At 40.6% G+C, this 72,089-nt stretch overlaps 4 protein-coding genes across 7 annotated transcripts in view; 2 read left to right on the top strand and 2 right to left on the bottom strand.

Moving 5' to 3' along the window:
- LOC133545469 (zinc finger protein 25-like) overlaps positions 1-602 on the bottom strand; it is a 6,245-nt gene extending 5,643 nt beyond the window's left edge. The window contains exon 1 of the mRNA XM_061891097.1: positions 147-602. Within this exon, the coding sequence (XP_061747081.1) occupies positions 147-300 (154 nt within the window). The 5' untranslated portion in view covers positions 301-602. The remainder of the gene's footprint in view (positions 1-146) is intronic.
- The window catches only part of LOC133545407 (oocyte zinc finger protein XlCOF6.1-like), a 235,001-nt gene extending 219,155 nt beyond the window's left edge, over positions 1-15,846 (top strand). For 2 of the 3 annotated variants that reach the window (XM_061890964.1, XM_061890966.1), the window contains one exon: positions 14,008-15,846. In XM_061890964.1, coding sequence (XP_061746948.1) covers positions 14,008-14,246 — 239 coding nt within the window. In that variant the 3' untranslated portion in view covers positions 14,247-15,846. Of the gene's footprint in view, positions 1-8,400; positions 8,612-14,007 lie in introns of those variants that run through there. The other variant, XM_061890965.1, reaches the window with a different exon arrangement.
- Positions 15,847-43,525: 27,679 nt separating this feature from the next.
- Positions 43,526-49,499, bottom strand: LOC133545471 (zinc finger protein 614-like). Its single transcript, XM_061891100.1, has 2 exons — positions 48,706-49,499; positions 43,526-44,765 (listed from the first exon to the last, which is right to left on the bottom strand). The coding sequence occupies exons 1-2, from the start codon at positions 48,830-48,832 to the stop codon at positions 43,684-43,686; spliced, it is 1,209 nt and encodes a 402-aa protein (XP_061747084.1). The 5' UTR covers positions 48,833-49,499; the 3' UTR covers positions 43,526-43,683.
- A 17-nt stretch (positions 49,500-49,516) lies between these two features.
- LOC133545434 (oocyte zinc finger protein XlCOF6.1-like) lies at positions 49,517-60,850 on the top strand. Of its 2 annotated transcripts, none has more exons than XM_061891032.1 (2): positions 49,517-50,022; positions 55,271-60,850. In XM_061891032.1, exons 1-2 carry the CDS (start codon positions 49,896-49,898, stop codon positions 56,620-56,622), a joined length of 1,479 nt encoding a protein of 492 aa, XP_061747016.1. In that variant the 5' UTR covers positions 49,517-49,895; the 3' UTR covers positions 56,623-60,850. The 2 variants fall into 2 exon arrangements, with proteins under 2 accessions (XP_061747016.1, XP_061747017.1); XM_061891033.1 differs by having other exon boundaries at positions 49,523-49,641.
- Positions 60,851-72,089: the final 11,239 nt, after the last annotated feature.

Below are 72,089 nucleotides of genomic sequence, written 5' to 3'. Positions count from 1 at the left end.
TGTGGTTGCAAGACCACGTTGCAAGTAGCAGACAGAATGCATCATCCTCACAAGACAACCCAACTTCTTATACATCATATATTAAGGATAGTGTTAATAATCAAATATAAAGTGAGTGTACATGTTAGCGTAAGAAGTAAACAAACCTGTTCTGTGTAACACAACTTGAGGCTCCTTGAAAACAGCGTCCAGTAGTTGATGTTGTCGCTCCTTCTCCTCTTTTGTTGGACAAAGTTCCCCCTCATACTTTGCTATCGTTCTTTCACACATTTTCACACAATCACAACACTGTACACTCATAATAGTTCCCTACTTATCGATGTGTTGATGACGTCCGCGTCTCTTTGTTAGCAGCTAACAAGCCAAGCTAACTAGCGAGCTAAGCTCATTAACAAGCAAAGATAGCACAAGAAGCAGTACAGTGCTTCTAACGCATCGAGACAACTTTATCCTTAAATAAAGAATCAAGGATGTATGTTATACGCCGGAAATATTTCAAACTGGAGAACAAATAATAAGACTGACTTATTAGCGTCCTGCTCACGTCTTTCTCCGCCGATGTGTTTTTACGACAGTTAGCACACTTGACGTTACAAGGCAGTACTGCTCTGTTCTGCCGCCTTCCGTTTACCCCGGAAGCTGGGATGACGTCAGAGCCGAGTGGACGAAGAGAAAACACGGACGATTTCCAGAGCATAGATATAATATGGGTTGTAGAGAGGCACCTTCAGTATACGGTAATTCATTTGCACTGAATCACAGCTACATGAATGACAACTGCAATAGAAAAATGCTTGAGAATCAGTCAAGTATCGAGAACGTGATCCTGTCACGAGATGGAGATGTTGACCGGTGTAAGATGGCGGCCAAGTAGCGGTCGACGCGGCATCTCTATATAAGATATTGCCTGTTGTCACTGTTACCATGCTTTTCTTTTCTGTAATATCTATTTGAATAACAATGTGACATTAAAGAGTGTATTGTTTTTCAAAAATAAATTCAAAGTATATCAAACAGACCTTTAATGATGGAGTTCAGTGGTGCCCCCGTGCGACGTTCATTACAATTGTAACAGAGGTCATTTCTGATCTCAATTGCTTACTGTCTTACTTCGCTTCTTATTTTCATGTCATTTTATTTTAATGTCATCTTATCTAATTTATTGCATTTACACATTATGTATTGTGGCTCTTTATTTTGCTAATTTTATTATTCTAAGTTTAGTAGTGTGATTTCCCATATATGTTTTATGGTCACTGAACGTCACATGTCACAGCAGACGTCCAGGCTGAGGCACGTGTGTGTAGTCAGTCTGCTGTCTTCAACGTCAGTGGTTCTCAACCTTTTTTTCAGTGATGTACCCCCTGTGAACATTTTTTTAATTCAAGTACCCCTAATCAGAGCAAAGCATTTTTAGTTGAAAAAAGGTGTTCAAGAAGTAAAATACAGCACTATGTCATCAGTTTTTGATTTATTAAATTGTATAACAGTGCAAAATATTGCTCATTTGTAGTGGTCTTCCTTAAACTATTTGGAACAAAAGATAAAAAAATAACAAAAAACTTGTTGAAAAATAAACAAGTGATTAAATTATAAATAAAGATTTCTACCCATAGAAGTAATCATCAACATAAAGTGCTCTCTTTGGGGATTGTAATAGAGATCCATCTGGATTCATGGACTTAATTCTAAACATTTCTCCACAAAAAAAAAAAAAAAAATCTTCAACATCAATTTTTATGGAACATGTCCACAAAAATCCAGCTGTCAACACTGAATATTGCATTGTTGTATATTTTTTCACAGTTTATGAACTTACATTTATATTTTGTTGAAGTATTATTCAATAAATAAACAAGTGATTCAATTATAAATAAAGATTTCTACACATAGAAGTAATCATCAACATAAAGTGCCCTCTTTGGGGATTGTAATAGAGATCCATCTGGATTCATGAACTTAATTCTAAACATTATAAAGTATTTTTGAATCGTTGCTATTTTTAGAATATTTAAAAAAAATCTCACGTACCCCTTCAGGTACCCCCAGGGATGCGTGTACCCCCATTTGAGAATCACAGTTCCACGTGACGGTAAATTTTGCTCTCTGGCGCCCAGTCAATTAGCTTTCAGCTCACTTATTAGCAGGCTAGCTGTGTTGCTGTAGGCCCAAAAAAGACACATTTATGTTAAGTTTTGTTTTGTTTTATTTCTTTGCAGGTTTAAAAATGTATAGAGAAGGCTGATTGGAGACTCACAATGATTGTTTTCACCAGAAAAAAATATGGCTGAGCCGGAAGAAAGACTGGGTGTCATCTTTTGGGGAAAAACACAACGCAAAGAAGTACTACATCGCTACACACACACACACACACACAATTGCACCATGCATAGACAAGCAACCAAACAAAAACATAATTTCAATTATGCGGTGTTCCACACCATCATCTGCTGGGGCGGGAGGAGCATGGCCAGGGACAGGAGCAAACCCAACAAAGCAACCTAGAGAGCCGCCCACCAACTCTCGGCCAGTGTCCAGTCCACATGGATAAGCAAAGATGCGTCCAAGGAGATCGAGGTGTCCAATACCTGCTCATTCAGCCAAGACACTGTGGAGCTTGTCTTCAGCGCCAGCTTCGCAGCCGTGTCCCTTCATTCGCAACCCTTCCAGTCCCCTCCAGTCTCCATGGCCAAAAGACTCCCGATGTGCAGATCCAGACGTTCACAAAAAAGCACTGCAGAAGTCACAAAAGTGCCACCCCTTGTCACACAGTCACAAAGGGTCCCCAAACAAAGGGTAACAAAACCCCACATGAAAACAAGAGGGAAACAGCAGGAACAGAAAAGGATGACACAAGAGCACAGAGCTCCTGCCACCAGCAGCCACTACAGCGGCGCCATCTTAATGAAATAATTGTATGTTTTAGTAATGTATGTATTAAAAATAATATTTCACCTTGGAGTAAAAGGGAACAACAATATGAAAAGGAATGAGGTGTATCGCCACAATTTCAACCACTTTTACGCTTCTGTCATTGTAATGAATGACGCACGGGGGCACCGCTAACTCCCATCGCATAATTTATTTTTTAAATGCTGATATTTTTAAAATGAATCACTTACTGTAACCAAACAAAAAATACATTTTCAGAATTCTAAAATAAATACATTATTATAAAATAGTAAAACATCAATTTATTTTCCATTTAAGGTTGCTGAACACATCTTTCAGGTTTGTGTACAGATCTGTGCAGTTTCATAAATCAATCATCAATCAATCAATGTTTACTTATATAGCCCTAAATCACTAGTGTCTCAAAGGGCTGCAAAAACCACTACGACATCCTCAGTAGGCTCACATAAGGGCAAGGAAAACTCACACCCAGTGGGACGTCGGTGACAATGATGACTATGAGAACCTTGGAGAGGAGGAAAGCAATGGATGTCGAGCGGGTCTAACATGATACTGTGAAATTTCAATCCATAATGGATCCAACACAGTCGCGAGAGTCCAGTCCAAAGCGGATCCAACACAGCAGCGAGAGTCCCGTTCACAGCGGAGCCAGCAGGAAAACATCCCAAGCGGAGGCGGATCAGCAGCGCAGAGATGTCCCCAGCCGATACACAGGCAAGCAGTACATGGCCACCGGATCGGACCGGACCCCCTCCACAAAGGAGAGTGGGACATAGGAGAAAAAGAAAAGAAACGGCAGATCAACTGGTCTAAAAAGGGAGTCTATTTAAAGGCTAGAGTATACAAATGAGTTTTAAGGTGAGACTTAAATGCTTCTACCGAGGTGGCATCTCGAACTGTTGCCGGGAGGTTATTCCAGAGTACTGGAGCCCGAAATGAAAACGCTCTATAGCCCGCAGACTTTTTTTGGGCTTTGGGAATCACTAATAAGCCGGTGTCCTTTCAATGCAGATTTCTTGCCGGGACATATGGTACAATACAATCGGCAAGATAGGATGGAGCTAGGCCTTGTAGTATTTTATACGTAAGTAGTAAAACCTTAAAGTCACATCTTAAGTGCACAGGAAGCCAGTGCAGGTGAGCCAGTACAGGCGTAATGTGATCAAACTTTCTTGTTCTTGTCAAAAGTCTAGCAGCCGCATTTTGTACCAACTGTAATCTTTTAATGCTAGACATGGGAGACCCGAAAATAATACGTTACAGTAGTCGAGACGAGACGTAACAAACGCATGGATATTGATCTCAGCGTCTTTAGTGTACAGAGTGGAGCGAATTTTAACGATATTACGGAAATGAAAGAAGGCCGTTTTAGTAACGCTTTTAATGTGTGACTCAAAGGAGAGAGTTGGCTCGAAGATAATACCCAGATTCTTTACCGTGTCGCCTTGTTTAATTGTTTGGTTGTCAAATGTTAGAGTTGTAATATTAAATAGAGGTCGGTGTCTAGCAGGACCGATAATCAGCATTTCCGTTTTTTTGGCGTTGAGTTGCAAAAAGTTAGCGGACATCCATTGTTTAATTTCATTAAGACACGCCTCCAGCAGACTACAATCCGGCGTGTTGGTCAGCTTTAGGGGCATGTGGAGTTGGGTGTCATCAGCATAACAGTGAAAGCTAATACCGTATTTGCGTATGATGTCACCTAGCGGCAGCATGTAGATGCTGAAGAGTGCAGGGCCAAGGACCGAACCCTGGGGAACTCCACACGTCACCTTAACGTAGTCCGAGGTCACATTGTTATGGGAGACGCACTGCATCCTATCAGTAAGATAAGAGTTAAACCAAAACAGGGCTAAGTCCGACATACCAATTCGGGTTTTGATACGTTCTAATAAAATATTATGATCGACAGTATCGAAAGCAGCGCTAAGATCGAGGAGCAGCAACATAGATGACGCATCAGAATCCATCGTTAGCAATAGATCATTAGTCATTTTTGCGAGGGCTGTCTCCGTGCGGTGATTGGCCCTGAAACCGGATTGAAAGGTTTCACATAGATTGTTAGACGCTAAGTGTTCATTTAACTGCTCCGCAACAAATTTTTCAAGGATTTTTGAAATAAAGGGAAGGTGAGACACCGGTCGGTAGTTTACCATGAGGTCAGGATCGAGGTTAGGTATTTTAAGAAGAGGATGAATAACCGCTTTTTTGAATGCTAGGGGAACAGTGCCCGAGGAAAGTGATAAGTTTATAATATTTAGCACTGATGGACCTAATAATACAAAGAGCTCCTTGATCAGTTTCCCAGGAAGAGGGTCAAGTAAACATGTTGTTTGTTTTATTCCATTTACACGTTGTAACAATTCCTCTAATGTTATTTCCTCAAAACAAGAGAAACTATTTTGGAGGGCAGTATCCGCCGTATATACAATCGTGTCAGTGTTAATAGAACCCTGTTGTAGCTGGGACGCATTGTCTTTAATCTCCTTTCTAATGACTTCAATTTTCTTACCAAAGAATTGCATAAAGTCATCAGTTGAGTGGGTGGAGCTACTGGAAGGAGTCCCTTGTTGGGTTAGCGATGCTACCGTACTAAACAAAAATTTAGGATCGTTTTTAATGCGGTGGATGAGATTTGTTGTAATGTTTAGCTTTAGCTAAGATAAGCATGTGTTTATAAGTTATTAAACCATCACTCCATGCTTGATGGTGCACCTCAAGTTTAGTCGTGCGCCATTTGCGTTCCAGCTTTCTACATAATAATTTCTGAGCTCTAGTTTCTTCTGTAAACCACGGGGTACGCTTTTTTGGAGCCTTTTTTAACTTTAGCGGTGCTATGTTATCAATGGTTTCGCGCAGGGCGTGGTTAAAATTGTTAGTGAGGTTATCATTAGAGCCCACATACTTTGGGAATGGTGCCATTACCGAGGGCAGTAGGTCAGCAAGAGTTGTCGTTGTGGCCGTATTAATGTTGCGGCTGCTATAGCAGTTATTATTATTATTAGTTTGCCGAACATGCGTCTGAACCTCGAATTTTATAAGGTAATGATCGGACAATACTTTAGTACACGGGAGTATCGTAACTTTGGAAACGGTGATACCCCTGACAAGCACTAGGTCTATCGTATTACCGTTGCGATGCGTGGGTTCATTTATTATTTGTGTGAGACCACAGCTATCAATTATAGTCTGGAGCGCTACGCACGGTGGGTCCGATGGGGTATTCATATGGATATTAAAGTCCCCCATTATGATTATATTATCGGCGTGTGTCACTAGATCAGCAACAAACTCTGAGATTTCATTGATAAAGTCCGAATAGGGCCCTGGGGGGCGGTAGATAACAGCCAGGTGTAGAGGCAGCGGTGTGACAGACCTCATAGTAAGCACCTCAAACGATTTATATTTATTATTTATGTTAGGACTAAGGTTAAAGTTTTCGTTATATATTAGTGCGACCCCCCCACCCCTTTTCAGAGGACGGGCAATATGCGCATGTGTAAAGTTAGGAGAACATGCCTCGTTTAGCGCAAAAAAGTTGTTCGGTTTAAGCCAGGTTTCGCTGAGACCGATGACGTTAAGATTGTTGTCTCTGATGATATCATTAACTAACAACGTTTTGGGAGACAATGATCTTATGTTTAAAAAAACTATATTATAGGTAGTGGGCTGTTTTAGGGAATTTTTTATCCAATTATCCGTAGTAGCAATATTAATAATGTTGTGTTTATTATGCCCAGTGCATTTAGTATAATTACGACCATATCTAGGAATTGATACGACGGGAATTTTCTGATTGTTTGTTTGTTGCTTTGATAAACTGCACGCATCATAGTTAGCCACCTCAGTAAAACACATGTCCAACTCTGAAACACTCAAAGCAGAAAAAACTTGTTCTAATTTAACTGACTCCTTACCCAGACCAGTAGTCTCTTATCTTCCATTTAAATCCGGCTTCAGGATGGAGGGAAGTGGTGTTCTGTGGGGATTAGCCTTCTGCTTTGTTTTTAGCCCCGCTCGGCATCCGCGTTTCCGATCACACCGCTGGCGTCTGTTACGTAGACGACCCCCGCTGCTACTATACTCCCCTGCTTCACAGGGCGCTGGATGTAGCCGTCGACGTATTCCCGTGCTAGTTATCCGGTCTAGCAAGCACGCGTTTATCAGTCCAAAACGGCCCGATATGTCCACATCCAGAAGTGTCTGGCGGTCGTACGTGATCACGGAGTGACCACGATGTGAGCCAGCCATAAAGTTTGTAGAATTGTCCGGTATTTCTGCCAAATTTTCCATATTTAGGAGGAGTTTCTCGATGTCGCAGCCCTTCCGGGCGCCGCCATCTTGGCCAAGAATAAAGAATACCATATTTTTAACAACTTTTGTTTTGTATGTAATGGTTTATGATGACATTGTTATTGAAATACGGATGACACAAAAGAACCATGGTAAGTAAGTGCGGCAAAACAAGTTGACGGAAGTGACGTCAAGTGCGCGCATGCGTGGACCGATCGGGTGATAAAGCAAGATGGCGTCTGACGGAGAAGTCCTAAACGCGGGCATTATATTTCTGTATTCTTACATATATGTTGTTTTATAGAGTACACACGGTTAATCATTGTTTGTAGCCGGGTACATTAGTCTGAGTGCACTTTGACACTTCTCCTGTTTAATAGCTTCATTTAAGGTAGCTTGCAGCTAGTTTAGCTGGCTAGTTAGCTTAGCTTGTTAGCTGCTAGCAAAGAGACGCGGAAGTTATTTAAACATCGCTAAGTAGGGAACTAATGTGAGTGTAAAGTGTTGTTGTCAGAAAGTGTTTTAGTTTTATCGTATTCTGACGCAGGTTTGAGATGTTAGATTTCCTGTGCTCTTAATCTGGATCTATTCTGAGACGTAATTTCCTGTTTGTAGCGTTTCTGCGTAGAATGGGCTCTTGGGTGATTGTGTAAACAGCATTGTGTGCGTCCCTGACTAAAATGTAAGTATACATCGAGTATAGCATGGTTATTAATGCTAAAATGCCTGTAATGTGTTAGAGGTAGCCTTAACCGAGTGTTTGTTTGCAACAATGTTTCTGTTTGACGATATAATTCGCCAGCTCAATTTTCGTCCTGTTAATATTGCTTGTTACACAGTAGTTATCCTATCTTACCACTAGATGGCGACACAGACCACGTTTCAAGCGCTGTCTTAATCAACAGTGCTTATTCCCCATTCATCTCTATTGGACTGCTTTAATAGTCCATGTACATTTATTTGTATATTTTTTTTATTAGACATTTTAGAGTATATTATATTAGATATAATATTATACATATCCTGTTATATTATTGCATATTATATTGCATCAATGTATCCTAATCATTCTTTGTATGTTTTCCCTTTAGACCACACACACGCACGCGCACATACCTACCCAAACATAAATCCCACTTGTCCAACTTCACCAATAAAGAGTGCCTGAAAGCCTCTCTGTGGCCTACTCTCTGACCGGAGTCCTTGTCCTAAGAAGATATCAGACCAGCATTTCATATCCAGAGTAACCTACTCTATCACAGTTGTGATTGTGTGAAAATGTGCGAAAGAACGATAGCAAAGTACGAGGAAAAACTTTGGCCAACAAAAGAGGAGAAGGAGCGACAACATCAACTACTGGATGTTTATTATAAGAAACATCATCAAGTTGTGTTACACAGAACAGGTTTGTTTACTTCATACTCTCACATCTTTACTAACTTAATACTTGATTATTAACTCTATTCTTAAATATATTGTGTATAAGAAGTTTGGTTGTCTTGTGAGGATGATTTAAATACAGTCGTGGTCAAAAGTTTACATACACTTGTAAAGAACATAATGGCTGGCTTCAGCTTCCAATAATTTCTACGATTCTTATTGTTTTGTGATAGAGTGATTGGAGCACATACTTGTTGGTCACAAAAAACATTCATGAAGTTTGGTTCTTTTATGAATTTATTATGGGTCTACTGAAAATGTGACCAAATCTGTTAGGTCTGAAGTATAAATACAGCAATGTTATATGCAGTCTATAATATATATAGCAATGACAGTAGGATGGTGTTCCTGGAATTAAAGGCCTCACCTTTTCTCCTCCAAACATATTGCTGGGTATTGTGGCCAAACAGCTCAATTTTTGTTTCATCTGACATCACATGAACAAAGATAAGACCTTCTGGAGTAAAGTTCTGTGGTCAGATGAAACAAAAATTGAGCTGTTTGGCCACAATATCCAGCAATATGTTTGGAGGAGAAAAGGTGAGGCCCTTAATCCCAGGAACACCATGCCCACCGTCAAGCATGGTGGTGGTAGTATTATGCTATGGGTCTGTTTTGCTATCAATGGAACTGGTACTTTTAATGAGACAATTAAAAAGGAAGATTGCCTCCAAATTTTTCAGGACAACCTTAAATCATCAGCCCGAAGGTTGGGTCTTGACCGCAGTTGGGTGTTCCAATAGGACAATGACCCTAAACACACGTCAAAAGTTGTACAGGAATGGCTAAATCTGGTGAAAATGAAGGTTTTAGAATGGCATTCCCGAAGTCCTGACTTTAACATGTGGACAATGCTGAAGAAACGAGTCCATGTCAGAAAACCAACAAATTTAGCTGAACTGCACCAATTTTGTCAAGAACAGTGGTGAAAAATTGAACCAGAAGCTTGTGAATGGCTACCAAAACTTGCCAGGGGACATGTAACCAAATATTAACATTGCACCTTCGCTTCATCCAAGCAGTCATGACATTTTCTCACCAGTATATTGGCTTTCTTCTCTGTCTAAGCATGTCAGCATCATCCTCCATCTTATCATTGATGATACGGCCTAAGTGTTTGACATTGTTGCACACAGACAGGGTTTGACCAGACAAATAGAAACCTGGGAAATTAAGATTTTTATCCTCCTTGGTCCTACATATCATTACCATATTCTTTGTTGCATTATACTTGATGTCGAATCTGACTCCATAGTCTGAGCATATGTTAAGAAGCTGGTGGAACCCTGCACTACTGGGAGATATAATGGCCAAATCATCAGCGTACACAAAGTGGTTGATTAAGGTGTTCCCCATGATGCACCATGTTCTGCATTCTCTCCACTGCCTTGACAGTTACAGGCTCAATAGGCCTGGTGATAGAAGCCCACCCTGCCGTACCCCATTGCCAACTCTTAAGGGAGAGGATAAACTACTCCCCCATTTTACCTGCTTCGTCTGCCTGTCGTACCAATATGCCAGAATATACCCAGAACACCCCTATGCTTCAGATTGGTGAGGAGTTTGAGATGGTTGAGTCTGTCAAATGCCTTAGATGCATCAATAAACCCTACCAACATTGTAGGGCCCTGCGCTCTGTTTTTCTACTGCTTCTTTTAAAGCATAACTACACAAGTCAGTGCTGTACTTGCTCTTGAAGCCAAATTGGTTGTCTGCGGGGCAAATAAAATCCCCAACTCTGTATATTATCACACTTTCCTTCACTTTAGATAGCATGCTGGCTTGGGCGATAGGTTAGTCCCTACATCACCGGCCTTGTCTTTAATGACAGGTACTAAAATAACTGTTAGCATAGCAGCTGGCAGGATGCCTTGCATTACCAAACTACCAATATATACCTACTGCGTGTACATAAAACCTTAATGGAGGTGTTTGGATTTTTTTTAAAGTTCTTTGTAGGCCGAATAGCGTGACTCTAATAGCCTCTATTGTAAGCAGACTTTTGATCGCATTTATGTACTATTTAGATTGCATAAAAAAGAAAAAAACGTGTGTTCTTGATAGGCAAAATTAAAAAAAGTGCGGTTCCCTTTTAAGTGAGGTGAAGTATATTTATTTAGCACTTTTCACTAGTGACTCAGAGCGCTTTACATATTGAATCCTATAATCCAAGTTACATTTGAACCAGTGTGGGTGGCACTGAAAGCAGGTGGTTGAAGTACCTTGCCCAAGGAAACAACGGCAGTGACTAGGCTTGAACCTGGAATTGTCGAGTTTCTGGCACGGCCGCTCTTCCAACCGAGCCACGCCAGCCTTAGAATGTTTTATATTCTATCAAAATCCAGTAGAAATCCTAAATACATCCAAGAACTGTTTCAATAATTCCATTAACAATGTTTTTATTTAGGAATGTTCTAATATAACGTGTTTCTATCTACACTTCTGTTAAAATGTAAAATCACTTATTCTTCTGTTTTGTTAAAATGTATTAATCACTTGTTTTTTTGTTTTATTTTTTAGTTTTGGCTGATACTACAAGTAGTTATAAGGGCAGTATCGGTCATACCAATGCTGATACCTATATTTAAATTTTTCATGATGATTGAATGAGTCAATTTTTGTTCCAATCATAATCAGACAAACACACAGGATGGTGGTGTTAGAATAGCAATTGAATATTCAAATATGGCTCCGAATTAAATAATTTGGTTTATACCCTTAAAGTCTTCCTTTTTGACTGAATTTATAAACAATAATGTACAGCCCTTACCTTTGGGCTGATACTGAGAGCAGCAATCAATAAAAAAAATTAAAATCAATAAAAAACATTTGCATCGTATTGTGAAACAAGACACCAGATAATTTGTCTGCTAATGTGTGCCATGTTGCGGTCCTTATACACACATCATATTAATACTCTGACTACGGTAGCTATTAGGGTTGGGTATCGTTTGAATTCGAACGATTCCGATTCCGATTCTTCGTTTCGATTCCGATTCCTGATGATTCCCGATTCCGATTCTTTATTTAAAAAAAAAAAAAGGCAGGGTCAAAAAAGTTTAGGATATTTTAAATGAGCTATCTAACCTACAGTCTTTCTGAATGAAATAGTCTGACATTCTCCATCAATTTTAATTCTTTTAACTTTTTATGAACTTTACTATAAATTCCTCACGGGGCTGTTTTCAACTAGAATATAAATATAAATGGGTCGTACTTGTATAGCGCTTTTCTACCTTCAAGGTACTCAAAGCGCTTTGACACTACTTCCACATTTACCCATTCACACACACTTTCACACACTGATGGAGGGAGCTGCCATGCAAGGCGCTAACCAGCACCCATCAGGAGCAAGGGTCAAGTGTCTTGCTCAGGACACAACGGACGTGACGAGGTTGGTACTAGGTGGGGATTGAACCAGGGACCCTCAGGTTGCGCACTGCCACTCTCCCACTGCGCCACGACGTCCCTATCAAATCTATGAACTTGAATATAAATATTATAAATTATGAATACATTTTCACAGGGGTACACTTTCATCGACAGAGCTTTATTTTTGAAAACCTCATGAAAACACATTTACACACAAGTGTATGATGCTGCAGGAAACCTCATGAAAACACATTTACACACACAAGTGTATGATGCTGCAGGTACTTGAACATGTTACCGTGCTCCCACTGATGGGCTAACCAGGTGCAGAAAAGCAAATAAACAATAAGAAACAACATGCAAAACCCAGTCCAGATTAGCAGCAGGTACAGTATAAAATCAGAGACAGTTCTTGTTTAGGAAAATGACCATATGCGCCTTCTCAGGCAGGATGCGTGAGCGTTCTGGACAGATAGTGTCTCCTGTCGAAGATGGGACACGCATTTATTAGTACTCCATGAACTCAGAGGTGCTTCATCAAGTTCGACGTGCACCCTCCTAAGCATGAAACAGTCCTATCGCACGTGTTACATTTCGCCAATATTTCATTTTTTTTAGTAAAATAAAGCCACACTTTTGACCGTCGACGCCCGCTATCCATGCTTGACTGACTCGCTCGGCTACATAGGCTCGGCTATGCTAACACTTCCGGCGGTGGGCGCTTCTTCGTTGGTGTTCAGCGGCTTCTTCTTCCGGGTCGGCGGACTTATTCTTTTTTTCCAGTCGGCGGACTGGGTATCGAAACTAGGAATCGAAATTTAAACTTTTGAACGATTCCGGGAGAATCGGAAAGTTAGTCCTGGTTCCAATCGATACCCAACCCTAGTAGCCATATTAGACCGACAATCCCTCAATTGGTGTATCATCAAAGTCGTACTAAAACATTTGGACAGCTTTTTGAGTGCCGTGTGTAATGTTCTTTATTTTCAATGGAACATTTAAAGTTTTGGTGTTGTTAACTGGTGTCATATTGCAGTCTTCACGTATCTCTTATATGTGACTGCCATCTACTGGACACCCTTATCAATACACCACGTACTAAATAAAATTGCTTTGACGTCGGCAAGCACAACCAGAATTAGTCCGTACATTAGGCGCACCGGGCTAAAAGGCGCACTGTCGAGTTTTGAAAAAATGAAAGAATTGTAAGTGCGCATTAAAATCCCAAAAATACGGTACATGAACAAAGTGAGCTTCTTGTTTGTCATTCACAATCTTTGTTTCGGCTACTTGCAATTCTCCTCCACACATTTTCCTGTGTGCAGTAGTGTTGGCGACGCTCACTTTGAAGTTGGAGATGGAACTAGTCATTTTAATACAACGGTCACATTCAACGTACACATTGCTTTGAAACCGTTAGAAAATAAATATTCAAGTCTTCGTATCAGCTGGTAATTGACACAGGCCCATATATAGCTGCCCGGGATATGTCTGTTATGATTCTTTAAATTTGGGCCTTTTAGAATTAGCAAGTCTTTCTCCATTTGTGTCAGGGAAGTGAAATTAGGTCTGAAAACCTTACTTCGGAAGGAAATACACTTTCAACCCACAGCACTTGCAGTGAGCAAACTTGACCACTAGAGACAACAATACAGAGTACAGATTTACACTGTAAACGACCTAATCTTTTCTTCAAGTTTATACATCAGTAACTGACGTTAAAGTCACAGGGGGCACTGGAGCCTATCCCAGCTGCACTCAGGCATAACAGAATTTATCGCAATATAGATCTTAGGTCATATTGCCAATTCCTCATAAAAAGTGGTCTTATTTTCCTGTGAATAATAATGTAAAGAGCAGTGTGTTTGTTTTCAGGCCAATTTATATAATAACTTATTTTTTTAAGTACATGCAAATATACTGAATGCCTCATGTGACTGATCAAATCTGGACATTTCTCAAGCGTGTTTGTCATTTTGTGTCCTGCAGATGTCTGTGAAGAACAACTTCTGCCTGAAAAGCAGGAGTGTAGCTTAAGGATGGTGAAGGAGGATCCATCAAAGAGGAAGACCAGGTGCCACGAACCCTCTGGCGTCTTCTTTTCCTCTTTGACACAGACCCTTTCCTGTAAAAAGAAAGAGGAAGACTCACTGACCCACCACGTTAAAAAGGAAGAGGGGGAACACAGCATTAGTCAAGAGCATATTGAAGGACTGGTGTCCCTGTGAAGAGTGAAGATGATGAGGTCAAAGGTGAAAGTGAGGAGAGGGGAGGGGGGGAGCCTCCAAGCGGCAACTCAACACAACACATGACAACAGAAGCTGATGGAGACCACTGTGGAGGATCACAAGCAGACAAGCTCTTAGCCCCACTATCAGATAGTGAGGACACAACGTCACACTCTCCTGACACTGATGATGAAGACTCTAAAGATGATAAGACATGTCACACTGACAACACTCACTTCAAATGTTCTTATTGTGACAAAACCTTTCATTACCATTCATATCTGAAAAGACACATAAGACACACACTGGCGAAAAACCTTTTTCCTGCTCAGAATGTGGTAAATGTTTTTCACGAAAAAAGGGGTTAAAGGAACACATGCTTATACACACTGGAGAAAAAACTTTTTCCTGTTCACTCTGTGGTAAAGGTTTTACACAAAGTCAGAAATTGAAAGTGCACATGAGAACGCACACTGGTGCGTTCTCATGTGCACTGTTCAAGTTGTGGTAAAAGTTTTACTAGCAGTCAGAGTTTGAAAGCACACATGAGAACACACACTGGAGAAAAGCCATTGTTCTGCTCAGAATGTGGTAAATGTTTTACCCACAGTCAGAGTTTCAAAGTAAACATGAGAATACATTCTTTTTCAATCTGTGGTAAAGGTTTTACACAAAAAAACTTGTTAAACAAACACATGCTAATACACACTGGAGAAAAATGGTTTTCCTGTTCAATATGTGGTAAAGGTTTTACAGAAAGTCAATATTTGAAAAAGCACAAGAGAACACACACTGGTGAAAAATCAAATTCCTGTTCAATCTGCAACAGACGCTTTTGTCAGCAATCAAACCTTGTAGCACACATGAGAAGACACACAGGAGAGAAAGTGTTGAGTTGCAGTGTGTGTGGTGAAAGATTCTCTTCTAAGTACCAGTGTAAGAAACACAAGTGTGCTGGTGAGAACATCAGCAGCAAATGAAACTGCAGGATTTGAAATAAACTGTCAAGACTTTCATTTTGACTTTCTAACAACATCAGCACATATCACATGTGTGACATTGTTGTTTGTGTAACACAATCTTGTTAACATGCTTCTATATTTATACACAATTTGTTTCAGCCCATTGTGTGCATTAATATGCAACATTTTTTACTTTTATGTTGACATAAATTATTGCAAGATTAACAATTTTACTAAAAAGGTCAGTAAATCCAAAACAATACAGAACATGTTTTACATGAAAAGTACATTTAGTGTACATATATTTTATCCATTCATCCATCCATCCATCTGTCCATTCATTTTCTACCGCTTATTCCCTTTGGGGTCACGGGGGCGCTGGTGCCTACATATATTTTATACAAAATAATTTCCTTTTAAAATGTGTGACTGTATGTGTAACATTGTTATTTGTGTAACACTATTTTAGTATGCTTCTACATTTATAGATTATATATTTTGTATTAGTGTTTTTTTTTTAGTCAAGTACATGCATTAATATGCAACATTGTGTAGTTTTATTAAAAATTGAACAGAACAATTTCACTGAAAAGGTGAGAGTAAACAGTACAAGACATATTTGACATACATTAAAAAAATGTAAGTGTATATTTATATTCATCAAACAATATTAGACCTATTCATAATAGTGTTTTTTATAGGTCTTTGAAATATTGAAGTGTGACATATTTTTATTTCTAATTATTAATCATCCCATTGATAAGTACTTTTAAATGATATACATATTTACTGGTTCACATCTGAAACATCTTCTGGACCACTTCAAGAAGCATATTATTATTTACTTTATACATCATTTGAACAATTGTCTTTTATACAATTTTAAAATGTATAACTTAATGAATTATTTGTTGGGTTTCTATAATGCATTTAATTAATGATCTTTATTAGTCTCTTTTGTAATATGATGATTGTGTTGTGATTGTTTTATATGTATGTCCCCAGACCTTTATGCAATATAAAAGTGAGAGAAAATGGCTGAAATGTTTGTGGAAGGATGGTTTTGTTTTTACAAACTTACATTTTGTTGATAAAACCAAAACCCTCAATATTGTGTTTTAAAAAGGTTTCATGTTTATCCATCCATCCATCCATTTTCTACCGCTTATTCCCTTTTGGGGTCGCGGGGGGCGCTGGCGCCTATGTCAGCTACAATCGGGTGGAAGGTGGGGTACACCCTGGACAAGTCACCGTCTCATTTAACATCCCCAAAACAATATCAATTTCACAAAACAAGTTTGGAGTGTTAGGCAAACCCAATATAGCACATCATCCCACAGAGATTTACTTTGCATACATTCCTAAAAAATAAACTGTTCATTTTGTTTCTCTATCACAGAACGAACAAGTGTTGTCATGAATTGCAAAACAACATACTAAAATTATTTTAAGTGGTAAATTCTGTTTTTTTTTTGTGTGTGTGTGTTTTTTTTTATGAACACTTTTGCCATTGAAAGAATGGAAACTTTCAAGTTATGAGTATTGTTTGTTTTGTTCCAGAGAAAATACATCAAATAAGAAAAAGTAAAGAATTGTCTAATTTCAGAGTTTCAAATTTCTAATATTGTGTCCATCCACCAAAAATCCCAAGAAAGGATATAAAAGAGTTCTGAAAAAAATGATATGCTGTATTTAGAATATTTCGAACGAAAGCCTTTAATATTTGTTTAAATATTTTCATCTATTTGCAGTTCGTACTTAATGAAATCTTTAAAAATTACAATACTTTTATCACTCAATAAGTGCATCAGCGACCAAATGCCTTTGTCAAACCATTAGGGTTGCCAACACCCAGACTTTGAAATGAGGGACATCTCGCAGGCGGTTGGAACATTTTTGTGTCCCTTATAAAATTTGGGTGTCCCCTATTTCAGTCCAGCCATGAAAAAATGCTTAGAAAATGCTTTCAAAACACCAACATGCTTAGAAAAATGAACTTTACACCTCCACTAGACGACTGTTGCACTTACTGTAAGTCCTATTCATACCATAACCACAATAAAATTGTATTCTTCAACCATAAATTTATTTTTTTCAAAATATGCAAAACAGAGGGGAAAAAAAATAAAAAAACCCGATTGGGATGGGTGCTGGATCAAAAAAAGGAATATTTACCAGAACAAGAAGGAAAGAAAGGTCCGCACACACCGCCACAGCAGTGTGAAAGCAGTTTCTTCAAAAACATTTGCCATTAAACAGCTGGCACACAAGGACCAAACAGAAAGGTTGATAATATGGATGTTAACAATGTCCATGTGAATGTCCATATAGGACAAAAGTCAATGTTCGTAAATGTCCTTCATGGAGTGTTAGGGCCAGGGGACGTCCTGGTGACACTTCTGATTGATAAAAAAGAAAAGAAGAACAATAGGAAAAACGTATTAGGAGTATGTTAGAAGCACAGCCTGTTGTAAAAATAAATAAATTATATATATATATATATATATATATATATATATATATATATATATATATATATATATATATATATATATATATATATATATATAAAGAGTAGGTGTCATAAACCGTTTACACAATAAAATATTTACACTCTTTACATCAGTGGGTGTAAAGTTAAGAATGCCTCAATCAATGCTGCCTTTCAAATTGCTCCCCATCAAATTTCCAAGTCTGTTGTTGTATACACTTTATATATATATATATATATATATATATATATATATATATATATATATATATATATATATATATATATATATATATATATATATATATATATATATATATGTGCCAATTAAAATAAAAATACAATACAAAGTTTAGCCACTCAACTATTTCTTTCTCCAGGGAAACTTTCTGCTGCTCTTCCTGCGGCCACAAAGAGCGGTCCTAGTGCCCTCCTTGTATCCTAACCGCCATTGAAAAAACAAAAAAAAGACGAACGACGAAGCCAACTTGGAAGTGGTCCATGAATGGTTGACAGCGCGACCTCCTGTACTGTAGAATGTAGTATGGACCATAGGACAGGACGAAGAAGTCCCGTTAAGAAGCTGTGGAGGCCTAAGATGCTCTACTAGTCTGCTGGAAATCCAAAGAAGACGAAGGAGTAAAAAGCAAAATGGCGTTTGACAGAGAAGGCCTAAACGTGGCCACTGGCCATTATTGTTTTTCTATTTGTATTTAGTGCATACATGTACGCATATATGTCGTGTAGTAGATGAAACATTGTTAGTTATTGTTTGTATCCGGATACATTAGTCTGAGTGCACTTTATCGCCTCTTGTGCTAGTTAGCTTAGCTTGTTAGCTGCTAACAAAGAGACGCGGACGTTATCAACACATCGCTAAGTAGAGATCAAATGTGAGTGTAAAGTGTTGTGATTGTGTGAAAATGTGCGAAAGAACCATAGCAAAGTATGAGGAGGAACTGTGTCCAACAAAAGAGGAGAAGGAGCAACAACATCAACTACTGGACGCTGTTTTCAAGAAACATCAAGTTGTGTTACACAGAACAGGTTTGTTGACGTCTTACTCTCACATCTTTACTAACTTTATATTTCATTATCAACACTTTTATTCAATAAGAAGATGCTTTGATTTAGATTCTTCATGAAAACAAGACAGTTTGAGGTTGATGTTCCTCTCAGTTTGGAACAATGTGTGATTGATTGATTGAAAGAGTTATGACACACACACACACACACACACACACACACAATTGAATGCCATGCATACTTTATCAACAGCCAGACAGGTCACACTGAGTTTGGCCATATAAACAACTTTAACACGGTTAGAAATATGCGCCACATTGTGAACCCACACCAAACAAGAGTGACAGACACATTTTGGGAGAACATTCACACCGTAACACAACAGAACAAATACCCAGAAACCCTTGCAGCACTAACTCTTCCGGGACGCTACAATATACACCCTAGCTACTACCAAACCCAGCCCACCTCAACCCTGCCCCCCACCTCAACCAATTCCTGATTGTGACCTACATCCATCAATAACTAAAATTAAACATATATTTTCAATAACCAAAGTAGTCAACACTTGATTTATTAAAATAACATAAATTTGACTGACTTTCCTTCAGTGTGTCGTAGATGGTCTCCAATTCCTAAAGAGGAATTGTTGATGGAGATTCTCCATAAAACACCACATAGTAAAACATGTTATTGGTAAAAGTTCCTTTTGGCCCAGCCAACAAAAGGACCACAAAAAAGTATTTTACATGAAGACAATAACATACTATTTAAGTGATTTAGGAATTAGATTGTTTTATTTCCATGATATTGACGTCATGGTATTGGCTTTGTTATTACAAGATCGTGGTTAAGTTTAGAGATAAAGAGTAGGTGTCATAGACCGTTTACACAATAAAATATTTACACTCTTTACATCAGTGGGTGTAAAGTTAAGAATGCCTCAATCAATGCTGCCTTTCAAATTGCTCCCCATCAAATTTCCAAGTCTGTTGTTGTATACACTTTTAAAATAATTGTATTGACTGGGACAAGAGGAGGTATTTCCTGTGTATTTATTGGTTGTTTTGCTACATACTTTTAGACAACACAGGAAAGAACACAAATAATGTAATTGTGTTAACAGTGTCAGTCCAAAACTATATATATATTTTCTCTTTATCTTATTTACTTATTTACCCAATAGACGACCAGCAGCCCCCTCACATTAAAGAGGAAGACGAGGAAGTGTGGATAACTCAGGAGGAAGAGTGTCTTCTAGGGCAGGAGGAGGCTGATCTCAGCAAGTTTCCACTGACTGTTGTCTCTGTGAAGACTGAAGAGCATGAAGACAAACCACCTGAGTCCTCACAGCTTCATCACAGTCCAAGTAAGCACAACATCCACATATCATTTTATTCTCAGGGCATTCAATCCATCACAACTGGACTCTTCACTTTGTCTTAGAAGACGTTTGTCCTCTCATCCAAGTAGGCTTCATCAGTTCATGCTGATAGACTTAAAGTCTTAAATGTAATCATTTGAATTTAGAGGGGAACTGCACTTTTTTGGGAAATGTTTTTTCATTGTTCACAATCATTATAAAATACACGATGATGGATATATTTATTTTTTAAATCACATTCTAACTCATAAATGTAAATAAAAGACCACTTGCAATGGAGCCAATGTGAGGTCCTCTCTAACCACCCAAAAAGCACCAACAATACTCCATTTGCATTTTGTGGCTTGAATACCAACCAAGTATTAGTGATATTGTTATTATAAGTGCTAACGCAGAGAAACTATTTATAGCTTGTGTGTCTATGTTGACATCACCGACTGGTGAGCTCCTTTCTCTCCTCGTTGCTGGTGAAAGATTATTCCAGATTATGAATCCTGCCTCTCACTTGGATAGTAGAAGGATGAGGACGTACTCTGACAAGTTGGTACCCTTTGACACCCAATTTAGGCCCAAAAAGATGCTTGGCTTCACCCCCCTATACCGTGCGACGGTTATAAGTCATTCTTCATCTAAAAAATAATATATCGAGGGTCTATCAGTCTGTGTCAGAATGACAGCAGACCCTGTACAGTAAGTGGTGTATACGATGTTTGTTGGCTCTCAGGAAGTCTGCAGTGTGTAATATTCAGTGAGGTTGTTTTAAAAAAAAAAAGCGAGTGTCGTGATGTGTTTTTGAAATTACTGCGCTTATGAGCAAAAATACGTAACTATTATATATATATATTTTTTTTCTTTAAATGTACCTGTTACTAAATGACATACAAACCTACTGCATGTGCATAAAACCTTAATGGAGGTTGTTTTTTTTAGTTGTTTTTAGGCAGAATAGTGTGACTCTAATAGCCTCTATTGTAAGCAGACTTTTGATCGTATTAATGTACTATTAAAAATGCATAAAAAAGAAAAATATGTGTTCTTGATAGGCAAAATCAATAAAAAAAAAATGTGGTTCCCTTTTAAGTGAAGTGAAGTATATTCATTTAGCTCTTTTCTCTCGTAATTCAGATGCTTTACCTAGTGAAACCCATTATCTAAGTTACATATAAACCAGTGTGGGTGGAACTGGGAGCAGGTGGATAAAGTACCTTGCTCAATGACACAACAGCAGTGACTAGGATTGAACCTGCAACCGTTGAGTTGCTGGCTTGGCCGCTCTACCAAGCGAGCCATGCCGACTTTAGAATGTATTAAATTCTATCAAAATCTCGTAAAAATCGTAAAAACATCCTAGAAATGTCTCAATAATTCCATTAACAATATTTTTATTTAGGAACTTTCTAATATAACGTGTTTCTATTTACACTTCTGTTAAAATGTAATAATCACTTATTCTTCTCTTTTGTTAAACTGTAATAAGCGCTTGTTTTGTCGTTTGATACTTTAATTTTGGGTGATACTACAAATGTAGGTATAGATTTAGTACCAAGTAGTTACAGGGGCAGTATCGGTCATACCAATGTGGATACTGATATTTACATATTTCAAGATCATTGAATAATTACATTTTTGTTCGCATTCATAATCAGACAAAAACACAGGATGGTGGTGTTAGAATATCAATTGAATATTTAAATATGGCTCTGAATTAAATTAATTGGTTTATGCCCTTAAAGTCTTCCTTTTTTACTGAGTTCGTTAACAATAACAAACTCAACAAACTATCGATCAAACCACAGTATGGACCTTACACTGATACTATACTTTGTATTGTTACTGTCAATTTTTCTATTGATCGGTCCACATTTGTTTAAATTTAAAGGGGAACATTATCACAATTTCTGAAGGGTTAAAACCAATAAAAATCAGTTCCCAGTGGCTTACTTTATTTTTCGAAGTTTTTCTCAAAATTTTACCCATCATGCATTACCCCGAAAAATGGCTTCAAAGTGCCTGATTTTAACCGTCGTTATATCCACCCGTCTATTGTCCTGTGATGTCACTGCGTGAAGCCACCAGAAACAAACATGGCGGATAGCACAGAAAGGTATAGCATAGTAACTCGGATTCAGACTCGGATTTCAGCGGCGAAAGCGATTCAACACATTACGCATGTATTGAAACGGATGGTTGGAGTGTGAAGGCAGATAGCGAAAACGAAATTGAAGAAGAAACTGAAGCTATTGAGCCATATCACGACAGACAGCGGCACGAGAGGAAGCGCGTACGAATTCTGCGATCGCCTTCTAACCAACGATTGGCATGTGTTTGTTTGGCATTAAATGTGGGTGGAGGGAAAGGCTGGATGCAAATATAGCTACAAATGAGGCATAATGATGCAATATGTACATACAGCTAGTCTAAATAGCATGTTAGCATCGATTAGCTTGCAGTCATGCCGTGACCAAATGTGTCTGATTAGCACACTCCACATAAGTCAATAACATCAACAAAACTCACCTTTGTGATTTCGTTGACTTAATTGTTGGAAATGCATCTGCTTTGAGTGTCGCAGGATATCCACACATTCTTGCCATCTCTGTCGTAGCATAGCTGTCGTCGGTACAGTGTGCAGAACAAAGGAGGGACTTTCGCATCTTTTGGCCACTGGTGCAACTTGAATCCGTCTATGTTCGTGTTGTTACACCCTCTGACAACATACCGACGAGGCATAATGTCTCCAAGGTACGGAAAAAAGTCGAAAAAACTGAAAATAACCGAGCTGATTTGACTTGGTGCGTGTAATAAGATTGAGAAAATGGCGGATTGCTTCATGTTGTGACATCACGGGTGAAAGGTCATCGCTCCGACAACGAACAATTGAAAGGCGTTTAAATCGCCAAATTCACCCTTTTAGAGTTCGTAAATTGGTTAAAAAAACATATGGTCTTTTTTCTGCAACATCAAGGTATATATTGACGCTTACATAGGTCTGGTGACCTCTAAGAGATTTAACAGGGTTTCTGTGGGTCATTAAAAAGCATTAAAAGTCAATAAATTGACTTTGCCTAAATTAAGGCCTTAAATGGTATTAAAAAGCATTAAGTACGATATCCAGAGGCATTAAAATATTCATGCAATTATAGGACAGGACCGATGTAAATGGAAAATAAACCTAATAACTTAATTATTGCCGTCATCAATAAACTGCTACGTCTGTGTGTTTCCTTCTTGTTCTGTGGATTTTGAACCGGACTAAGAGGTCTCACTCTGTGCATCGCTCTCAGCACCTGAGCATGTTAATTCCACAGTAGACCGACATGAACTAAGTGAGCCTCTGGTCACTCATTCACAATCTTTGCTGGCTACTTGCAATTCCCCTCAACACGTTTTGCTGTGTGGAGGGAAAGGCTGGATGCAAATATAGCTACAAATGAGGCAAAATGATGCAATATGTACATACAGCTAGTCTAAATAGCATGTTAGCATCGATTAGCTTGCAGTCATGCCGTGACCAAATGTGTCTGATTAGCACACTCCACATAAGTCAATAACATCAACAAAACTCACCTTTGTGATTTCGTTGACTTAATTGTTGGAAATGGCGACATTGGCTTTCATGTTGGAGATGGAACTAGTCATTAAAATACAATGCTGAATTTTAATTTACCATATTTTCTGGACCATAGGGCGGTCTGGATTATAAGGTGCATTAAACGCGTCATCTTATTTATCCATCCATCCATCCATTTTCTACCGCTTGTCTCTTTTGGGGTCACGGGGGGTGAACGAGCCTATCTCAGCTGCATTCGGGCTTTAGGCGGGTTATACCCTGGACAAGTCGCCACCTCATCGCAGGGCCAACACAGATAGACAGACAACGTTCACACTCACATTCACACACTAGAGCCAAGTTAGTGTTGCCAATCAACTTATCCCCAGGTGCATGTTTTTGGAGGTGGGAGGAAGCCGGAGTACCCGGAGGGAACCCACGCAGTCATGGGGAGAACATGCAAACTCCATACAGAAAGATCCCGAGCGCAGGATCGAAACCCAGGATTGCTCAGGACCTTCGTATTGTGAGGCCCATTCAGTAACCCTTGTACCACCGTGATGTCCCATTTTTTTTTTTCCCTAAATATAAAATACTGTCTGACAGTTGCTTCAGGAAGCGCCGTTTTCTGGGCGGTCTTATTTTCGTGGCTCACCTTCGACAGCGTCTTCTCCCCATCATCTTTGTTTTAGCGGTGTAGCGTGCAAGGATGGGAGTGGAAGGTGAGTCAAACCGTCCGACAGGAACTCTCTAATAACTAAAGTTCCTTGGTTAAATTATGTAAACTCACTACACTGGTAGTTTTTAGCACTTCAATAGAGTTAGAACTTTATACTACTTAATATTAGAAATGGCAACAGCAGAGGATGATTGTCCCATAACAAAAATATAGAGAAAAAGAAAAACTTAGACTATGGTAACGGCACGGACTGTAGGACGTTTAAAAATGTTCAGGACTTATGCAGATCCCAAATACACATCAGCAGGTACCAGAAGGAAAGAAAAGTTGGTTTTGCATAATATTGTGAAACAAAACACCAGATAATCCATCCATCCATCCATCCATTTTCAACCGCTTACTCCCTTTTGGGGTTGCGGGGGGCGCTGGTCTACTAATGGGTGCCATTTTCCAGTCCTTATACATACACCAAAGTAATACTTGTATCTTTGACTACGGTAGCCGTAATGGGCCGACAATCCGTCAAGCGGCGTGGCTTAAAAGTTGTACAAAACATTTTTGACAGATTTTAAAGTGCCATGTTCAATGTTCTTTATTTTCAATGAAACATTTAAAGTTTTGGTGTTGTTTACTGGCATCATATTGCAGCCTACAGGTATGTCTTGACTGCCGTCTACTGGTCATTTATCTTTACACCTCGTACCAAATAACATTGTTTCAAGGTCGGTAAGCACAACCAGAATTATTCCGTACATTAGGTGCACCGGGTTATAAAGCGCACTGTCGATTTTTGAGAAAATGAAAAGATTTTAAGTGTGCCTTATAATCCGAAAAATACGGTAAATGAAAATGAACCTAATAACTTAATTCTTGCCGTCATCAATATTTTGCTATGTCCATGTGTTTCCTTCTTGGTCTCTGGATTTTAAATTGGACTAAGAGGTCTCACTCTGTGCATTGCTCTCAGCACCTGAGCATGTTTATTTGACATTAGACTTACATGAAAAAAGTGAGACTCTTGTCAGTCATTCACAATCTTTGTTTCGGCTACTTGCAATTCTCCTTCACACATTTTTCTGTGTGCAGTAGTGTAAGCGACACTCGCTTTCATGTTGGAGGTGGAACTTGTCATTTTAATACAACAGTGAAGTACAGGCCTCCATATAGCTGCCCGGGATATGCCTGTTTTATGATTCTTTAATTTTGGGCCTTTTAAAATAAGCATGTCTTCGTCCATTTTTGTGAAGGAGGTAAAATTAGGTCTGAAAACCTTTTGACAAGTGGACTTCATGTCCATTAGTACTTTTCAAAGTGTAGAATACCATCCGCTTAAATCGAATATTCTACTTTGAAAGTAAACTATATCATTTATTTTGTGTTTATGCATGACTTCCTGTCCCACACGAGCAGATTTTAGCTTAATTGAACCGCCTTGTTGTGTCGACCACTAAACATAGAAGTTAGGCGGTGGAAACCGACACATTGACTTGAAAACAATAAAACAGAACGATTCTGTCACTGTGGGGCTGCCGTTCCACATCCAATGGAAATCCCCGGTTACACTTACAAACGTTGGTTGGAGAGATAAACGAAGAAACCATACTTCGAGTTGAAGGCACATAGCAAAAGGAAATACACTTTCAACCTTCAGCACTCACAGTGAGCTTAGTCAACCACAAGATGGCGTCAAAGCAAAGACAACAATACAGAATACAGATTTACACTGTAAACAACCTAATCTTTTCTCCAAGTTTATACATCAGTAGCTGACATTAAAATCACAGGGGACGCTGGAGCCTATCTCAGCTGCTATCAGGTGAAGGGTATTTAATGCAATATAGATTTTAGGCCATATTGCCCACCTCTCGTAAAAAGTGATCTTTTTTTCCTGTGAATAATGTTGTAAAGAACATTGTGTTTGTTTTCAGGCCGACTTATATAATAACTTGTTATTTTAAGTTCATGTAAACATACTGACTGCCTCATGTGACTGAGCAAATCTGGAGATTTGTCAAGCATGTTTTTGATTGATTGATTGATTGATTGATTGATTGATTGATTGATTGATTGATTGATTGAAACTTTTATTAGTAGATTGCACAGTTCAGTACATATTCCGTACAATTGACCATTAAAAGGTAACACCCGAATAAGTTTTTCAACTTGTTTAAGTCGGGGTCCACGTTAATAGATTAATGGTACAAACATATACTATCAGCATAATAACATCACCATACAAGTTAATCATCATAATACATTGAATTATTTACATTATTTACAATTCGGGGGGGGGATGAGGAGCTTTGGTTGATATCAGCACTTCAGTCATCAACAATTGCAGAGAAATGTGGATATTGAAACAGTGTAGGTCTGACTTGGTAAGATATGAACAGCGAGCAGAGAACAATAGCATAAGAACAAGTATATACATTAGAAATACATTTGATTATTTACATTAGGTTATTTACAATCTGGGGAGATGGGATGCGAATGGAGGAGGTGTTGTTTTAGAGCGGTTTTGAAGGAATATAGAGATGCACTTACTTTTACACCTGTTGGGAGTGCTTCCCACATTGATGTGGCATAGAAAGAGAATGAGTTAAGACCTTTGTTAGATCGGAATCTGGGTTTAACGTGGTTTGTGGAGCTCCCCCTGGTGTTGTGGTTATGGCGGTCATTTACTTTAAGGAAGTAGTTTGACATGTACTTCGGTATCAGGCAGGTGTAGCGGATTTTATAGACTAGGCTCAGTGCAAGTTGTTTGACTCTATCCTCCACTCTGAGCCAGCCCACTTTGGAGAAGTGGGTTGGAGTGAGGTGTGATCTGGGGTGGAGGTCTAAAAGTAACCGAACTAGCTTGTTCTGGGAAGTTTGGAGTCTAGATTTGAGGGTTTTGGAGGTGCTGGGGTACCAGGAGGTGCAAGCGTAATCAAAAAAGTGTTGAATGAGATGCTTTTGTTGACCAGAGAGGAGATTCTGGAGAGGAATCTCGTTCTTTGGTTGACATTTTTGATTACCTTAGTTGCCATTTTATTACAGGAAAGATTGGCCTCTAGAAATAAACCTAGGTAGGTGATCTCATCTTTCCTGGTGATAACAATGTCACCCACTTTTATAGTGAAGTCACTGACTTTCTTAAGGTTGATGTGGGACCCAAATCAGATGGATTCTGTTTTACCTAAGTGTATGGATAGCTTGTTGTCAGCGAGCCAGGTGCAAATACTAAGGAGTTCAACACTGAGGATTTGTTCCACCTGTGACTTGTCCTTGCCGGATACCAGCAGGGCCGAGTCATCCGCAAACAGGAACAATTCACAGTGGCATGCTGATGGCATGTCATTTGCGTATATTAGGAACAGTAAAGGTCCTAGTTTACTGCCTTGGGGGACTCCACAGCTTACTGAGAGGGGAGGGGACATGGTGCCGTTCACCTCTACCACCAGTTTCCTCCCCTCCAAGTAAGATTGCATCCAGCTACATGAGGTTTCATCGAATGCGATTGCTCTGAGCTTATCCAACAGTATAGTGTGGTTAACAGTGTCAAAGGCCTTCTGAATGTCCAGCATGACCATTTGTCATTTTGTGTCCTGCAGACGTCTTTGAAGAACAATTTCTGCCTGAAAAACAGGAGTGTAGCTTCAGGATGGTGAAGGAGGATCCTTCAAAAAGGAAGATGAGGCGCCACAGACCGTCTGGCGTCTCCTATTCCTCTTTGACACTGACCCTTCCCCGTGAAAAAAAAGAGGAAGACTCACTGACCCCCCACATTAAAGAGGAAGAGGAGAAACACAGCATCAGTCAGGAGGGAGAGCATGTTGAAGGATTGGTGGAGTTCCCAGTGACTGGTGTCCTTGTGAAGAGTGAAGATGATGAGGTCAAAGGTGAAAGTGAGGAGAGGGGAGGGGGGGAGCCTCCAAGCAGCAGCTCAACACAACACATGACAACAGAAGCTGATGGAGACCACTGTGGAGGATCACAAGCAGACAAGCTCTTAGCTCCACTATCAGATAGTGAGGACACAACGTCACACTCTCCTGACACTGATGATGAAGACTCTAAAGATGATAAGACATGTCACACTGACAACACTCACTTCACATGTTTTCACTGTGACAAAACCTTTAAATTACCTTGTTATCTGAAAAGACACATGAGAATACACACTGGAGAAAAACCTTTTATCTGTTCAATATGTGGTAAAGGTTTTACACAAAGTCACAGTTTAAAAAAACACACATTATTACACACTGGAGAAAAATCTTTTATATGTTCAATCTGTGGTAAAGGTTTTTTAGAAAGCTGTAATTTGAAAGTACACATGAGAACACACACTGGTGAAAAACCTTTCATCTGTTCAATCTGTGGTAAAGGTTTTGCACAAAGCTCATGTTTGGAAAAACATAGAACAGTACACACTGGAGAAAAATCTTTTATCTGTTTAATCTGTAGTAAAGGTTTTGTTTTAAGTAACAAATTGAAAGTACACATGAGAACACACACTGGTGAAAAACCCTTTTCTTGTTCAATCTGTGGTAAAGGTTTTACACAAAGTCAGAATTTGAAAAGACACAAGACCACACATTTTTGAAAAATCACATTCTCGTTCAATCTGCAACAAAAGCAAAACCGACCAAACCTTGTAGCACACATGAGTAGACACAAAGGAGAGAAAGTGTTGAGTTGCAGTGTGTGTGGTGAAAGATTCTCTTATAAGTACCAGTAATATGCTTCTACATTTATACAATACATATCTTATATCATTGCTTTTGTCAGTCAAGTACATGCATTAATATGCAACATTCTGTACTTTTATTAAAAATTTAACAGAACAACTTGACTGAAAAGGTGAGAGTAAACAGTACAAGACATATTTTACATGCAATAAACATTTAATGTGTATATATATTCATAATACAATTCTAGACTTATTCCTAACAGTGCTTTTTATAGGTGTTTGAAATATTTAAGTGTGACATTTATATTTCAAATTTTTAATAACCCCATAGATTAGCACCTTTATACGATATACATACAGTATTTACTGGTTTACATCTGAAACATCTTCTGGACCACTTCAGCAAGCATATTATTATTTACTTTATACATCATTGGAACAGTTGTCTTTTATACAATTTTTAAATATGAGACTTTATGAATCATTTGTTGGGTCTCTATAATCCATTTTATTAACTATCTTTATTACTCTCTTTTGTAATATGATGATTGTGTTGTGATTGTAATTATCTTTATTTACAGGTTGTACTTAATGAAATCTTCAAATAATAAAATACTTTTATCAGTCAATAAGTGCTTCAGCGACCAAATGCCTTTTTCAAACCATTGATGTACAAAGATGGATTTGTTTATTATTTTAATATAACAACGATTCCATAGTGGAGTATTGTGTGTGATGAAGTTGTGTTTGTAAATGAGTATCCAGTACAACAACACTTGCTTGTCGGGATGGGTACTGTTCACCTTTCAGCCGATGCGGCACACATTCCGGTACCTTGAAATCGATACCAATCCTCAACGATACCACTCCCTGGTACTCTTGTGTGTGTTAATAATATTAATTATTTGTTCAATCTACAGTTTCATTGCAATATTTAAAAATGAGCTTGTTATGATAAATGTTGTCCTTTTGTTACATCTTGTTTTATTATCATATTACCATTTACAAGTAAGTTTATTTACAATTGCAATTCCAATACGCTGGATGGTGGTAGTGTGAATTCATAGTGTTGTTGCGCTCAAAAAAAGTGCTAATACTGTACATTTTGTAATTATAACTCACAAGTGTTAGTTATAGTTTTTATTAAGTAATTTAGTGTCAACGTCATGAAAAATTGCTCATGCTAATCATTAACATGTCAATAGCGAAGCCAAAGTATATTAGCATCAAGCTCGCACACATTTCCGAAAAGTGGAGCCTTACTTTACCTACTTTGTAGCATTTTTTAAGTAAATTTCTTTGTTAGCATTGACAATTGCAACATTTACCTAAAGGTAGTTTGACGGAGTCTGCTCTCAGTGCTGCTGGAGCAATAAACAAATGTCGAAAAGAGGTCAAATTCGTTCCAAATTGGATATTCAACATCCAGCCAGGGTGTCTGTTTGTCCCCAGCACTGAAAAAGTATGCCGCGTCTGTCAGTCTGTGCTGACAAGCGCTTAGTTAAAGGGACCATCAATAAAGTACTTTTCATTGGCTCATAAAGAACATTTCAAATGGTCAGTAGATTTAGTCATGTGACCAAGAACCTCAAACCTTCTTTCATAGTGTTTGTTCATCACTGCTATAGCCGGCTCATGCCTTGAATTTCCCAGTTTTAAGGGATAAGCAGTAGAAAACAGATGGACGGATGTTTAGTGATAGGCTGGAAACTGTCATACCTCAAGCCCACCAGGTGCTTGTACCCAAACCAGTTTTACACGGTCATAGACTGAGAGGGTGCAGTCCAAGAAATACGCCCCTGTCCCCAAGTTGCCAACTCTAAGAAGGATTTACTTTTAATTATGACACCCACACATTCAAGCAGTTTTGGGGATAAAAGTTTATTGGTCAGATGAGACTTTGCTTCACCTCCAATCAACAGTGAAAAGTCTGATATTTGTACACAAACAGGTTTTCCAACAAGACAACAATATTAAACACACATAAAAAAAAATGCTTTCAAAGGGTTTCAGGCAGGTTTCTAGAATGTCCGTTCTAGAGACTCAACCTTAACCCTGCTAAACATTAGAGAACAATGCTTTGAACTGGCTCTGTGCCAAGAAAGCAACACATTTCAATAAAATCTACCGGTATTTCCATGATCGGGGTCAAATATGCAACCAGAGTTTTGACGGAAGCATTTGGCTTCATTTGTATGTATTTTTACATGTGAAGAAACCCTGAACTGCTGTGTCGTAACATCAGACTTTTATTCTGAGTTTCCGGAATTCAAGTCCCTGTTCTGCTGACCAACAATAGGGTCCGACATTGCCCTTCAAAAGTCTCCTTCTCGTCCTTAAAAGTCAGTATAATAAGTCCACTACTGTTTTCCGTAATGATAGGTGAAGTGTTTAGTGAAGTGGAAGGGTTAGTGGAGGTGGCACTGTTTGTGATGATGGAGTGATGTGGAGGAGAGGTAAAAATTTACATCATATAGAAAAGAAGATTCTAAAAGGAGTAAATAAAGTTCAAGAATGGGGAACCGCTTAGGGTTTAAGATTCTCTGTTGGGAAGACTAAAGTCATGAACTATACAAAGAGGAAAGTTCAAAACAAGCTCCAAATTAAACTTTATGGAGAAAATACAGAAGATCAAATCAAATCAACTTTATTTATAAAGCACATTTAAATTTACCACAGGGGTAGCCAAAGTGCTGTACAATGGGAAGGTTAAAAGATAATACGAGAACCGAGCAAACACAACACAACACAAACAGAACACGATAAAAAATAAATAAATAAATAAAACATAAAAACAGGTTCACAGCAGGTGTATTATGGGGCGCCGTTGCAGGATGGATCAGAATCAGTGTTAAAAACCAAGGAATAAAAGGATGTTTTTAAGAGGGATTTAAAAACAGGAAGAGAGGAGGCTTGTCTAACACTCAGAGGTAGGTCGTTCCAGAGCTAGGGAGCAGCAGCGGTGAAAGCTCTGTCACTTCTAAGCTTTAGCCTTGTGTCGGGCTGTCAGTAGCAACTGATCGGCTGGTCTTAGGGATCGGGTGGGGCAGTAAGGCTGAAGGAGGTCGGAGAGATATGTTAGCACGAGGTTGTTTAGACATTTAAAAACAAATAGAAGGAGTTTAAAATTGATTCGGTAACGCACAGGGAGCCAGTGAAGGGACGCTAATATAGGGGTGATGTGCTCACGTCTGCGGGTCTGTGTTAGCAGACGAGCTGCAGGCCTGGCTAATGCCGACATACAGGGCATTGCAGTAGTCTAAACCATTCGAGATAAAGGCGTGGATTAATTTCTTGAGATCATGTCCTGATAGAAGCGGTTTCACTTTCGCTATTTGGCGTAATTGATAAAACCTTTTTGGAATGATGCTGCTGATTTGTTTTCGAATTTAAAATCTGAGTCGAACTTTACCCCCAGGTTTGTGACACAGTCGCTGAGATGCGGGGTCAGAGTGGGGGTCAACGTTGGGGGAGGGAGAGCGACTTGGACCGAACAACATAACTTCTGTTTTGTCTTCATTTAGACTCAGGAAGTTAACTGAAAGCCAGGCTTTGATGTCGTGCAGGCATACTAACTCTTTTCCAAGTAGAGGTTCTCTATTACCTCTGATTACTATGAACTCTGCTTGTTCACTGCGCTCTCCTATTTTTACTTGGCATGTGAACGGCTCTTTAATAGGTAAAGGTTGGTTAGATGGGTAAGAAAATAGTTTTCTCTCTGATTTTGGAATATAAGAGAGACATTGTATTTTCTCTGCTTTTAATCCCTCCCATGTCTTTCCATCTACCACATTACATGAAGCCTCGGAGTCAATAAGCATCTTCAAGCTAACTCCTCTCACATTCATGTTAAGCCTCTCTGACCTGTTAGTGTCATTTAGCAAAAAAGCATAATGATATTGCTCTATCTCTATGTTATGCACGTTTTCTTTTCCCGTTGCACCTTTTGTTTTCCATTGTTTGGCAAAATGGTCTTTACCGTTACACTTGCGGCATGTTTGACCACGTGCGGGACATTTAGGATCCTTCCCAAAGTGATCAGCATGTCCGCACCGGTAGCAAGTTTGGTCTGTTTTCTCTCTGTCCATGCCAAATTTTCCTTGTCCTTTCTTCTGATATTTCCCTCCTTTTTGTGTGACGCGGTTCACAGACGCCTCTGCTCTCTCCCCTTTTTCAGACATTTACGCCATTTGTCCCTCAATTATCTCACATTGTGCTGCCAATTCAAATTAGCAAGCAAGCACCAACCCATGTCCTTCTTCCAGCAGTTTACGGCAAATATAGCTCGATGTGCATTTGCTAATGATAGCATCTCTAATCTGATCGTCTGCACCTGCACCAAAACTACAGTCCTTTGCAGCACGTCTTAAATATGTGGAAAATTGTTGTACAGTCTCACTTGGATTTTGTGTAATTTTGTGAAATGTCTGGCGGGCGAAAGTAGCGTTTACTTGTGGCACAAAGTATCCATTCAAAGCAGCAACAGCGTCATTACAGTCTGCTGCACCTCCAGTGTTATCCAGCATGGAAAAGATGTCCTGTGTGTCCGCTCTTGCATGATGCAAAAGAAGTGCTCTCTGCCGCTGTTTCACGAAATCATCTGTGTCTTCTGTGATGACCAGACCTTTTCCATTAGCAAACCGTTCAAATGACTTTAGCCATCTTGTCCACCGCGGTCCCAACGTCGCCGGGTCGGAGTAGCAATCAAACACAGATAGGCTCGTCTTCTCCATGCCAATGCTATGCTAATGCTATGCTAACCCTAGCAGCAACTTTCTGTTACACTTCAGATTAAAATTTGGTATGCTGGCGTTATCTCACTTGGCTTGCAGGCTCTGTGCATCACTCGTCGCCATTGTTATGTCCTCGGTTTCACCTATATACTTATTTAGGTGTCTTGATTTAATAATAATCAGGCAACACATTTCAAATCAATTCCTCGGATCACTCCAGTTTATTAACAAACTCGAGAGTCAAACTCTCCCTTGCTCTCGTGACGTCACAAACCGAACACAGGCTACGGTAGCTCGGACATGACAAAACAGTACATGACAACTAGTAGAGCATCTTAGGCCTCCACAGCTTCTTAACGGGACTTCTTCGTCCTGTCCTATGGTCCATACTACATTCTACAGTACAGGAGGTGAGGCTATCAACCTTCCAATGGACCACTTCCACGTTTGCTTCGTCAGCAACCTTGTAGTGTGCATTACTGCCACCTACTGAAATGAAGTGTGGACCGAGGTCGATCCCTACTCTATATTGTTTTATTTAACCCAGTGTTTTTTAAATATGTATATAATGTTTTATATCCTATGTGTTCTGAGTGCAATCCTAAAATATCTTCCACTACTAACCTAACCTTCTCTTTTGCTAACTTATTTCCCAGTATTTCCCTTTCTCTATTGTATTTTCTACAATGTATTAAAACATGTCCTACACTTTCTATCTGATGACAACAGTCACACAGTCCTGTATTATGTTTCCTATCAATGTCAATGAACTATTTAGATATATGTATGTCCTAATCTCATTCTAGTAAAAATGTCTTCTTCCTTCCTGTTTCTATTCCTCCTCTCATGACACCTACTCTCCTCTGGACTTTGTAATACTCTCTACCTTTTCTTTCCTTATTCCAATTATCATCCCACTTTTTTATTGTGTTTGATTTTAATTATGTTCTTCACTTCTTTTCTGTGGTTAATCTCCATGTTTACTTCTGTTTTAGTGCTCGCTTGTTTTGCATATATATCTACTAATTCATTGCCCACAAGTCCTACATGAGTAGGTACCAGAGAAATGTTACCACACTTCCTGCTTCATTTATTTTGCAGATTGTCTAAACTATTTAATTGCCTAAATCGTGTCTTGTTTCTGATGCTATGTTTTTTTATACTCATCAATGCACTGACCATGGCCACCAGGACGCTGACACAAAAGCGCCCCCACAAGCACGGTTGATAACCTCTGAGGCAGATGGAACATTGAAAAATTAAAATAATAAAAAATTGATCCTGTAACAAACGGGGAGTCAATTCAGAGATTTTAAAACTGGTGTAATGTGAGCCTGCCTTCTGTTGTTCATCAGGACACGTACTGCTGAATTTTGGAGTAATTGCAAAGGTGTAATAACCTTTTTAAGAAGAGCAGAAAGCAGGGCGTTACACTTATCTTTACGACTTGTAATAATAGCATGCATCCGCATATCCGTGTTGTCCTGAGAGAGAATTGGGCGAAGTCTGGCTATATTCCTAAGAGGATAAAAAACTATTTTTGTTAATTTTTTTTTTACGTGGTATAAAACCAAGGCCAGATATAAAAACCATGCCCAAATATTTCACTTATAGTGATGGAGTTAAACACAATGATTGTAGTTTTGATATGTGTTTTTGTCTCAGGGTCTCAGTGCCAATTACTAAGACTTCAGTCTTGTCCTGGTTCAGGTGCAAAAAGTCATCTGCCATCCAGGCTTTAATATCTGAAATCCTATTAAAAAGAGTATCAAGTGGTCTTGTGTCATCAGGAGGCATGGAAATATACAACTGTGTGTTGTCAGCATAACTGTGGAACTTAATTCCATGTCTCCTGATGAAGAATAGAAGAATAGGACCAAAATGTATCCTTGAGGCAGACCACATGTGATGTCATGGGTATTTGAGGAGCATGTATCCATACTTACTAAACATGTTCTGTCTGACAGATATGAAGTGAACCATTTGTGAACAGTACCACAAAGACCACCCAGGTGTTTCAGTCCATTTAAAAGAATGAGGTGATCCACAGTATCAAAGGCAGCACTAAGATCCAGTAGAACCAAGACTGACAGTTTTTGAGAGTCAGCAGTCAGCACTCAACCTGAGATCGTTCATAATCTTTAAAAGGGCCATCTCTGTACTGTGGTGCACCCTGAAACCAGACTGAAACTTCTCTAAAATATTGCAATTATTTAAAAGAAAATCGTATAATTGTTCGAAAACAGGTTTTTCCTAAAACTTTACTTAAAAATGTTAAGTTTGATACTGGTCTGTAATTATTAAAATTGTCAGTCTTTAAATTACTCTTTTTTACAGGGGCCTCACCACCGCTTTTTTAAAGCAGCAGGAAAGACCCCCGTTTGAAGTGAGCAATTAAAGGTGTTTAAAATTTCCTCTCTCAAGGAACCATAAAATATTCAAAAAAAAATTGGTTGGAATTGAATCTATAAGACATGTGGTGGGTTTTATGGTAGAAAACAACTTGATGCATCTTTATATATTATAACCTCTGAGTATTTTTCCTCAATCCATTTTTCTGTCTGGTAATGCTTTAAACTTCTCTTCTTTAATAATTACATATATACTTCTGGGTTGTCATACATCCACGGCAGGAGTGGTTCTAGGCATGCTTATATGAGGGGGCAGTCAGAAATGTGAAGGGGACATCATGTGTACACATCATGCTCCAGCACTTTTTTTCCTGTGCTTAGAGTAATGATGCTTTCTTCATTGAAATTGGTCTTTAGCTATGTGTCCAACCCCAACCTGGAGTAGTGGATTGCACTTTGTCAGGCCTCTACCTTCAGACCTGTCCAACTTGGGTGTCCCACCTGAAGACCAAGCTCCTGCTGGTATAGCTCTTACGGTCACTGAGGCACGCAAACCCCCTGACCACAATAAGGTGGCAATCCCTCAGGGGGGGAAACATTAACAGCGCTGCCATATTTCCGACAGGGGAAACAGAAGCAGGCGTGTTGCATCACAGAATACTGTAGCCATGGTCGTGTGCGGTGCCAGGCAGGATTGAATCATCTTAATGTTGTACCAAATGCACGCTTTGGATAGCATCCCAGTATTGGCTGAGATGGTGCGTTGCCATTTAAGTCACTGGGTAGCTGAGCAGGCTGCTTTGGGGGAGCGCTTGTTGGGGGGACGGAGGGAGCTGGTGCAGGAGAAACAGTGCTTGCTGGTGCAGTATTGCTGGTGCAGTATTGCTAGCTGCTGTCCCTGATGTACTAGCAGTAGCTTCATTGCTACTACTACATGCAGGAGCAGGACTAGACTTTTTAAATGCGCTGAAAAATGGATGCATTACAGAGCATTAACTTTCTCCTTGTGAGCTGCTGGAAGCTGGAGCAGAAAATAAGTAAGCTTGAACAACAACAGAAAAAACCTGCTGTGATTACATGAAGAAAAACAACAACAGTACAGGACTACAGCCTGGGGCGGGGCTTTACGCAGGGGTCGTCAGACACAGGTCACTTGTCTTCAGTTTGTCACATGCAGTGGACGTGGGCCAGGGGCGTCGCCAGACAGATTTCACTGGGGCACGTACCCCACTGTTGATCTGCAGTGCCCCAGTAAAAAAATCACCAATAAAAAACAACGCTTCAGAGTTTTAAGTCTACATAACATAGACAACAGCGCACATACTACTTAGTATGGTAATTGATTGCTACTGTATTCACTCCACGAAACAATGAGCACATGGCTAATTAATACGGTAATTTATTCACGTGGTTGAGAGAGAGAGACAGAGAGAGAGAGAGAGAGAGAGGGGGGGGTGAGAATCACTACTGAGGCAGGTAACGTTAGCCAACAACAATTTGTTAATTACATTATTTTGATTTTGATTTGACTCAAACTGTAACTCCTAGATGGATTTAAGGAAGTTATTCGTCCGCAGCTAGCTAGCTAGGCAACATCATTGTCTTAAGTTGATGCTAAGTTAGCTAACGTTATTCCTTGTATCAAGACAAACATATTCATTTGCTGTACGAGCTGTCGAGGGAATTTCCAATAAACATGAAACATAATGTTGGTTATTGTCTGCTGGTTCTGCATCAATGATGATTTGGAGTAAGCATGTGTGAGTTGAGTGCTTCTCAAATGGTTTATCTTCAGGAAGAAAAACATTTTTCCATATCATCAAGTCGTGAGCCAAATTTTTAAATCATTCAAGTTTATTTCACAGAAAAATAGCACAGTAGACTTGTCTTGTTAATCGGTGTGACTTTGACTAAAATAATCTTGTTTTGTCACCAGAAAAACGGCTACAGCTAAAGCATCTGTTTTTGTTTCCAGAAAAAATATTAACATTTCTGTATTTGTTTTCAGAAAGATGGCTGAAAATATTGGGTTTTGTTGCCCCGTTTAGATTTTAAAAAAATATATTTCCATGTCGGTCCTGAGTCCTCCTTCAACTTGTTAGTCGGTTTGCCTTTTGCTAAAATACTCGCTAATAGTCACTAGAAAAAAGGCTAAAAATATCTGGTTTTGTTGCCACAATTTGACTTTTTTCTCCCTAAACTTTTTTTTTTCCATACACACATGTGACTGCGACTCACTGAAAATGACACACAATCCACTTTTATGTCACGACCCAGCAGTTGGGAACCACTGGTCAACTGTATAACAGTTACTGTAATATTTCCATGTCTGTCCAGAGTGATTGACCTCTTTGCAAAAATGAAAAGGAGACGTTACAGTTTACTTCTCAGAAAATGATTCCCTGAACAGACACACAACAGTTGTTCATTTATTCTGCTACTGTGGCTTTATTGTTTTGTGTATATTCTATAGTTTAGTGTATCTGAAATAGGATTAGCCACCTTGCCATAAATGGAAATTAAATCATATAAAAGAACCCAGAGATGTAGGGGTGCTTTATTTTTTGTTTTACTTTTGTAGATGTTAAATTTGCAGATGATTACTGCAATATATATTTCTAAAAGATTCATTGCTCTTCCTTTTGGCTTTTACCAGTAGCAGTTTAGAAGTCTGGAGTAAAAAAGTGCACAAGTAGGTCAAAGGCATTGGTTAATTTCAGGTGGTTAATCAAAGATCCATACAACATCATCTGATATGATTTCATAGTTTAAAGCACTATTTATGTATTTTTTATGATAAATAAGAGCTAAAAATGTTTTTGCTTGCGCGCTTTGCACACTTACATGAATTATTTGTGCCCCAGGTGTGCCCCAGTACAGTATTAGGTCTAGTGATGCCTCTGGCTCAGAGCCTCCGCTGTCACAGCTCTCGTCAAGTTGTAAAAAAAAAAAAAAAAAAAGGAACTCCGTAGCACCGAAAGTCCGCGACGATAAACGTGTTTATGACAGATAAGACTACACAAATACACCCATCCTAACAAGTATATGATAAATGTAGACAACTTTTCCTTTTCTTTTACTTTCATACTGCAACAGTGATTGGATGTTTACTGACGGCTGAGGGGTGTGTGCGGGTGTGTGTCTGCTGCGCAGCCTGTGGAATGTTGAATACATGCACAGCGGAGGGAGGGATGGGAGGGAAGCCGACACTACTATATCGTGTGTGTCCCTTTTTCGGCGGATTTTTCGGCTAGTGCAGATAATTTTGTCAACTTGTAATGTAGAAATTTTGTGAGTTTATTAAAATTTGCTTTCTCAAATTTTGATTTGAGGGGGCAAGACATTTATTTAAGGGGGCTCTGCCCCCTCTTGCCCCTGCGTAGAGCCGGCCATGATCCATGGTGGTATTGCAGGCATTGGAACTGTAGGCAAACTTTAATATTGTCAATTTGAGGTTTTTCACATTTTTCTCCTATTATCCATCCACAACTCTCCCTCTTTTCCTTGGCAGTTTAGTAGCACTTGGTGAGTTGGATGTCCTTGCTCGGACCCTTTTAAGTTTGCCAAATAAACTGCTGAGAGTTGATCTCTTCTCATGTCTAAAAGTTGTTTTTATTCATTTCTACTTGCAATGCTGCCACTGGGGTTGATTTAGTAGCTCCACAACACAACCTTAGTGCCTGTGACTGGATCCTGTCTATTTTCCCAAGCAATGGTTTTGAAGCAGATTGGTAAATGACGCATCCATCCTTAATCAATAATAGATGGAATTAAAGTGATATATATTGTTTTCAATGTCAGCCTATCAGCCCCCCAATCTTTACCCCCCAAAGCCCTCATTATATTTAACACTTTTTTGCTTTTCTCCACTATTTTGCTGATGTGGGTTGACTAGATCATATATTTATCAAACCATGTTCTTAAATATTTAAATACTTATATTTTCTCCTTAGAGTTTAATTTGGAGCTTGTTTTGAACCTTCCTCTTTGTAAAATTCATGACTTCAGTCTTTCCAACAGAGAATCTTACACCCCAAGCTGTTCTCCATTCTTGACCTTTATTTACCACTTTTTGAATCTTCTTTTCTTTAGGATGTTTGTTTCTACCTCCCTTCCACATTACTCCATCATCACAAACAGTGCCACCTCCACTAGGACCATCGGCGCCGCTTCCGGGCATTGCATCTAGGAGAGGAGGACAGACCATTCGCGCTGGGACAGCAGTTGCGCAACGCGACCACACGATGGCTGCATCCCACCAGGTATGACAGCAACATGTTTGAATTAATTTTGCTGGAACAATTCCTGGCGGCCATCCCGGAGCGGACCTCCGTGTGGATCCGGTACCATCGCCCACGCGATCTACAAGCGGCGGTAACCATGGCAGAGGACCACTTGGCTGTCCACCGCGAGAGAAAGGGAACAGAGCGGCCGATACCCGCGCCGCGCCAACGGCCCGCGCAAAAATAAGAACAACCGCCAGTGATGACAAGACCCCGGCCAACAGACAAGACAACGATCCACAGACAGGTTCCCGCAGAGCACACACAAACACCGCGCGGGAGGCGCCGACGATCCACACGAGTCTCATTGGGGGGAGCAGACCGGGGTTATAATGTGTCTTCTGATCCTCCTCTTGTACAGAGCCCGAGCGCTGCTGAGGCGGGGCTTCCCCCACAGAGGGCAGGTGTGTTGGAAGTGCGGGCAGCCTGGTCACGTGCGGTGGGAGTGCCCACTGATGGAAGTGGGTCAAGTGATGCAGGTGGTCGGCCTTCCAACACCCTCCCCCGATCCGGGAGAGGCGTACTGCGTCCCGGTAAGGGTACAAGGGAGTACATACCGGGCTATGGTGGATTCAGGCTGTAGACAGTCCATGAGCCACCAGAACCTGGTTCGAACCGGGGCTTTGAGGCAGACGACACGGCTAAAAATCAGGTGTGTTCATGGGGATGTGCACGAGTACCCGATAGTGCCAGTGGAAATTTGGTATGATGGACAAAAGCATAGTGTCAAGGTTGCTGTAAGTGCGTGCCTTACGCCCCCCATACTTTTCGGAACAGATTGGCCAGGATTTAAAAATTTAGTGACACAATGCATCAGGGTGCATTCACGGACCGCAGGAAAAGGGAGTGTCCGCGCAGTTCTCAGTGGCGAGGCGGGGCCATCCGACATTGCCGAGCGGGAACCGGTGGAGGCTTCACGGGAAGCCTCCCCGGCCCCCCAGTGGCGTCCTACGGAGGATTTTCCCCTCGAGCAGTCTCGAAACGAAACTTTGATGTAGACCAAGTAGTCTACATCGACGGTCAGCTGATGCGCATGGGAACAGCGCGGGTATTCCCTCACTTTACCATTATTAGGGACCGATTATACCAAGTGACCCGTGACACTCAAACAGGAGAGGAAATCACCCAGTTGTTGGTGCCGAAACGCCACCGGGAAATGGTTTTCAAGGCGGCGCATGTTAACCTTATGGCTGGACATCTAGGGTATGAAAAAACACTTAATCGGGTCATGGTCCGGTTCTGTTGGCCAGGCATCCGGGCAGACGTGCACCGCTGGTGCGCTGCCTGTCCAGACTGCCAGCTGGTGAACCAAGCGGCCACCCCGAAGGCCCCTTTGCTCCCATTGCTGCTCATGGAAGGCCCATTGGACAGAATTGGGATGGACCTCATCGGACCATTTAACCCGAGCTCACAGGGGTATCGCTTTGTGTTTGTCCTAGTGGATTACGCAACGCGCTACCCCGAAGCAGTGCCCCTGCGCTCCATCTCTGCAAAGAGTGTGGCGCAAGCGCTATTTCAGGTCATCTCCCGAGTTGGAATCCCGAAAGAGATTCTGACTGCACACGGTGGGGCTCTTGTCACGTGAGAATTTGCTCCGTGCCTTGGAACGACAACAGCGCGCGTATAACAAGGGGACCCAGCTACGGAAATTTTCACAGGGAGAAAAAGTACTTGTACTACTCCCAACATCCAGCTCAAAGTTATTCGCCAAGTGGCAAGGGCCCTTTGAGGTCAAACGGCAGGTAGGGGATGTGGATTATGAGGTTCGACGCTCAGACCGAGGTGGGGACACACAGATCTACCATCTGAACCTGCTAAAAGCATGGACGGAGGCGGAGCCCGCTTCCATGGTGACGCTGGCGGAGGAACGGGAGGAGCTCGGGCCCGAGATCACGCTCTCGGCCCCGCCCTCCTCCCTTCCCTGTGATAATCTGCTCACGTTAGCGCAGAGGGCGGATGTTGCTAAACTGCAGTGACTTTTCTCTGATGTGTTCTCCCCTCTGCCCCGGCGCACGAACCTCATCCAGCATTCCATTGAGACTAGCCCGGGTGTTACGGTGCGATCTCGGCCATACAGGCTCCCCGAACACAAACAAAAAATAGTTCGGGAGGGATTGAAATCCATGCTGGAGTTAGAAGAATCCCACAGTGCATGGTGCAGTACTATTGTTCTCATAGGAAAGAAGGATGGTTCGGTGCGCTTCTGTGTGGATTACCGCAAGGTGAATGAGGTGTCACGCTTTGACACATACCCCATGCCTCGGGTCAACGAGCTCCTGGATCGGCTGGGCACTGCTCGATTTTTTACGACACTGGATTTAACCAAGAGCTACTGGCAGATTCCCTTATCGCCAGAGTCCCGGGAAAAAACGGCCTTCTCCACTCCGGAAGGTTTATACCAGTTCGTGACACTTCCGTTTGGTTTGTTTGGTGCGCCGGCCACATTCCAGCGCCTCATGGATCGGGTGCTGCTCCCTCACGCGGCATATGCAGCTGCGTACTTGGATGATGTTATCATCCAGAGTGACAACTGGGAGGAGCACGGCGTGTGGGGGCAGTGCTTGAGTCACTGAGGCGGGCGGGACTCACCGCCAACCCGGCAAAGTGCGAAGTTGGCCGGAGGGAGGTACAGTATTTGGGGTACCACTTGGGGGGGGGGGTTGGCGCGGCCAGACGGCAGCCCGGCCTAGGACTGGCGGCGGAGGCACATGGGGGGCGTGGTCCAGGCGTCCCTGTGGGCAGGGGATGTGCAGAAGCCGGCTACGAAGCAGCTGCAGGTGAGTGGACAACCCAGCTGGAAAAGGTTGTCTAATCACCTGTCTCTTATGTTAAAAGGAGCGGGAGGTGCCGAAGGAGGGGGTCGAGCCAAGGGAGACGGAGGAAGACGAACCTTGTGACTGAAAATAATTGTAAATTATAATTAAAAAGTGTATATCCGCTGCAACGGCTGTTTCTTCCCGCACCCTGAGAACCCGGAGCACGAGACGTGTTACAGAAACATTTTAAAAGTAAGTGATGTTGTACAAAATGTATAAACACTAAATGTTAATTGAATGTATCACGTTTTGTACTGTTTTGGATTTATTAACCTTTTAAGTAAAATTATTCTTATTGTAATAGTTTGTTAAAATAAAAGTACACAGTGTTTCATATCAATGGATGTGCTTTACTGAAAAACTTTATACATGTAGAAACATATTAAACGATTGTTACACAAACAACAATGTCACACATGTTATATGTGCTGATGTTGTTAGAAGGTCAAAATTAAAGTCTTGACAGTTTATTTCAAATCCTGCAGTTTCATTTGCTGCTGCTGTCCTCACCAGCACACTTGTGTTTCTTACACTGGTACTTATAAGAGAATCTTTCACCACACACACTGCAACTCAACACTTTCTCTCCTGTGTGTCTTCTCATGTGTACTACAAGATATGATCGTTGAAAAAAGCTTCTGTTGCAGATTAAACAGGAATGTGATTTTTCACCTGTGTGTGTTCTCTTGTGTCTTTCCAAATTCTGACTTTCTGTAAAACCTTTACCACAGGTTGAACAGAAAAAAGGTTTTTCACCAGTGTGTGTTCTCATGTGTACTTTCAAATTGTTACTTTGTACAAAACATTTATTACAGATTGAACAGATAAAAAGTTTTTCTCTGGTGTGTATTCGCATGTGTTCTTTCAAATTGCTTCTTAGAACAAAACTTTTACCACAGATTGAACAGATGAAAGGTTTTTCTCCGGTGTGTATTCTCATGTGTGACTTCAAATTTTGACGTTGTCCAAAACCTTTGTCACATACTGAGCAGATAAAAGGTTTTTCTCCAGTGTGTATTCTCATGTGTCTTTTCAGATTACTATGGTATTTAAAGGTTTTGTCACAGTGAGAACATGTGAAGTGAGTGTTGTCAGTGTGACATGTCTTATCATCTTTAGAGTCTTCATCATCAGTGTCAGGAGAGTGTGACGTTGTGTCCTCACTATCTGATAGTGGAGCTAAGAGCTTGTCTGCTTGTGATCCTCCACAGTGGTCTCCATCAGCTTCTGTTGTCATGTGTTGTGTTGAGCTGCTGCTTGGAGGCTCTGCCTCTCTCTTCTCTTCACTTTCACTTTTGAGCTCATCATCTTCACTCTTCACAGGGACTCCAGTCACTAAGAGGTCCTCCAACCTTTTAGGCTGACTGATACGGTGTTCCTCCTCTTCCTCTTTAACGTGGGGCGTCAGTGAGTCTTCCTCTTCCTTTTTACAGGGAAGGGTCTGTGTCAAAGAGGAAAAGGAGACGCCAGAGGGTCCGTGGCGCCTGGTCTTCCTCTTTGATGGATCCTCCTTCACCATCGTGAAGCTACACTCCTGTTTTTCATGCGGAAGTTGTTCTTCACAGACATCTGCAGGACACAAAATGACAAACATGCTTGAGAAATGTCCAGATTTGCTTAATCACGTGAGACATTCAGTACGTTTACATGTACTTAAAATAACAAAATATTATATGAATTGGTCTGAAAACAAACACACTGCTCTTTACAACATTATTCACAGGAAAAGAAGACCACTTTTTACGAGGGATGGGCAATATGGCCTAAAATCTATATTGCGATAAATTCCCTTCCACTTAAGTGCAGCTGGGATAGGCTCAAGTGCCCCCTGTGACTTTAACGTCAGTTACTGATGTATAAACTTGGAGAAAAGATTAGGTTGTTTACAGTGTAAATCTGTACTCTGTATTGTTGTCTCTGCTATGATGCCATCTTGTGGTCGAGTTTGCTCACTGCGAGTGCTGTGGGTTGAAAGTGTTTTTCCTGTTGCTTCGTGGTTTCATTTATCTCGCCGGGCAACGTTTGTAAGTGAAACCGGGGATTTCCACTGGATGTGGAATGGCGGCGCTACGGTGACAGACTCGTTCCGTTTTTGTTTTCAAGTCAATGTGTCAGTTTCCACCGCCTGGCTTCTATATTTAGCGGTCGCCACAACAAAGCGGTTCAATTGAGTTAAAATCTGCTCGTGTGGGACAGGAAGTCATGCATAAACACTAAATAAATTATGTAGTTTACTTCCAAAGTTAAAAAATATGTTTCAGGCGAATGGTATTTTACACTTTGAAAAGTCCTAATAGACATGAAGTCAATTTGTCAAAAGGTTTACAGACCTAATTTCACCCTCTTCACACAAATGGACGAAAATATGCTAATTTTAAAAGGTTTAAAATTTAAGAATCATAAAACAGGCATAGCCTGGGCAGCTATATGGGGGCCTGTATTACGGCGTTGTATTAACATGACTATTTCCATCTCCAACATTAAAGTGAGTGTCACTAACACTACTGCACACAGGAAAACGTGTGGAGGAGAATTGCAAGTAGCCAAAACAAAGATTGTGAATGAGTGACAAGAGGCTCACTTTGTTCATGTAATTCTACATGCTCAGGTGCTGAGAGCGATGCACAGAGTGAGACCTCTTAGTCCAGTTTAAAATCCCGAAACCAAAAAGGAAACAGGCGGACATGGCAATTTATTTATGACGGCAAGCATTAAGTTATTAGTTTTATTTTCATTTATATCGGTCCCGGCCTACGATTGCATGAATATTTTAATGCCTGTGGACATCGTATTTAATGCTTTTTAATACCATTTAAGGTCTAAATTTAGGCAAAATCCATTGAATTACTTTTAATGCTTTTTAATGATCCACAGAAACTCTGCTAAAGCTCTTACATTTAAAGTATCAAACAACAAAACAAGTGCTTATTACATTTTAACAAAACAGAAGTATAAGTGATGATTACATTTTATTAGAAGTGTAGATAGAAACACGTTACATTAGAAAGTTCTTAAATACAAATATTGTTAATTGATTTATTGAGACATTTCTAGAATGTATTTACGATCTTTATGAGATTTTGATATAATTTAATACTTTCTATAGCCAGTGTGGCTCGGTTGGTAGAGCGGTCGTGCCAGCAACTCGACGGTTCCATGTTTGAGCCTAGTTACTGCCGTTGTGTTCTTGAGCAAGGTACTTTACCCACCTTCTCCCAGTGCCACCTACACTGGTTTAAATGTAACTTAGATCATGGGTTTCACTATGTAAAGCGCTCTGAGTCACTAGAGAAAAGCGCTAAATAAATATACTTCACTTCACTTAAAAGGAAACCACACTTTTTTTTTTTTTTTGCCTATCAAGAACACACATTTTTCTTACTTATGCAATCTAAATAGTAAATAGATGCGATCAAAAGTCTGCTTACAATAGAGGCTATTAGAGTCGATATACTCTGCTGACCAAAAACTTAAAAAAACATCTAAACACCTCCATTAAGGTTTTATGTACATAAAGTAGGTATATTGTGTTGGTAATGCATGGCATCCTGCCAGCTGCTATGCTGACAGTTATTTTAGTACCTGTCATTAAAGACAAGGCTGGTAAGGTAGGGACTATGGACAATTATCAACCTATCGCCCGAGCAAGAATGCTATCTGAAGTAGTGGAAAGTGTGCTAATATACAGAGTTGGGGATCTTATTTGCACCGCAGACAACCAATTTGGCTTTAAGAGCAAGTACAGCACTGACTTGTGTATTTATGCTTTAAAAGAAGCAGTAGAAAAATACTGAGTGCAGGGCCCTACAATGTTGGTAGGGTTTATTGATGCATCTAAGGCATTTGACAATCAACCATCTCAAACTCTTCACCAATCTGAAGCATAGAGGTGTTCTGGGTATATTCTGGCATATTGGTACGACAGGCATTCGATGCAGGTAAAATGGGGGAGTAGTTTATTCTCTCCCTTTCGAGTTGGCAATGGGGTACGGCAGGGAGGGCTTCTATCACCAGGCCTATTTAGCCTGTCTATGGATGACCTGTCAAGGCAGTGGGAGAATGCAGAACAGGATGCATCATGGGGAACACCTTAATCAACCACTTTATGTACGCTGATGATTTGGCCATTATATCTCCCAGTAGTGCAGGGTTCCACCAGCTTCTTAACATATGCTCAGACTATGGAGTCAAGTTTGACATCAAGTATAATGCCACAAAGAATATGGTAATGATATGTAGGACCAAGGAGGATCAACATCTTAATTTCCCAGGTTTCTATTTGTCTGGTCAAACCCTGTCTGTGTGCAACAATGTCAAATACTTATGCCGTATCAACAATGACAAGATGGAGGATGATGCTGACATGCTTAGACAGAGAAGAAAGACAAAATACTGGTGAGAAAATGTCATGACTGCTTGGATAAAGCGAAAGGTGCAATGTTAATATTTGCTTACATGTCCCTTGGCAAGTTTCACTGCAATAAGGCACTTTTGGTAGCCATCCACAAGTTTCTGGTTGAATTTTCGACCACTCTTCTTGACAAAATTGGTGCAGTTCAGCTAAATTTGTTGGTTTTCTGACATGGACTCGTTTCTTCAGCATTGTCCACATGTTTAAGTCAGGACTTCGGGAATGCCATTCTAAAACCTTCATTGTCGCCAGATTTAGCCATTCCTGTACCACTTTTGACATGTGTTTAGGGTCATTGTCCTGTTGGAACACCCAACTGCGCCCAAGACCCAACCTTCGGGCTGATGATTTTATGTTGTCCTGAAGAATTTGGAGGCGATCTTCCTTTTCCATTGTCCCATTTAAAGCACCAGTTCCACTAGTAGCAAAACAGACCCAGAGCATAATAATATCACCACCATGCTTGATGGTGGGAATGGTGTTGCTGGGATTAAAGACCTCACCTTTTCTCCTCCAAACACATTGCTGGGTATTGTGGCCAAACAGCTCTTTTTTTTTTTTCATCTGACCACAGAACTTTACTCCAGAAGGTCTTATCTTTGTCAATGTGATGTCAGATGTAACAAAAATTGAGCTGTTTGGCCACAATACCCAGCAATATGTTTGGAGGGGAAAAAAAGGTGAGGCCTTTAATTCCACCATTCCCACCGTCATTGCTGTTTATATACTAACATTGATGTATATATACTGCATATAACGTTGATGTATGTATACTTTTGACCGAGTAGATTTGGTCACATTTTCACTAGACCCATAATCAATTCATAAAAGAACCAAACTTCATGAATGTTTTTGTGACCAACAAGTATGTGCTCCAATCACTCTATCACAGAAAAAAACAATAGTTGTAGAAAATATTGGAAAATCAAGCCAGCCATGACATTATGTTCTTTACAAGTGTATGTAAACTCTTGACCACAACTGTATGTACATCATCCTCACAAGACAACCAAACTTCTTATACACAATACATTTAAGAATAGTGTTAATAAACACACATGAAATTAGTAAAGACGTGAAAGTAAGAAGTAAACAAACCTGTTCTGTGTAACACAACTTGATGATGTTTCTTATAATAAACATCCAGTAGTTGATGTTGTCGCTCCTTCTCCTCTTTTGTTGGACAAAGTTCCTCCTCATACTTTGCCATCGTTCTTTCGCACATTTTCACACAATCACAACACTTTACACTCACATTAGTTCCCTACTTAGCGATGTTTAAATAACTTCCGCGTCTCTTTGTTAGCAGCTAACAAGCTAAGCTAACTAGCCAGCTAAACTAGCTGCAAGCTACCTTAAGTGAAGCTAGCAAACAGGAGAAGTGTCAAAGTGCGCTCAGACTAATGTATCCGGCTACAAACAATTATTAACCGTGTGTACTCTATTAAACAACATATATGTAAGAATACAGAAATATAATGCCCGCGTTTAGGACTTCTCGGTCAGACGCCATCTTGCTTTACCACTTTACCACGCATGCGCGCACCTGACGTCATTTCTGCCAACTTGTTTTGCCACACTTACTTACCATGGTTCTTTTGTGTCATCTGTATTTCAATAACAATGTCATCATAAACGACAACATACAAAACAAACGTTGTTTTTTTTAAAAACGGTATTCTTTATGAAACCGCACAGATCCGTACAAAAACCTGCAAGATGTGTCCAGCAGCCTTAAATGGAAAATACATCCATGTTTTACTATTTTATAACGTTCTCAATATTTGACTGATTTTCACGCGTTTTTCTAATGCAAATGAATTGTCGTATACTGACGGTGCCTATCTAGAAACCTTATTATATCTATGCTCTGGAAATCGCTAGCAATAGCGTCTGTGTTTTCTCTTCGTACGCTCGGCTCTGACGTCATTCCAAGCTTCCGGGGTGAACAGAAGGCAGCAGAACAGATCAGTACTGCCTTGTAAGGTCGTGAAAGCACATCGGCGGAGAAAGACGCGGGCAAGACGCTAATAAGTCAGTCTTATTATTTGTTCTTCAGTTTGAAATATTTACGGCGTATAGAATACATATTTGATTCTTTATTTAAGGATAAAGTCGTCTCGATGCGCTAGAAGCACTGTGCCGCTTCTCGTGCTATCTTTGCTTGTTAATGACCTTAGATCGCTAGTTAGCTTAGCTTGTTAGCTGCTAACAGAAGACACAGAAGTTATCAACACATCGCTAAGTAGAGATCAAGTGTGAGAGTAAAGTGTTGTGATTGTGTGAAAATGTGCGAAAGAACGATAGCAAAGTATGAGGAGGAACTTTGTCCAACAAAAGAGGAGAAGGAGCGACAACATCAACTACCGGATGTTTATTTTAAGAAACATCATCAAGTTGTGTTACACAGAACAGGTTAGTTTACTTCTTACTCTCACATCTTTACTAACTTTATATTTGATTATCAACACTATCCTTAATATATTGTGTATAAGAAGTTGTGTTGTCTTGTGAGGATGATGCATTCTGTCTGCTACTTGCAACGTGGTCTTGCAAACACGTGGTTGTTGGTGTTCTTTCAAATGTAACTACTAAAGATGAGTTACATATCCCAGTCCATTTGTACAATAAACTGTCAGTAGTGGAACAAGCGTGAGTTTGGCCATGACGGGCCCCATGACGGGCCCCCTAAACCCAAATAATAAAGCTAATTCTAACATCATTTTACAACATACACATGCCTCTCTGGGTTTACCGCCAACAATCTCTAACCAGGTTTTAAAATGTTTGTCAGCCATTTTTGCTTAAATTTGCATTTTCCCAACATGTATTTATTTTTCTCACTTTCACCACAGCATCAGCCCGTTCACATGATGTAGAAAAAATGTCAAAGGGGATCTTATTTTTTTAAACTTTGCCTATCATTCACAATCCATATGTAAGACAATACCATGTTTTTATTTTTTATGCATTCTAAGTCCTAAACAAACGTTAGCAAAATCTTGACTATCCTAATACTAACAATAGAGTCAATGGGAGCGCCTCCTTTCCGCTCACCAATAAGAATTAGATGATCAACATAATATACCCAGAAGTAATTTTTATAATTGTTATCTCTTTAAAAAATCCTGTAAAAATGCATATTCTCTGGAAATATGCCTCATAATAGCCACAAACTGGTGGATACATTTTTAATTTGGATACAATTTAAATAAATAGTGTAAAGGTTTTATGGAATTTTCCAGGGTGTACCCCACCTTCCCCACCCCTGTGAGTCCAAAAGGGACAAGCGGTAGGACATGGATGGATGGGTGGGAAAAAGGCACATCATCGACAGGGCTCAAATTTTAACTTTTTAAGGTCAAGACAAGTGTTTCCTTAAAAGAGGGCTCATATTTTAGGGCACCAAGGCGAGTTAGAAGGGCACCAAGGCAAATGTCATTTTCTTTCGAGTTTGTTGATTAAATGCAGACTCGCTCACATTGATTTGTGCAGTAAATATGTGGACAATTTTGACCCGTACTTTGGGTCAAAGGATAATAATTGTGTAAATGCATCAATAAGTTCATTATGCTTGTGTAAGGTGCTTTTTTTTTAAAACTTTTGTTTTGTTAGCACAGTCAGACTTATTATTGTGAAGGGGGAATTGTGTTGCTGTTCTCAGATTGATGTGTAGAGGTGATAGTTGTGACTGCTGTCCGGTTTGTACATTAATCCTACATGGATGATGTTGTTCACAACAACACAAGCAGATGAGATGTGTTGTGGGTGTATGGATTTTCCTTGCCAGCTTTAGCTTCGGACGGGACAATTGCGTGTTTAAATGATGAATGAGTGGTCAAAACACATTTTCCATCCATCCATCTTCTTCCGCTTATCCGAGGTCGGGTCGTTGGAACAGCAGCCTAAGCAGGGAAGCTCAGACTTCCCTCTCGCCAGCCATTTCGTCCAGCTCTTCCCTCGGGATCCCGAGGCGTTCCCAGGCCAGCCGGGAGATATAGTCTTCCCAACGTGACCTGGATCTTCCCCGTGGCTTCCTGCCGGTCGGACGGGTGTTCGGGTGGCATCCTGACCAGATGCCTGAACCACCTCATATGGCTCCTCTTTTCACGTGGGGGAGCAGCAACTGTACTTTGAGCTCCTCTCGGATGACAGAGCTTCTCACCCTATCTCTAAGTGAGAGCCCCGCCACCCGGGGGAAGAAGCTCATTTCGGCTACTTGTACCTGTGATCTTGTGTTTCGGTCATAACCCAAAGCTCATGACCACAGGTGAGAATGGGAACTTAGATGGAATGGTTAATTGAGAGCTTTGCCTTCCGGCTCAGCTCTTTCTTCATCACAACGGATCGATACAGCGTCCGCATTACTGAAGACTCCGCACCTGTCTATCTCACGATCCACTCTTCCCTCACTCGTGAACAAGACTGCTAGGTACTTGAACTCCTCCACATGGGGCAGGGTCTCCTCCCCAACCCGGAGATGGCACTCCACCCTTTTCCGGGCAAGAACCATGGACTTGGATTTAGAGGTGCTGATTCCCATCCCAGTCGCTTCACACGCTGCTGTGAACCGATCCAGTCAGAACTGGCGATATTGTCCAGATGAAGCCATCAGGACCACATCATCTGCAAAAAGCAGAGACCTAATCCTGCAGCCACCAAACCAGATACCCTCAACGCTCTGACTGCACCTAGAAATTCTGTCCATAAAAGTTATGAACAGAATCGGTTACAAAGGGCATCCGTGGCAAAGTCCAACACTCGCTGGAAAGGTGTCCGACTTACTGCCGGCAATGCGGACCAAGTTCTGACCCTGATCATAGAGGGAGCGGACCGCCACAATCAGACAGTCTGTTACCCCATACTCTTTGAGCACTCCCCACAGGACTTCCCAGGGAACGCAGTCAAATGCCTTCTCCAAGTCCACAAAGCACATTTATATTGGTTGGGCAAACTCCCATGCACCCACAAGGACCCTGCAGGGAGTATAAAGCTGGCCCACAGTTCCACGACCAGGACGAAAACCACACTCTTCCTCCTGAATCCTAGGTTCAACTATCTGGAGTAGCCTCCTCTCCAGTACACCTGAATAGACCTTACCGGCAAGGCATTATTTTCCCTAACAAATGTTGTTTCTCCTTTCAATGACAACATTTCTCTTGCATTTATGTCAATTTCCCTAATATTTTGCAGTGAGAAGCAGATTTTCTTAAATTAGCCAATTATGTGACTCCGTAAGTCATTTTGAAATAATATGCCTTTTTTTGTTGTTGAGTTCAGTGATTATTGATTAGATTATTACTTTGAAAAGGTCAGAGAAGAAGAGTTGTGATCATGTGAGAATTTTCTCGTTTGTCCATCCTAGGCCACCGTAGTTCACGTGCGGTGCATCACCAGACCTGCTAATGTTAGCCAAGTTAGCTGCTCATGCGTGTTGGAGTGGAGACGGCTGAGGGGAGTCGTGTATGAAACAAGCTCAGCTTCAATTAATCATTCAATCAATGTGTATTTTTAGATAGCCCTGAATCACAAGTGTCTCAAGGGGTTGCACAAGCCACAACGACATCCTCGGTTCAGAACCCACAAAAGGGCAAGGAAAAACTCACAACCCAGTGGGACGTCAATGTGAGTGACTATGACAAACCTTGGAGAGGACCGCAGATATGAGTGACCCTCCCGCCCCCCTTCTAGGGAAGACCAGATGCAATGGATGTCGAGTGGGTCTGACATAATATTGTGAAAGTCCAGTCCATAGTAGATCTAACATAATAGTGAGAGTCCAGTCCATGGTGGGGCCAGCAGGAGACCATCCCGAGTGGAGACGGGTCAGCAGCGCACAGATGTACCCAACCGATGCATAGCCGAGCGGTCCAACCCCCGGGTCCCGACTCTGGACAGCCAGCACTTCATCCATGGCCACCGGACCTGTGCCCCCCACCCCTCCACAAGGTAGAGGGGGGCAGAGGAGAAAAGAAAAGAAACGGCAGATCAACTGGTCTAAAAAGGGGATCTATTTAAAGGCTAGTGTATGCAAATGAGTTTTAAGATGCGACTTAAATGCTTCTACTGAGGTAGCATCTCTTACTGTTACCGGGAGGGCATTCCATCGTACTGGAGTCCAAATAAAAACGCTCTATAGCCCGCAGAATTGTCTGGGCTCTGGGAATCACTAGTAAGCTGTAGTTCTTTGAACACAGATTTCTTGCCGGGACATATGGTACAATACAATCAGCAAGATAGGATGGAGCAAGACCATGAACATGACGTGATGATGTCACATAAGGACTACACGCCAACATTCACAGAAGAAGGGCAACGTCTGGGCCCCCAGACCCGTTTTTTGCCGTATTGCGGCAGCGCTTTTTTACGCTTTCAGACCAGACTTAAGAATACCTTTTGTATACAGTTTGAGAACCGCAGCCAGAAAAAATAAACACACAGACAGTGTATCCATGACTACACAGGTATTGCCTTCATTTTCATTGACCGTCTGTTTGTTTGATTGACTAATGTTTTTATACATCTGGACATTTACTTTAAATATTTATATGTATATATCTATATCTGTCAATCACACAAACATGCTTGTGGGGGAGTTTTCTGTGTCTTCGTATCTTCGACACATCAGTACACCCGCCGGAGTGACATTTGTCCAAGTTGCACAATCCCCACATGTTCCAACCTATTCAAACCATTCCAACATCAACACATTCCACTCATCCTGGACATTCAAACTAACACTTTCCCAAATTCCAAACCAAATTCTGTTTTTCCTTGAAATTCAAACTCTTCAACATTTAAACCATTCCAACAGTCAAACTATTCTTACATTGATATTACATTCTGTCAGCATTTCAGTTCAATTTCAGCATTGGAGCAGTCACATGCATTTCCTTGAATAATTCCCTCATCTACTTATTATTACTATATTTTTATGTAGCTTGCCATATTGCTGAAAAATTTAATTTCCCCTCGGGGATTAATAAAGTATTTCTGATTCTAATTCTGATTGAATGTGTGGACTACATGAATGATGCCTTCTCACTTCTCAATCTAACGCAATTTGAGTGTCTTGGCAATGCACTAAATCTAATCCATTATTACTATTACTAATAAGGTAAACATTTTTTCTTTTGAAGGAGTGGTCAGTAATCTGATTACTTCCCAGTTTAAATGTGGTGACACTATCTAAATGAAAGCAAAACGGATGTCATCTTTTTTGGCCAACATGTTGACTGTGCTCATGCTTCTTTTAGAGCAGACATGTCTCTAAAGATGAATGTGAAAATCACAAATTATTGTCCACCAGCAAGGGGAGCTCATCACTAGTACTACTGCGTAGAGGCCGGCATGTGGTACATTATTTCCTGTGTGTGTATGACTTATTCAGAGGGAGAACAGCACACTTTCACGTATAGCGTCTACCATTAAAAATTGCAGGAAGGACTTTTAAGATGTTTTTATATGAATAAGGTGGATTGGAAGTTGGCCTGGGAAGGCATTCCCCTGAAAGTGTTCTTCATGTGTCATCTGGAAGTACCCTGACTGCTGTGAAGGGAAACTGATGAGATTGTGGGATCATATGTTGTTGCGGGACAATGTCTCATGTGACTGGGCAAAGCTGGACTTTTCTAAAGAATGTTTGTTTTCTCTTGTCCCGCAGACCTCGATGAAGAACATCTTCCTCATGAGCAGGAGGAGGAACCATATTCCCCCCACATACACAAGGAAGAAGAGGTACCACATTTCCAACACATCAAAGAGAGAGGAGCGGAGCAACAGCCCCCCCACATTAAAGAGGAAGACGAGATGCCACAGACCCATAATGTTAAACTGACCCTTCACATGAAAGTGCAAGTGGAGGACCCACTGATCTTACACATACAAAAAGAAGAGGAGGACCCATTGACCCATCACTTTAAGGAGCAAGAGAACACGCTGACCCCTCTCATTAAAAAGGAAGAGGTGGACCCACTGACCCTCTACTTTAAAGAGGAAGAGGAGGACCAAGAGCCACCGCACATTAAAGAGGAAGAGGAGGAACACTGCATCAGTCAGCCTAAATGGTTGGAGGAGTTCTCAGTGACTAGTGTCCCTGTGAAGAGTGAAGATGATGAGGTCAAAGGTGAAAGTGAGGAGAGGGGAGGGGGGGAGCCTCCAAGCAGCAGCTCAACACAACACATGACAACAGAAGCTGATGGAGACCACTGTGGAGGATCACAAGCAGACAAGCTCTTAGCTCCACTATCAGATAGTGAGGACACAACGTCACACTCTCCTGACACTGATGATGAAGACTCTAAAGATGATAAGACATGTCACACTGACAACACTCACTTCACATGTTCTCTCTGTGACAAAACCTTTAAATACCATAGTCTTTTGAAAAGACACATGAGAATACACACCGGAGAAAAACCTTTTATCTGTTCAATATGTGGTAAAGGTTTTGTAGAAAGTCACAATTTGAAAGTACACATAAGAATACACACTGGTGAAAAACCTTTTATCTGTTCAATCTGTGGTAAACGTTTTGTGCTAAGTCACACTTTGAAAGTGCACATGAGAAGACACACTGGTGAAAAAACGTTTTCCTGTTCAACCTGTGGTAAAGGTTTTACACAAAGTCACGATTTGAAAGTCCACATGAGAAGACACACTAGTCAAAAAACGTTTTTTTGTTCAATCTGTAGTAAAGGTTTTGTACAAAGAAACCATTTGGAAGTACACAAAAGAACACACACTGGTGAAAAACATTTTTCCTGTTCAATCTGTGGTAAAGGTTTTGGAGAAAGTCACAGTTTGACAAGACACATGAGAACACACACTGGTGAAAAATCACATTCCTGTTCAATCTGCAACAGAAGCTTTTGTGACCGATCAAACCTTGTAGCACACATGAGAAGACACACAGGAGAGAAAGTGTTGAGTTGCAGTGTGTGTGGTGAAAGATTCTCTTATAAGTACCAGTGTAAGAAACACAAGTGTGCTGGTGAGAACAGCAGCAGCAAATGAAACTGCAGGATTTAAAATAAACTGTCAAGACTTTGATTTTGACTTTCTCACAACATCAGCGAATACAGTATGACATGTGTGACATTGTTGATTGTGTAACAATCTTTTTAATTTGCTTATGCATTTATAGATGAAATAGTTTGGAATATGGAAATATTACATATTCGTATTTCTAATTGTAATAATCTCATAGATTAGCCCCTATTTATGATATAAATATATACTTGTTCACATCTGAAACATCTTCTGGACCACTTTAGGAAGCACATTATTATTTACATTATATATCATTTGAACAGTTGTCTTTTATACAATTTTAAAATGTTAAATTTTATAAATCATTTGTTGGGTCTCTATAATGCATTTTATTAATTATCTTTATTACTCTCTTTTGTAATTTGATGATTGTGTTGTGATTGTTTTGTATGTGTGACCCAAGACTTTTATGCAATACAAAAAAAAATAGATGAAATGGCTGAATTGTTAGCATCGATTAGCATAGCATGTTAGCATCGATTAGCTGGCAGTCACGCCGCAACCAAATATGTCTGATTAGCACATAAGTCAGCATCAACAAAACTCACCTTTGTGATGTTGTTAACTTTATCGTTGCAAATGCATCTGCAGGTTATCCATACATCTCTGTGCCATGTCTGTCATCGCCGGTCAAATGTGCAGACACTTTGGCACATTCAATGGGGGTCTGGCGGCAGACACTTTCGCATCTTCGGGCCAGTGGTGCAACTTGAATCCCTCCCTGTTAGTGTTGTTACACCCTCCGACAACACACTAAGGAGGCATGATGTCTCCAAGGTTCCAAAAAATAGTCGAAAAAACTGAAAATAACAGAGCTGAGACCCGGTGTTTGTAATGTGTTGAAAATGAAAATGGCGGCTGTATTACTTCGGAGACGTCACGTTCTGACGTCATCACCACATGAGCGATAAACAGAAAGGTGTTTAATTCGCCAAAATTCACCTATTTAGAGTTCGGATATCGGTTAAAAAAATAGATGGTCTTTTTTCTGCACCATCAAGGTATATATTGACGCTTACATAGGTCTGGTGATAATGCTCCCCCTTAACAACTGTTGTTTTGTCAGAGCTTGGTATTTTAATAATCGCACGTTTGAAAGGCTGTTTCTATAGGCCTCCTAGTGCTGATGCTCTGTATCTGAAAGAGTTACGTGAGATGTTTGACAGGATATCAGATGAGAATAGAGAAATCAATTTACTGGGTGATATGACTGTTGACTGGCTGGGACAGGGGTGTACAAACAAAAATAATTTACTATCCATTTTAAATGCTTGCAATTGTCATGATCTGTGGTGTAGATCATGTTTTGTTTAGTTATGTTCTGTTAGTTTTGGACTCCATTAGTTCCTGTTTTTGTGCACCTTTGTTTGTTGTTTGTTTTACTTACCATGGCCACCAATTAGTTTCACCTGTCTCGTGGGTTAGGTACGCACCTGCTCTGATCAAGAGACTTTTATTTAAGCTTGTCTTTGCCAGTTAGTCGGCATGGTTTCATTGTTTGCGTCACACCTTTTCCAAGTAAGTTTTTGTTCCATGCCATAGCCTATGCTAAGTCTAAGATGTACGTTTGTTAGGCACGCTTGCCTTTTTGTTGTTTGCTGTATGCTGTGGACTGCCTGTATTTTGGTAGTTGGGTGATTCATATTAAATAAATCTAATCCTGCTTTCAAGCCTTCGTCCGGAGTTGTCAGTCTTGCATTCCTTGGAGAACAATCCTCGCATAAAGATGCGACCACGCCGTGACAGCAATCTATCCCAAATTGTTGCCCCTCCCACGAGAATAGGTGTAAGTAGTGATGGTATTATTTTAGCTACATGCATTGATCATATTTATACAAATGTTCGTGACCAATGCTCCAAAGCAGTCTCGGTTTCTGTTGGTTTTACTGACCACAATACAATAGCAGTCACTAGAAAGACAAAGGTTCCTAAACCTAAAGCAAACATTATTTTTACAAGGTCTTATAATAGATTTGATGATGAGTGTTTTTTTGATAAAATATCCTGTTTAAATTGGACCAAGGTGTGCAGTGAGGAAGACCCTGAGGCTGCACTGGATTTATTTATGTTAATGTACATGAGTGTTGTGGACAAGCATGCCCATTTGAAAAAGTTTTCAGTCAAAACTAAGTCTGCCCCATGGATTGATAATGGACTTAGGAGTTTAATGACAGAAAGAGACATGGCTAAGAAAGCCTCAGTCAACTCAGGTTTAATTGATGACAGGCATGAGTACTGTTCCTTAAGAAACCAGCTCACAGAGTTAAACTGAAAAAAAAGGGAATATTACAAACAGAGATTATATGATGTGAAATATGATAGCAAAAACCTATGAAATGTTTTGAATGAATTCAAGGGTAGAAAGAACAATGTCTACACCTTTTGTGGAATCAAATGGGTTGGTACTCACTAAGCCATGTGACATTGCAAATCATTTTAATAACTATTATGATGACAAGGTATCTCAATTAAGGCATTGTATGCATATATCCAGTAACAACAAATCAGCTGACCTTATTAGGAATATTATAATGGATAATAAGGGGTGTGAATTCAATTTTCATCAGGTTAAAGTCAGTGAGGTTGAGAGGTTACTACACTCTCTTCTGTACAACAAAGTAGCTGGTATAGACAACCTGGATAGTCAGTTCCTGAGAATGACTGCTGGTATCACATCAGTGCCTGTTTGTCATATTTTTAATAGATGTTTACAAGTGAGCCTGCGTCCAGAGATATGGAAGGTGGCAAAAGTTACTCCTCTACATAAGGATACCAAATTGGCTTTCAATGAGGGCAATTCTACACCAATAAGCATCTTACCTGATTTATGTAAAATACTGGAGAAATGTGAGTATGCACAAATTCCAGCTTAAATGACATGCCATCAGCATGCGACTGTGAATTGTTCCTCTTTGCGGATGACTCGGCCCTGCTGGTATCCGGCAAGGACAAGTCACAGGTGGAACAAATCCTCAGTGCTGAACTCCTTAGTATTTGCACCTGGCTCGCTGACAACAAGCTATCCATACACTTAGGTCAAACGGAATCCATCCTAGTGACTTCACTATAAAAGTGGGTGACATGGTTATCACCAGGAAAGATGAGATCACCAAGCTGGTTTCCATTCTACAGGCTGATCTTTCCTGTAATAAAATGGCAACCAAGGTAATCAAAAAGGTCTACAAGATTTCTCTACGGAATCTCCCCTCTGGTCAACAAAAGCAACTTGAAGATTCTAGTGGGAACTCTCATTCAACCCTTTTTTGATTACGCTTGCATCTCCTGGTACCCCAGCACCTCCAAAAACCCTCAAATCTAGACTCCAAACATCCCAGAACAAGCTAGTCCGGTTACTTTTAGACCTCCACCCCAGATCACACCTCACTCCTACCCACTTCTCCAAAGTGGGCTGGCTCAGGGTGGAGGACAGAGTAAAACAACTTGCACTGAGCCTAGTCTATAAAATCCGCTACACCTCCCTGGTACCAAAGTACATGTCAAACTACTTCCTTGACGTACTGTAAATGACCGCCATAACCACAACACCAGTGGGAGCTCCACAAACCACATTAAACTCAGATTCCGATCTAACAAAGGTCTTAACTCATTCTCTTTATATGCCACATCAACGTGGAATGCCCTCCCAACAGGTGTAAAAGTAAGTGCATCTCTATCCTCCTTCAAAACCGCTGTAAAACAACACTTCCAGGCAACTTCAACCCTTTACTAACACCCTCCCCCCTTCACATCCCATCTCCCCTCATTGTAAATAACCAAATGTAAATAATCGAATGTATTTCCAATGTATATACTTGTTCTTATGCTATCTGAACTCACTATGTCCTCTGCTGGCTGTACATATCCTACCTGCCAAGTCAGACCTACACTGTTTCAATGTCCTTTTCTCTGATGATGCAATTGTTGATGACTGAAGTGCTGATATCAACCAAACCCTCCTCATCCCACCCCCCAAATTTTAAATAATGTAAATAATTCAATGTATATACTTTGATGATTAACCTATGTGATGGCTGTATTATGTTGATAGTATATATTTGTACCATGAATTGATTTACGTGGGCCCCGACTTAAGCAAGTTGAAAAACCTATACGGGTGTTACCATTTAGTGGTCAATTGTACGGAATATGTACTGAACTGTGCAATCTGCTAATAAAAGTTTCAATCAATCAATCAATTCTGTCATTAAAATGAATGATGCACCGGGGCGCCACTAACTCCCATAGCATAATTTATTTTTTAAATGTTGAAATTTTTAAACGAAGCACTTACATTTTAAGAATTCTGAAATAAATAACTTATTATAAAATAATAATTTATTTTCCATTTAAGTCTGCTGAACACATCTTTCGGGTTTGTGTACAGATCTGTGCGGTTTCATAATGAACACCGTATTTTTAATAACGTTTGTTTTGTATGTTATCGTTTATTATGACATTGTTATTGAAATACAGATGACACAAAAGAACCATGGTAAGTAAGTGTGGCAAAACAAGTTGACGGAAGTGACGTCGTTAACGCGCAAGCGTGGACCGATCGGGTAATAAAGCAAGATGGCGTCTGACGGAGAAGTCCTAAACGCGGTCATTATATTTCTGTATTCTTACATATATGTTGTTTAATAGAGTACACACGGTTAATAATTGTTTGTAGCCGGATACATTAGTCTGAGCGAACTTTGACACTTCTCCTGTTTGCTAGCTTCACTTAAGGTAGCTTGCAGCTAGTTTAGCTGGCTAGTTAGCTTAGCTTGTTAGCTGCTAACAAAGAGACGCGGAAGTTATTTAAACATCGCTAAGTAGGGATCTTATGTGAGTGTAAAGTGTTGTGATTGTGGGAAAATGTGCGAAAGAACGATGGCAAAGTACCAGGAGGAGTTTTCTCCAAGAAAAGAGGAGGACGAGCGACAACATCAACTACTGATGTTTATTATAAGAAACATCATCAAGTTGTGTTACACAGAACAGGTTTGTTTTTTTGTAGTGCTTCACTCTAACTTTCCTCATCCATGAATCTTTCATCCTCGCTCAAATTAATGGGGAAATCGTCGCATTCTCGTTCCGAATCACTCTTGCTGCTGGTGGCTATGATTATAAACAATGTTAGGATGTGAGGAGCCCGACAACCCGTGAAGTTCACGCGCACATCGTCTGCTACTTCCTGTACAGGCAAGGCTTTTTTATTTGCGACCAAAAGTTGCAAACTTTATCGTAGATGTTCTCTACTAAATCCATACATCCATTTTCTACCGCTTATTCCCTTTTCGGGTTGCAGGGGGCGCTGGCGCCTATCTCAGCTACAATCAGGTGGAAGGCTGGGTACACCCTGGACAAGTCGCCACCTCATCGCAGGGCCAACACAGATAGACAGGCAACATTCACACTCACATTCAAACACTAGGGCCAATTTAGTGCTGCCAATCAACCTATCCCCAGGTGCATGTTTTTTGGAGGTGGGAGGAAGCCGGAGTACCCGAAGGGAATCCATGCATTCACGGGGAGAACATGCAAACTCCACACAGAAAGATCCCGAGCCTGAGATTGAACCCAGGACTGCATGACCTTCGTATTGTGAGGCAGACACACTAACCCCTCTGCGACCATGAAGCCCTCTCTACTAAATCCTTTCAGCAAAAATATGGCAATATCGCAACATTATCAAGTATGACTCTTAGAATGGATGTGCTACCCCTGTTTGAATAAAAAAATCTCATTTCATCCATCCATCCATTTTCTACCGCTTATTCCCTTTCGGGGTCGCGGGGGACGCTGGCGCCTATCTCAGCTACAATCGGGCGGAAGGCAGGGTACACCCTGGACAAGTCGCCACCTCATCGCAGGGCCAACACAGATAGACAGACAACATTCACACTCACATTCACACACTAAGGCCAATTTAGTGTTGCCAATCAACCTATCCCCAGGTGCATGTCTTTGGAAGTGGGAGGAAGCCGGAGTACCCGGAGGGAACCCACGCATTCACGGGGAGAACATGCAAACTCCACACAGAAAGATCCCGAGCCTGAGATTGAACCCAGGACTGCATGACCTTCGTATTGTGAGGCAGACACACTAACCCCTCTGCGACCATGAAGCCCTCTCTACTAAATCCTTTCAGCAAAAATATGGCAATATCGCAACATTATCAAGTATGACTCTTAGAATGGATGTGCTACCCCTGTTTGAATAAGAAAATCTCATTTCAGTAGGCCTTTAAAACATTTTTTTGATTGTTTGGCAAATATTAAAAAATCATGAATTTTACAGGTGCTGGTCATATTATTAGAATATCATGAAAAAGTTGATTTATTTCATTAATTCCATTTGGATAGTCAAACTTGTAGAATGTATACATTCATTCCAAACAGACTGATACATTTCAAGTGTTTTTTGCCAAAAAGGAGATGATTATAGCTGACAACCAATGAAAACCCTAAATTCAACATCTCAGAAAATTAGAGTATGGTGAAAAGGTCAGATATTGAAGACACCTGGTGCCACACTCTAATTAGCTAACTAACTCAAAACACCTGGAAAAGCCTCTAAATGGTCTCTCGTTTTGATTCTGTATGACACACAATCATGGGGAAGACTGCTGACTTGACAACTGTCCAAAAGATGAACATTGATACTTTAAAGAAGGAGGGCAAGACACAAGAGGTCATTGCCAAAGAGGTTGGATGTTCCCAGAGCTCTGTGTCCAAGCATATTAATAGAGAGGCAAAGGGAAGACAAAGATGTGGTAGAAAAGTGTACAAGCAAGAGGGATAACCGCGCCCAGGAGAGGATTGTCAAACAAAACCGATTCTAAAATGTGGGAGAGATCCACAAAGAGTGGACTGCAGCTGGAGTCAGTGCTTCAAGAACCACCAAGCACCGACGTATGCAAAATATGAGCTTCAGCTGTCTCATTCCTTGTGTAAAGCCACTCTTGAATAAGAGACAACGTCAAAAGCGTCTCGCCTGGGCTCAAGACAAAAAGGACTGGACTGCTGCTGAGTGGTCCAAAGTTATGTTTTCAGATGAAAGTAAATTTTGTATCTCCTTTGGAGATCAAGGTCCCAGAGTCTGGAAGAAGACAGGGGAGGCACAGAATCCACGTTGCCTGAAGTCCAGTGTCAAATTTCCACAATCGGTTATTGTCTGGGGTGCCATGTCATCTGCTGGTGTTGGTCCACTGTGTTTCCTGAGGTCTAGGGTCAATGCAGCAGTCTACCAGGAAGTTTTAGAACACTTTATGCTGCCTGCCGCGGACCAATTTTATGGAGGTGAAGATTTCATTTTCCAACATGACTTGGCACCTGCACATAGTGCCAAATCTACCAGTACCTGGTTTAAGGACCATGGTATCCCTGTTCTTGATTGGCCTGCAAACTCACCTGACCTTAACCCCACAGAAAACCTATGGGGTATTGTGAAGCGGAAGATGCGAGATGCCAGACCCAACAATGCTGAAGATCTGAAGGCCACTATTAAAGCAACCTGGGCTCTCATAACACCTGAGGAGTGCAACAGACTGGTGGAGTCCATGCCACGCCGTATTGCTGCAGTAATTCAGGCAAAAGGAGCTGCAACTAAGAATTGATTGCCGTACATGCTGAAACTTTCCATGTTCATACTTTTCAGTTGGCCCACATTTCTAAAATATATTTTTTGGTACTAGTCGTAACTAATATTCTAAATTTCTGAGATACTGAATTTGGGATTTTCAGTAATTGTAAGTACTAATCATCAAAATTTAAAGGAATTAACATTTCAAATATATCACTATGTGTGTAATGAATTGATATCATATGTAAGTTTCACGTTCTGAATACAATTACTGAAATGAATCAACTTTTTCATGATATTCTAATAATATGAACAGCACCTGTATGTGTATATATATATATATATATATATATATATATATATATATATATATACCATAGCTCAGCTTCACAATGTTGGACTATTGACTGCTGATAATAATATTCTTCTATTGTTTAGAATATTACACTCTACTCTTTTTCTTTGCTCAAATGAACAGGATGAAAGTGTCTTTAATTGTTACTACTGAGTGTAATTATGTATATAATAATCTTCATTACCGCTTGATTTAACTCTCATCTTTGTTACGTTTGCGCGGCATCGTGGATGCGCGGGGAGTGTCGCCTCTCGATGCGCAGGATCACAGCAGGCAGGAATGAAGGTATGAACAGCCTTTTAATATGAAGTTACAAAAGAACACTGGTACAAAAGAGCAAATCAAAGGCGTGTCTGAGCACAGAAAACTAAATGCTAATATACACAGAAGACAGAGTTCGAAGTCCATAAAGCGCGAGCCAAGCGCGCGGAGGCAAGCTACATTTAGCAAGCAGAAAAATAATCAGAGACCACTCACGTAACGGTTGCAGGTGCAAACAAACTGGCGAGAGCGAACTAGGTAGCAGAGGGGCTTAAATACAGAAAACATAATTACAAACCGGTGTGTGAATGAGCCATGCAGGAGGAGCAAATAAGTTGTCATGGTGATGAATGTAAATAAGGAAGTGCGCTAACAAACGGGATCGGTAGAGTCCAAAACATGATCAAAACCTAGTAGGACAATACAAAAAAGACAAACAAGCTAGAGATGTGTGATCCGGAAGCCGGATCACAACATTACCCCCCCCTTAAGGGGCAGATCCCAGATGCCCCCAAAAAACTGCAATAAAGAGAACCCCCTCCCAAAACCAGAAAGTTCACAAACGAAGGGAGGGCGGAGGGAGTCCACGGTGGAGGGTCGCCAGATCGCATGTCCCCGAATCCACCGAGGACACATCATGTGGCGGCGGCGGGTGGAACGCTGCTGCCGAAAAAGTTTTGGCGGGCGACCTCGAAAAGGCCACATTAGTGGCCGCCTCGCAGGATGAGGTGCCCGGCGAGGCGGACGACCCGGGCACGGCCACATCCGTGGCCGACATGGAGGAGGGAGTATCTGGCGAGGAGGATGACCTCGCAGAGGCCACGCCCGTGGTCGACGTGGTGGACGACGCCTCAGCACCGAAATCCCAGCAGGCTTGGAAGCAGCAGACGAGGGTGCGGGGACTGCAGCCAAAGCAGGCCCGAGTGCAGCTGGCGAGGATGATGCGGGTGCTGCAGCCGCAGGAGTCGTTGGAGGCGGCCTGGGAGCCGCAGGAGTCGTCGGAGGCGGCCTGGGAGCCGCAGGAGTCATCGGAGGCGGCGGCCTGGGAGCCGCAGGAGTCGTCGGAGGCGGCGGCCTGGGAGCCGCAGGAGTCGTCGGAGGCGGCGGCCTGGGAGCCGCAGGAGTCGTCGGAGGCGGCGGCCTGGGAGCCGCAGGAGTCGTCGGAGGCGGCGGCCTGGGAGCCGCAGGAGTCGTCGGAGGCGGCGGCCTGGGAGGTTTGGAGGAGGGCAGGCTCCTCCCCTCTAAAATGTTCAAAATCCTCACTAAATGAGGTGGAAAAAGGCACGGATTCAGGCGGAGAACGAGACTTGAGAGGGGGGGAAGCGGGTATGGGGGGTGAAGACTGACTAGAGTCATAGTAGTGGCGGAAAATGTCCTGGTAATAATTAATTATATTATTAAAGTCATTGTTGGGGGTGTGACTGGGCTTGGATGTGCTACAATTATCCTTGAAAATTTTCTTATATAAAATTAGGTCCTTGGGTGGAATGGGAGAAAGTTCATCTTCAAAAAACTCCTCGTCACTAAGGTCAAAAAAATGTGCAGAGGAATCCACTAAGGTGTTAACGGTGACGTCATAGGGGGGCGTGAACGGAGTGACGTCACTGTGAGTGACAGGGAAGGCGGAAGATGGTGGGATGCTAATGGGAATAACAACATGGTGACTGGGAACGGGAGAAGTGAACAAAGTACCAACCCGTAGAGAAGAGTCCTGGGTTGGAGCGGAGGAGTACTTGGTCGGGTATGCTGCTTGTCGGGAACGGTGTCCTGGAGGATCCAGCGCGAGGTGACGCGTTTCTGCTCGCCAGTTTCTGTTACGTTTGCGCGGCATCGTGGATGCGCGGGGAGTGTCGCCTCTCGATGCGCAGGATCACAGCAGGCAGGAATGAAGGTATGAACAGCCTTTTAATATGAAGTTACAAAATAACACTGGTACAAAAGAGCAAATCAAAGGCGTGTCTGAGCACAGAAAACTAAATGCTAATATACACAGAAGACAGAGTTCGAAGTCCATAAAGCGCGAGCCAAGCGCGCGGAGGCAAGCTACATTTAGCAAGCAGAAAAATAATCAGAGACCACTCACGTAACGGTTGCAGGTGCAAACAAACTGGCGAGAGCGAACTAGGTAGCAGAGGGGCTTAAATACAGAAAACATAATTACAAACCGGTGTGTGAATGAGCCATGCAGGAGGAGCAAATAAGTTGTCATGGTGATGAATGTAAATAAGGAAGTGCGCTAACAAACGGGATCGGTAGAGTCCAAAACATGATCAAAACCTAGTAGGACAATACAAAAAAGACAAACAAGCTAGAGATGTGTGATCCGGAAGCCGGATCACAACAATCTTATTTTATCCAAAGAGAACTTTACCACAAAAAGATGGCTGCACATCAATAAACTGTCACTAAACAACTAAACATCAATAAAACGCCATATATATCATATTTGGAGATTGTAAAAATCAAAAACAAAAATTATGATGGATACTATTGAAATGAAAAGAGCAAAGATAATCACAGTTTTAGGAGTTAATATAGATGATGAAGTAAACTGGACACTACATGTAAGTCATGTAAAGAAAACATTAAAACAATGGAGTGCAATACTAACTAGAATAAAATACATACTTACAAATATTAACTACAAATATTGAACCCAACTTCAGTTGAAGCATACATTGTTTATTGCATAAAAGTCTGGGGACATACATATAAAACAATCACACCACAATATTCATATTGCACAAGAAAGTAATAAAGATGATTAATAGAATGGATTATCGACAACCAACAAATGATTCATAAAATCACAAATTTTGTAAGTAAATGATCTTGTATACATGCAACTGCTCATATGATGTATAAAGTAAATAATAATATGCTTCCAGAAGTGGTCCAGAAGATGTTTCAGATGTGAACCAGTAAATATGAACTAAGAGTGATTTACGTGTACTCAAAAGCAAAGGTATGAACTCATGTAAAACAAATATGTACATCATATAAAGGAGTTCATCAATGGAATTATCTACAAATAGAAAATAAAATATGTAACACGTCATTATTTCAAAAACATATATAAAACACTATTATGAATAAGTATAAAAGTGAATTATGAATATCTGCACATTAAAGGTTTATTGTATGTAACATATTGTTCGTACTGTTTATTCTCACCCTTTCAGTCAAATTGTTGTGTTCAATTTAAAGTACACAAATGTGTATTATTATATTAACTCATGTACTTGACTGAAATAACAGCACTAATCTGAAGTGTCTAATCTATAAATGTTAGAACCAAACACACAGAACAATGATGTCACACATGTTATATGTGCTGATGTTGTTAAAAAGTCACAATTAAAGTCTTGACAGTTTATTTCAAATCCTGCAGTTTCATTTGCTGCTGCTGTTCTCACCAGCACACTTGTGTTTCTTACACTGGTACTTAAAAGAGAATCTTTCACCACACACACTGCAACTCAACACTTTCTCTCCTGTGTGTCTTCTCATGTGTACTTTAAGACTGTTTAGGTAACGAAAACTTTTGTTGCAGCTTGAGCAGGTGTATAGTTTTTCACCAGAGTGCGTTCTCATGTGTGATTTAAAATGGGGCCTTAGAGTAAAATCGTTATCGCGGATTGAATATGAAAAAGGTTTTTCACCAGTGTGTGTTCTCATGTGTCTTTTTAAACTTTGATTTATTGCAAAACTTTTACCGCATTCTGAGCAGGAAAAAGGTTTTTCACCAGTGTGTATTCTCATGTGTACTTTTAACATTCGATTTATTACAAAACTTTTACCACATTCTGAGCAGGAAAAAGGTTTTTCTCCAGTGTGTATTCTCATGTGTGTTTTGAAATGGTCCCTTCGGGTAAAATCTTTACCACAGATTGAACATGAAAAAGGTTTTTCTCCATTGTGTGTTCTCATGTGTGGTTTCAAATTTTGTCTTTGAGTAAAATCTTTACCGCAAATTGAACAAGAAAAAGGTTTTTCTCCAGTGTGTATTCTCATGTGTTCTTTCAAATTGTGCCTATGACTAAAATCTTTACCGCAGACTGAACATGAAAAAGGTTTTTCTCCAGTGTGTGTTCTCATGTGTCTTTTCAATTTACTAGGAGATTTAAAAGTTTTGCCACAGAGAGAACATTTGAGGTCAGTGTTGTCAGTGTGACATGTCTTATCATCTTTAGAGTCTTCATCATCAGTGTCAGGAGAGTGTGACGTTGTGTCCTCACTATCTGATAGTGGAGCTAAGAGCTTGTCTGCTTGTGATCCTCCACAGTGGTCTCCATCAGCTTCTGTTGTCATGTGTTGTGTTGAGCTGCTGCTTGGAGGCTCCCCCCCTCCCCTCTCCTCACTTTCACCTTTGACCTCATCACCTTCACTCTTCACAGGGACATCAGTCACTGGCATCTTGGTGACATCAACCTGCTCCAGTTCTTCAAGATGCTCTACCTGCAGACTGATGCTGTGTTCCTCCTCTTCCTCTTTAATGTGGGGGGTCAGTGGGTCCTCCTCTTCCTCCTTAATGTGAGGGCTCTGTGGATCCACCGCTTCCTCTTTAAAATGGGGTGTCAGTGGGTATTCCTTTTCCTTCTTAATGTGGGAGGGCTGTGGCTCCTCCGTCCGCATCCTGAAGCTCCACTTCTGTTCACTCTCACCTTTGACCTCATCATCTTTACTCTTCACACTAATGAGGTGTCTCTTGTCTTCCTCTATGAAGTGGGGTGACAGCCGCTGTTTTTCTTCATCTTTAAAGTGGGGGGGCTGTGGCTCCTCTTCTTTCACGTAGAGGTGCTGTGACCTTTTCTGCTCCTTACTAGTTGACCCGTCCTGCTGCCCAGGTGGACGATATTTTTCACAGACGTCTGCAGGACACAAGAAGAACACATGCTGGGATGGCAATAGATACAATTTTACCAATTCAGATTTCATTTTCGATTCTGCTTTACGATTCAGTTATTTGTGGACTCACTTTTGCTTTCACATTCAGTAAAAAAAGTAACATGAGCGTACAAAGCCAACAGAGAGGTCTTAAGAGGCAGAGATTTTATGGGTCCACCATGAGGTGCCAGAGGGCCATAAGGTCAATATTCTACTTTGAAAATATCTATAAAATAAAAATATTTTTGGAAAGAAATTAACAAAATACAACACGTTATTTTGTGGCAATTACAGTCCAGTATAATTCTCAGGGCATTCAATCAATCACAACTGGACTGTTAAACTGAAAATATATACATAAATATATATATATATATATAAATATATATATATATATATATACATATATATATACATATATACATAAATATATATATATATACATACATATATACATAAATATATATATATATATATATATATATATATGCTAACATGCTGTGTGTTGTGCCTCGGTGTGTAATGTTTACACAACATGTGGTACGCTACTTAATATGTCCGTGTGGAAACTCGTTCAGTTGGAGGGTCTTCCAGCTCTGGCTTTTACATGTTGTCCTAGCCCGGTCGCTGCTAGCATGTGTACTCGTTCGGTACACCTCCGAACCGAAACCCCCGTACCGAAACGGTTCAATACAAATACACGTACCGTTACACCCTAATATATATATATATATATATATATATATATATATATATATATATATATATATATATATATATCGTATTTCCTTGAATTGCCGCCGGGGCGCTAATTAATTTAAAATCTCTTCTCACCCCTGCGCTTACCAAAGGCATGCAGTAAAAGTAAGCATACGCTAATTATTTTAAAACCTCTCCTCACTCCGGCACTTACCAAAGGCATGCAGTAAAAATTTGAGTGTGATGTAAGCTTGGACCTTAAATCCTATTGAATAGGACTTAATCTTCTTCCTTTTATGCGATTTCAAATTACCGGTATTGAAATCAGCCTCCTCCATTTTGAAAATGATGACAGGGGAAGTGTCACACGTGACGTCACGAGTTTGACCAGGCGGTAATACTAAGCATGCGCTAATTATTTTACCCCGCAGTAATTCAAGGCAGGCGCACAATATATGCCCTGCGGCAATTCAAGGAAATACGGTATATATATATATATATATACTGTATATATACTGTATATATATATACACAGATAGGCTCCAGCACCCCCCGCGACTCCGAAAGGGATGGATATATAAACATATACACATGCATAGTCGCGATCAAAAGTTTACATGCACTTGTAAAGAACATAATGTCATGGCGGTCTTGAGTTTCCAATCATTTCTACAATTCTTATTTTTTTGTGATAGAGTGTTTGGAGCACATACTTGTTGGTCACAAAAAACATTCATGAAGTTTGCTTCTTTTATGAATTTACTATGAGCCTACTGAATATGTGAGCAAATGTGCTGGGTCAAAAGTATACATACAGCAATGTTAATATTTGCTTACACGTCCCTTGGCAAGTTTCACTGCAATAAGGCGTTTTTGGTAGCCATCCACAAGCTTCTGCTCGAATTTTTGACCCCTCCTCTTTACAAAATTGGTGCAGTTCAGCTAAATTTTTTGGTTTTCTAACGTACACTTGTTTCTTCGGCATTGTCCACACGACTTTGGGAAGGCCATCCTAAAACCTTAATTCTAGCCTGATTTAGACATTTCTTCACCACTTTTGACATGTGTTTGGGGTCATTGTCCTGTTAAAAACACTCTACTGCACCCAAGAACCAACCTCCGGGCTGATGATTTTAGCTTGTCCTGAAGAATTTGGAAGTAATCCTCCTTTTTCATTGTCCCATTTAAAGCACCAGTTCCACTGGTTGCAAAACAGGCCCAGAGCATAATACGACCACCACCATTCTTGACGGTAGGTATGATGTTCCTAGGATTAAAGGCCTCACCTTTCCTCCTCCAAACATATCACTGTTTTGTGGCCAAGGAGCTCAATTTTGTTTTCATCTGACCACAGAACTTTCCTTCAGAAGGTCTTATCTTTGTCCATGTCATGTCAGATGAAACAAAAGTTGAGCTGTTTGGCCACAATACTGTGTTTGTTAGAAAGTTCCACAACTTTTCACGTTATCCCACGCTTGTGCTACAGCACTCATCTCATTGTGCAACATGTGAATGTTTGAAATTGAACCAAACGCGATCTCTGAAAGGGGTACACATTATTTCCAAAGCAGGGCCCCCATCCACGTATCCAATACTAGAACATATCTGATGAACACCAACATTATTTTTTTATTTTAATCATAAGTGGGCCATACCACCT

The sequence above is a fragment of the Nerophis ophidion genome, linkage group LG28 (genome assembly GCF_033978795.1).
Source record: "Nerophis ophidion isolate RoL-2023_Sa linkage group LG28, RoL_Noph_v1.0, whole genome shotgun sequence".
NCBI lineage: Eukaryota > Metazoa > Chordata > Actinopteri > Syngnathiformes > Syngnathidae > Nerophis > Nerophis ophidion.
This window is presented reverse-complemented; position numbering and strand designations above follow the sequence as displayed.

Excerpts from the sequence above, each read along its gene's own strand:
- LOC133545471 (XM_061891100.1), bottom strand. The coding sequence starts at position 48,832 with ATGTGCGAAAGAACGATGGCAAAGTATGAGGAGGAACTTTGTCCAACA. Across the intron at positions 44,766-48,705 it reads AGTTGTGTTACACAGAACAG|ATGTCTGTGAAGAACAACTT; the intron begins GTTTGTTTACTT and ends TGTGTCCTGCAG.
- LOC133545434 (XM_061891032.1), top strand. The coding sequence starts at position 49,896 with ATGTGCGAAAGAACGATAGCAAAGTATGAGGAGGAACTTTGTCCAACA. Across the intron at positions 50,023-55,270 it reads AGTTGTGTTACACAGAACAG|ACCTCGATGAAGAACATCTT; the intron begins GTTAGTTTACTT and ends CTTGTCCCGCAG.